The sequence below is a fragment of the Haemaphysalis longicornis genome, unplaced genomic scaffold (assembly GCF_048455015.1).
Source record: "Haemaphysalis longicornis isolate Haplotype H1 unplaced genomic scaffold, Haemaphysalis longicornis Haplotype H1 scaffold_13, whole genome shotgun sequence".
NCBI classification, from domain to species: domain Eukaryota; kingdom Metazoa; phylum Arthropoda; class Arachnida; order Ixodida; family Ixodidae; genus Haemaphysalis; species Haemaphysalis longicornis.
The window spans coordinates 95,013,355-95,085,443 of NW_027526233.1; the positions used below are offsets into that span (position 1 = coordinate 95,013,355).

At 47.6% G+C, this 72,089-nt stretch overlaps 1 protein-coding gene and 1 pseudogene across 1 annotated transcript; one reads left to right on the forward strand and one right to left on the reverse strand.

Annotated features, from left to right (window-relative positions):
* Positions 1 to 5,803: 5,803 nt before the first annotated feature.
* Positions 5,804 to 6,970, reverse strand: LOC144164414 (tribbles homolog 2 pseudogene; annotated as a pseudogene).
* Positions 6,971 to 18,557: 11,587 nt separating this feature from the next.
* LOC144164415 (acetylcholinesterase-like) lies at positions 18,558 to 52,861 on the forward strand. The gene is made up of 3 exons (XM_077694942.1): positions 18,558 to 18,713; positions 23,670 to 25,176; positions 52,137 to 52,861. The coding sequence occupies exons 2-3, from the start codon at positions 23,678 to 23,680 to the stop codon at positions 52,312 to 52,314; spliced, it is 1,677 nt and encodes a 558-aa protein (XP_077551068.1). The 5' UTR covers positions 18,558 to 18,713; positions 23,670 to 23,677; the 3' UTR covers positions 52,315 to 52,861.
* The last annotated feature ends 19,228 nt before the right edge of the window (positions 52,862 to 72,089 follow it).

Consider the following 72,089-nt stretch of genomic DNA (forward strand, 5'->3'; position numbering starts at 1 on the left):
ACACCTTTGGCAAGTCCTAGCTCCGGTGAAAACAAGTGTCCGAACTTGGCCCATAATGAAGTAGGCATACCAAACTTGCGTGGACCCAGTGGTGGCTTCGTGGTGGGCGGAGACAACTTGTTTGTGTTCTGCGAATGCATTTCGGGGCGTAGCATTTTGGGGCCTTTTGTGTCGACGTTCGGTTCAGCGGCCATATTAAGGCAGCGCAATTCTGTGCCTACAATCTGGAGACCAAGAGCTTTTACAGCATCAATACCCAGGAGTGATGTTCCACCTGGTGTAACGTGAAACGTTACCACAGCCGTTTCTGATTTGTACGTTACGAGGGCGGTGAACTGGCCATGCACAGGAATCTTCCGACGTGAAAAATCCAGCAACGTTATTTGCGACTTTTTCAGCTCAACTTGGTCTCTGAACCGGCTCCTAAAGTTATGTTCTCCCATTATCGACACAGCTGAGCCAGTGTCCACTAAGAATGTTATGATGCACGGGCGTGATGCCAGAGCAACAGGTTGAACCCCGACATCAACGTAGACGCCCGTACGCTTCTCAGCGTGAACAGTAAGAATGTTCACAACACTCTCAGCGTCTTCCTCTGAAACGATTTCGGCAACTTGAGCCGGGCGTCGTCCACGTCCGCGACGCGAATTTCGGCAGTACTGTTGAAAGTGGCCTCGGCGGCCGCACGCGAAGCAGGCTCGACCGCGGGCTGCACAGGCTGACGGCTGGCAGTTTTGTGCGCCGCAGTTGCCGCACACGTTTGTGTTTACGGAGTACGGGACGACGGCGCTAGCAATCTCCGGTGCAGGCGGACGAACGAAGCCGGAGCGCGAAGAGCTAGGCGTACTACGTAGGTCGGTACTGCTGGACTGGCGTACATGTCTGCGACGGCCTGCCGGGTTGCGTCCGCGGTTATGTTGTGGTACTACTCGATCCACAGGGGCTGTTCCGAGAGCTTCGGATTCGCGCTGCACTTGCTCGCAAAGAAGCGCTATCTCCACGGCGCGGTCAAACGTGAGCGCGTCACCCTCGAGCAATAGCCGGTCCCGTAGGCGCGGGCATGTGACCCCGGCGACGAACTGGTCGCACAGATTTGTATCCGCTTGCGCGGCGAAGTTGCATGACGAAGCCAGTTCGCGAAGCGCAAGAGCAAACTCCGATATCGGCTCACCGTGCAATTGACGACGGTCACGGAAGCGATGTCGCTCGACGCGTACGTTGCAAGTAGCGTAAAAGTGTCGAGCCAGGGCTTGAACAGCTGCGTCGTACTCGTCCGGTGGCTGTGCGAGCTCGGCATCGGCTTGTTTGATCTCTGTTGTTCCAACTGCAGCGGTGGTTGCAGAAGGCGTAACCGTCTGAAGGGGGGCGGTTCCCGCACTCGGATGCGCGGGCGGGTGGTCTGGGGCGTTCGAAAGGAGTTGACAGTGGTTGACGGCATACTCTTGCGTACTGAGCGCATCGTAGTCCCCGCCAAGCTCACAGCCACTTTTGTCCAGCTGGCTCACGAATCGCACCCTGGTATCGTGAAAACCAAACAACGCCTACGAGAGAAGTATTGGTGGCCAGGGTTAGACAAACACGTTGAAACAACTATCCGCAGTTGTGCCATTTGTCAGAGCGCGGACAAAAGTGCCAAGAACTCGCCCACACCACTGCAGCCAATCCCTCTTCCTGACAAATCTTGGGACAAGATAGCTATTGACATTGTTGGTCCTTTCGAGCGTGCACCTACAGACTGCAGGTTCGCCATTTCAGTAGTTGACTATTTTTCGAAATGGCCAGAAGTGGCTTTTTGCGCTGATGTTACCTCCCACACGGTGACGAAGTTTCTACTCTCACACTTCGCACGTGAGGGTTACCCGACAGAGATAGTGTCTGGTCACGGCAGACAGTTCACATCGAGGGAATTTGAATCCTTCCTTGAAGACCGTGGAATCAGGCACATCTTTTCTGCCGTATACCACCCACAGGCAAATGGTCTAGTGGAAAGATTTAATCGTGTACTGAAGTCGTACATTCAACTGGCCCTGCTGGAGCAGCGTCCAGTGAAGGCAACTGTGACTGAATACTTAGGAGTATACAGAGCCACCCCTCACAGCACCACCGGTCTCTCACCGGCCGTTCTTCTACATGGCCGACACATGAGAACATCGCTGGATGTAATTGGTCAGCCTGCGGCCAACTTCAGCACAAATCCATCGCGGGAGATGAGCGTGCTCAGGAAAAGAGTCGCAGAGCATCAACGGAAGAGCAAGGCCTACGCTGATCAACGGCGAGCTGCTAGGGTCCCCAAGTTCCAAGTGGGCACCTACGTACGAGTGAAAAAACCAATTCCCGGACCAAAGGGCACTCCAAGTTATGGACCACCATTGAAAATCCTCAAAAGAATCGGCCGCTGGTCTTTCTATCTGGAAGACGGTCGAACCTGGAACGCTTCGCAGCTGTCAGCGGTACCAAAAGAGCCATCGCCAGAGCAAGAAACTAACATAGACATCTCTGGCGCGCACGACATGCCCCCGTTGACAGACTGTCACAGGAGAGATGTACCATCGAAGACTTGGATCACTACGCCTGCTGGTCCGCATCAAACGCAGGAAGCGAGTTCCGCTGATCACCTTGCGTCTCCTTCACGCCCTGTACCACTACCCGTGCCGCCGAGCCCACCACAGCCGCAAGGTTCGCACCCGCATAGCCTGGCTTCAGGCTCTCGCACGGAGGAGTGCAGTGTACCGGTAGAGGGCAATGGACTCGATGCCGAGCCACCGCCTGACCGGCCAAGGAGAAATCGCAGACCTCCAGTGCGCTTCCAAGATTACGTGCAGTGATTTGACAGCAGTGAGTGTTCACACAGATAGTGACTGTTTTGTGATTTCTGTGTACAGATAGTGACTGTTTTGTGATTTCTGTGTACAGACAGTGACTGCAATTGTGATTTCTGTGTACAGACAGTGACTGCAATTGTGATTGCTTTGTGCGGACTGGACTTTCTAATGATTCATACGTTTCTTCCCAGGGAGGGAAAGATGTAGTGTTGTGCAATAGCACCAGGTGCCGCCACTCATCTGCGATTATCTGTAGACGCCAAGATGTGGCGCCACACTCGTTATAGTATGTATATATATAGGACAGACATCCTTCAATAAAGACTTCCGTTCGTCTGGGCTACGATGTGTGGTGTGGTGCATCCGTTCGGCCGCACCGTCCGGCCGACATAACCCTACCTGAAACGAAATTTGAGTGCAGCGCAAAGTGTGGAGTCTAAGTGGCGACGGCGCATAGCAGCGGCTTCTGTGGGGACACCTCTTGATTAGGGATTCGGCGGCCCTGAGCCTCTGCTAGGGCAGCACATACTCCGTCACAGGAAATGATTGCATCGTCAGCAAACGCACAATGGCTGAACGGCCCGCCCTAATATGACGTTACCCCGCAGAGCGTCACTGCCCCTGAGCATGTCTCACGCGGTATGCGCGGCACTTTCGTCCTGCCACGCTCCTCCTCAAACTTTTATCCTACTCTCATCCTCCGCTTTCTTCATCTCGGAATCTTCGTCTCGGAAACAACTAGCGCGACAGCCAGGGAAGACGGGAAATCAAAGCAGCCGGCGCTTAGAGCCGCACTGTAATACCTAGTAAGATTCGCAGGGGCAAGGCATGCCAATTTCCTATTTTGGGGCAATGCAACTTAACCAACGTCCTTTTGAAATCCCCACACACTGACAGAATGCAGTCATCGCACAACGTCGAGCACACAACGGATCTATAGAAATTCTCTCGTGACTAGCAATCTCTACAAAAAGCAGGTAACAGTTCCCAGTTTTTACAAAAGGTAGAAAGAAATTTTCGCCGCTCATTCTTACTTTTGTTCGTCGTCTTCGTCGTCACCTTAAAGAGAGAATGAAATATAGCGCAATGCATTGTGCAAATAGTTTCTTTTTATGAACAATATATCCGGCAGTTTTGAATCGAACCCTTCAGTTTAAACGTAAAGAGCTAGAAAAAAAAGCCAAATTATAAATCGCCGTGATCTTTGACCGCATTCTTTACTCAGGGGATATAAGTAAGTGGTGATGTGGCCTTAGACCAGACAGAATGTTTCTCCGTGTATTAAGTTCCCAACGAACCTGGAGTCCGCGCTTGTATCCTGAAAAATCGGGCGACACCACGAATTTTGATTAATTGTTTGCGGTAGGCATAATGTCCTAGGTCAACCCCCTAATGCACCCTCATGTTTTGATTTGCACAGGCAGTAGTGGTTTCCAATTTTTTTTGCTGTAGTTATTTTGAGTTGCTGCAAGAACTATCGTGTGTTTTTTTTTCTTAAAGGGTATGCGGTGTATTGCTTTTTTTAAAACGTAATTACAACGTGGTACGTCGGAAACTGGTTTGCGGTGCAGTGTGATGTGGCTCACTGGTGTATGGGTAAACACCCGGAGAGGCCAGCGGGACATAATTTTAATGCCTACGCTTTCCACCTGTCTCGGCAGACAGCGAGGCAACAGCGCGCTACTAGTTGGCTAGCAGCGCAGGAGTTCTGTTTTTGTGATTTGTTGCTTTCCAACCGCACATGTCCGGGAAACGCTTCGTAGCCAAGTTGATTTTTGAGGGGTTCGTGGCTTTATACTGACAAATAATCTGATTTGCTTGTTAGATTCATAAAACAGTTATTTTTCTTATATTTGATTTTATTTTCAGGCGGCTGGTTGGCCTTGACGTAATTTTTTTGCTTTATTTTGGTTGTGTTCGAGCTCTCGCTAGCAGCTAGGAAATACATTTCCTGTTATCAGAGTTTTTCTGTAACGGTTTTCTCATCTTTCCTTGACTTGGTTGTTCACACTAACAGCGAGTTCTTATTTTCGTGTTCTGTTTTTTCTGTTAACCGCATTCGGGGGTGGATTTCGTACCCATTTCGGCATTTATGGTTTCTGCTTCTGGAGTTTGTTTTTTCGCCCACAACTAGGTGCACGGCGCCACGAGTCGTGGGACCTCGCAGCCTTCTTCACCATTGCCTTCAGCCACATATGCAAAGGAGAATTCTGTCCGGAGGTAACCGAAGCTAACGACCTGGTGCATTATTTTGTAGTCTAATTTTTTTATAACGGTGCAGTTTTTCATGTCTGCTGTACGGAATGTTGATATCAATCAACCATGCCACAAGTAGGAACATTATAGACAGCTATAGCCCACACATTCATTTTGTTCACACGTGGTAATAAGAAAAGGGAGCATGTAGGTGGCGCAAGCGATTTTTTGAACGCTGAAAACACTCGTAAAATGTTTGCCCACGCCACCAAATCAGCCCGCAACAATCTAGACCGAATGATTTAATATACATCAGATGGTTTTCTACAGCGCACCTGCTGGCCCAGGTGTTGCTCAGAGCTTTGAAGTCATCTTTTTGAAAGTATTTGTCGAATATTTTCAAATACGCTGACCAACTACATTGCGTCTTTGGTTCATATCAATGAAGCCAAAACATTTTTATGCGATATATCTCTACAAAAGTAACGGTTCTGCTACGAAAAGTGTTGTACCTGTTTTCGTGAGCAGCCTGGGAAAGCTGCTGCCACCGGGCAGAAGCGGCAGCAGCGGGAGACCTGGCTGTGGTGAACCTCTGTCCTCAACGCAGCTTAGTTGGCTCTTTGGAAGCGCTGAGGATGAAGAGTCGACGTTCAAGCTGCCAGCCGCAGATCGAAGGGGGGCAGTTCCCGGAGGGGGGAGCACAGCGGCAAATGCGGCGCGCACACTGGTCGTGGCGGCGCTTGTGTGTAGGAATGGTTCACGGGGGTCGACGCCAGCGCGCAGCGGTTGCCGCCCCCGCTCGCCCCCTCCAGGAGAGCACGGCAGTGAGATCCCCAGCCATCGACTAGGTGGCGCCGGCATCAGTCGAGCAGCACACGCTCGGGCACAGTTTGGTCCGCATCCATTCTCATAAGGCACCCTTCGCGGTGCAGGCCGCTGCTGGGCAGTGTGAACCACGGATGGGAAAGCAGCTCCTGGGCGGAGAGGCGTTCCGAAGGGTCGCGCCTCAAGAGGGACCGCACGAGGCAGCGCGCTCGCGGACTCAGCGTCTCGGGCACGGAGAAGTGTCCCCGGCGGATCTTGGCAAACAGCACACTCGGGTCACTGTCGTGGAACGGGTAGCGCCCGACCAGCAGAGTGTAGAGCATCACGCCGAGGCTCCAGCAGTCGGCCGCCCGGCCACTGTAGCGGCCACTCGTCGAGCTGCTCAGAATCTCGGGGCCGACATAGGCCGGGCAGCCGTGCTTGTCGCTCAGCAGGTCGTCCTCGAAGTCCTCCAGCACTACGCCATCCTCCAAGGTCTCCAGCTTCAGCCGTGTTCGCTCTGGGTCCTCGAAGACAAACCTGCGGAGCTTGAGGTCGCGCAGCACCACGCCTGCGCTGTGGCAGGCGTGCACGGCCGCGGCCACCTGGCGGAAGAGGCTCAGGGCCTCGGACTCGCGCAGGCGCCGCTTCGAGCGCACGTACGAGTGCAGGTCGCCGTAGGAGCGCTTGAAGAAGACGTAGCTCTGGGACTCCCCCAGCAGCACCTCTTCCACCTGGTTTACGTGCTCCTGGCCATCCAGCCGCAAGTGCCCCGCCAGGGCCTGCTGCCACCGGTCAAGGGGGATCACCTTGCAGGAAAATTCCTCCCGCGTCTGCACGTTGATGCTTCTGTACATGGCACTGCCTTCGAGTTGGTCCAAAAGAATGTACCGGCCGCCAACGAGGCTGGCGGAAAACGGCTCCCGGTTGCAGGGGAACACGGGCGGCGTGGCAGGCTGAAGGTTCGGGCTGAGGCTGCCGGCGCTGCCCAAGCACGCACCATCGGGAGCCTTGTCGAAGCTCTGCGGCCTCTTCTCCTGCGCCACTTGGATATCCACGGAAAGGCGCGCCACACTCATGTCGACCACACTCCCGGATCGCCGCCGCTCACACAAAAACCTCGCACACGGCCTCAACAGGCTGCCGATGAGTTGCTGGGTGCCCATTTTAACCGCAGAGTATATCGGAGTCTGCTGCGATTACGTTGAGTGCTTCGGAGGTGCTGCATGAGTGCACCTCGTCGCGAATTGCTCATCTGCGGCACGTGATCTGCGTACGCTTTCTACACAGTGAGTGCACGCAGAAATCGGCCGTCCGCAAATGCCGCGTGGTATACTACAGTCTGTGTGGGCAAGTGCCGGGGTTAGTCTTGTCAAACTCAATCCGACGCAAGTAATCGTGATCTATGAGAGCGACCCCGTAGTTCAACGTTGTAATAGTACCGTGGAAGTTGTCTAGCCCTTGCACACTGAGACGCATGAGTGGGGGTAGAGGCTAGAAGGACTCCGGGGCGAACGACTTCAACCAACAATTTTCGGGGAAGAATGACCTCTAAAACGCTGTTTTAAATAGAGACACGGCATTGGTACTAGTCCTAATTCATGTGGATACACGCAAACAGGCTGGTATTGTGCACTATTTTGCGTAACCCGCGAATGGGTGCCACTAAATCTATGTAAATTAGAAGCTTCACCGCAGAAGTCAATTTCGCTCTCAGCGCATGTAGAATGTCATTAAATCGCAGTGTGTTGAGCTGAGAGGCATAGTCGACAGCGAGAGAACTCGCAAGCACGCCTGCGGAATGGGCTTACGTGAGAGGGACACGTGAGGGCCGCAGCTACGTAGCAGGGATAGTTGGGGCATCTCGAGAGCCCCTTCTACTCGCGCTTCGTTTCAGGTGCCCCGTAATGCACATGGAACTGGCATTTATCTGAATGCTGAACTACTTCAACGGTTAGGCCATGCCTTCCCAGTGGCTTGTGTGAGTTCATAGTTGAACTATGCCGATATGGCTGCAAAATAGGTTGGATGCGTATAAGGTGGCTGAGCGTATGCGACAACGTACCTGCTCCACATGTAGCAACTCAGCGTTTTAACAGGCACGCCGTACTGACCATGGAGTGATCTCACCCAAAAATTTAAAGAGGCGTCTGCTTATGGTTCCGGATTTGGAACAAAGCAATAGATAACCAGGATGATGCACATGGCGACCGAAATTTCCGTTTCTTCTAAACCCACAACGCTTGCCTCATTTTTTAACACTGAGGTTTCTACACAGACCATGTGGTATTATATATGATGTATTTTATACACAAGTCCTGGTAGCAGTGCGGAGATCATCAAGAGAAGCGCCATCGTCTAGCAGGCCCTATCACACTTCTGCGAGTAACAACAGAATAAAGTATTTCGACGGCGTGCGGTCAAGCAGAAATGAGTCACCAACCTGATGAACTTGATGGCGAGGGTTTACAAACGAGCGCCTAAGATTACCCGCAACTGAAAAAGCGTTTCCTTTCAACTGCACTGGATTGGCCAAAACGCAAACCAGTGGCAGCTCGTAGCATATTGAAGAAAAAGTACAGCAGTGTTTGTTATTAGACTGGGACCGAGCGGATATAAGGGAAAAAGATTATACGGAAACTTCAAAAAGAGCGTTACTGCTTTTAATCAATGAAGTCAGGTCTACAACCCATTCGTGGTCGGATGTTCTGAATACAGGGTAGACAGCAGTGCAAATAATTGATGTCTTCACACCAAGACACCTCTCCCATTGGAATTCAGGGCAACGTGCATATTTTACTACCAAAGTAAAAAGGGGCAAAAAATTAGTGTATCCATCTAAAAACGAAGGAAGGCCTATGTTGTTGAGAGAAACGAACTAAACTGTGCCTCAATAATGAATCAAACACGATATGTATGGTATAGAAAACGAACTTCTGAATTTTTTTTATTGTTCCGCGATGGCTTCACCGCTGGAACATCTTTCCATCACGTGAGGGACTGTCCCGTGAGTAAAAGTCAAAAAGTCACCCTGAAGGTAGAGTGGTATATATTAGCAGAAAATGGTCATGCAAAAGTTTTGGGCATGGCCTACAGAAAAGCGCTGGAGTTGGTCTCACAACAGCAAACTACAAAAACCCTGAACGATTTTTTCAACTATCTAAAATGCATGAAGGGGAAAAAAAGGAACCAGAGAAGTAATGATAGGAATCCGCGGGATCCCATATAAGCTGGATATCGTACATCTTCGCGTAATACAAAACACCTAAACCGCAAACCCCATCAACAGCGTCATCTGGACAGGATTCAAGGCAGCAATCAACCTACCATTGTTCACAACCAAGATAGGTGTTCTAACTTATCTTTTTTGCACGTTTAAAAATCCAGATGAACAACTGTTTTAGAAACATGAGGTCGACTGGGTAAAAGGAATTCAGGGAAGGGCCTTAGTACAGAAGAAACTCCTTGATATGATGTACATATCATCGATCCAGCGATTGCTAAAACATCTGCCCTTACCAATAACATGGCTCCAAACTGGCAGAAGGGCGCGCAATAAGGCCATATCAAAATTTGGGGGGAAAGTGTGAAAAGCATTTAAAACAGCGTGGTCCGACCTTGTGATGTACGAATGGGAGGAAAGAACCATTATATTAGATTACCGTGGCAATTTGTGTGACGGCAGCACACTACTACGCGACAGAATAGACGCCAAAATTGAGTCAAGCTCATGACACCCTTGGGGCAGAACAATCAAATAGAAGCTTCGAAATTGAGAGAATGTCTGGAATGGCGCTTTGATTTTTGGGTGCATTGAGAATACCTACACGTGTAAGGAAATTTCCCTTCACTTACAATGAAGAAAGTGAAAAAAATTATATGAAGACAAGGGCAATATGTAAGAAAAGGAATGAAACAGCCATCCTAGAAGCACGACAATTCATATACTTCATCACTTTGCGTTTTCCTGAACAGTATGGAGAACGTCGCCTCAGTCTAGTTTTTGAAACACGAGCCGTTCCCGTGCCACACACGGTTATCAATGCGGATGAATCGCAAAATCTGCGAAGGATACCAACCAACTATATATGCGGAAATGTGGAGTGGCCAATTCGTTAGATAGGAATTATCTTATATTAACTTAAATGGGGGAGCACATCCTGCCGCTTCCAAGCAACATCGATATTTTGAATCCTATCCTGGGGGCATGGACAAAAATAAAATATGACGTGTTCCTTGTCTGTTATGACACGGGAACCTTCCCTGAGCAGCCGGACACGTCAAGGTCATCTTCAGTCAATTGTTAGAAAAGAAACGAGCTGCTGCCTATTGCGACTGGGATTCCGACTCCACCCTTGAGCGGCCTACAATGTCTTTATGCCATGTCGTACTCAATAGAACTGCTCTCTCTATCTTAGCAACAGGCGAAATTGTTCAGGCCAGCCAGGATGATATATAATATAAACACTGCACTGACACTGTTGTCGTCTCGCTTAGAGCTGACCAACTTCACACTGCCACAACTTTGACGCCCACAAGTGCAGCCGTACCAGCGTGAATGGCCGCTTTTTTTTCTATGCTGCTTCGTATAAGATCGTTTTGGACAATATTGCTCTATTAGCAGAGATTTGTTGCTTAAGTCGGAAAAATTATAAGTTCCGTACCTCTGTCTGAAAGTGCTCCCTCGACGTTGAACTAATGAAATGGCGTGTTAAGTTTAGGAGCTTAATGATACCGCCCCGACTTTTTAGTGGTTTTATATGAACTTTGCAGCAAGCTGTTTCAAAATGTCTGCCTGCTGACTTTTTAATTGCTAAGAAATGACAAGTCTTTGTATTACTGTACTCGTCGTCGAACGCTTTGTTTGCATTCGTCTGAAGACGACCAGCCAATTCAGTTGGCACACCGCTCAGAAGGGAAGAGACGTAGTAGCGATGCAGTAAATACAGGTTGAACGAGATGACCACACGAATGAAACTTGCAAAAACTTTTAACTGATTTTATTATGTTTCTATTAGCAATGCAGTCGAGCTTCTGGCGGCTGCAGACTTTTATTTAAATATACAACAGTGGCGGGTTCCCAGCGTTGTGAGTTGTTTTAAGTGTCGAAACATATTCTTTGGCATCAGCTACATGTCTCTTTGTTGCTCTGTATCAGCGCCCTCTCGGGCCTTGCCGCAGTGGGTAGTAGAAGAGTACACCCCGCATACATTTGCATTGACTCCGAAACAGGTGGTCCAATTCTGTTAATACCGGAGTTTAGCGAGTTTTATTTGGATCACAACGGTAAATATATTGCGACATTTGGCCACACTAAACTTTCTTACACCCTTTTTGGCCGAAAAGGCTGTAAGAACCTTGTCACAAGGCGAACACCTCTAAAAGTGTTTTGGCGAAAAAAGGGTGTACGGATGAAAAAAGGGTGTTCGTGTGAACACCCTAAAAAAGGGTGTAAGGTAGCTTAACACCCTAAAATCAGGGTGTGGCCACGGCAGCAGCTACGAGTGGCAATGTGAATCGCGGAGCACGCAGCATTCAACACAAACAGTCAATACGCACAAGTTACACTTAGAAAAGAAGTGAAGTGAGCAAGAAAAACAAAAAAACAACGGGATGCAAGCGGTACAGGTAGTGCATACGTACTTAGTAATAGTTGTGTTCTTCTTGCTTTTATACCCAGTAGAGGAAAGCCCCCCGATGAAGGCGGTGGGCATGTCGCAAAAAAAAAGATATTTTAGCGCTAATATTGGAGCTATGGATTTTACTCTGCTATTACAAATCAACACGCGGGTTTGCAAAAACTTTTAATCACGAGGTAGTTTTTATGTTCTACAACTTATATAAATTTTATTAAATACCAAAAAATCTTTCCCGCTACCTCAACACCCTTCAAAAACGGTGTTCATTACTTCGACACCCTTTTTCCCACAATGGTGCAAAGCTGCAATTCAGGGTGTTGGAAACTAAGATAAGGGATATAAGAAAAAGGGTCTAAGAAAAGACCGCCAACTAAAAAAAACGTGAAGGCATTGTTATGGAACGGGACGCAGACGCGAGGCCATGGCTGAGCAGGACCGAGTTTATTCGCTCCCTTCTCCTCTAGCCGATAATAATGTTAGTAGGCGGATAGCCGCCTTTGTCCTCTTCCTCTTCCTTCCTAATTCCGCAACATACTCCCACCCCCGACGATGACGCTAGTGGTGGGAAAATGCAGAACAGGTTAGTCTAGGTTTCACCGCGGATGCATGGGTACTCCGATGTCAATTCCCTTGTAAACGAGAGGTGGCAGATACATCCTTCTTTATCCTCCATCTATGCTTCGCGATAAGATGCCTTCTTCTTGCTATCTTCTTGGCTACGACGGGGCACGCTGTTTTGCTCGAACCGGAGTGCCTAACGAACATGGATAAATCGTATTCTGGATGCAGCCTCAATCTTCTGGTCAGTGGTCCCTTTTCCCTTTTCTGTTCGCTTTCGATGTTCCTTTTGAGCACTGTCTGAGTATTTCCCACTTTTGTCTGCGTCATTGCCATTAACCTGGTTTTCCTTTCTTCTAGTGGTCGAACGGAGGCTTCAATTTGACGTGCTTGAATTCGCTTGTTCCGGAGTCTGCTAGTAAGCCACTCGTTCCGTGACGGCAGTGCATGAGTGAATCTCTTCCTGTCGTGACACGAAGACCCACTTCCATCCGTTGACTTAATCTTCCTGTTGTCTATGTGCGATGGCTCCCTGTACTTGGCCACGGGCGCATCCGAGTCCGAGATGGTATTTTCATCGCTTCGGCGGAATGCCACGGCCCCGGCTGCTCGGTCGAACTTGGTCTTGCTGGTACATCCCGTGGCCTGGTTTACCGACGATGTTGGAAATGTGGGGTGGCTGTGCTGGTCCAGCCTCTCTTCCACAGACGACGACGAAGCCATGGTTTCGAAGGCAGCCCTTGTTGCGAAGGGGAGGACTGCACTGGCCGCGTCTTTTTTCTGGGAGGCCCCTGCTTCTTTTGAGGTGGCGACAAAGTCTTCGTCACGGTTCCCGCCTTTCTCAAAGTTTGCTCAGAGATTCGCTCCTTTAGCGAAACCTTAGCGCGACTGACCGTGTATGAGTACTCGTCGGCCTCTTCTAAGTCCTTTACGAAGGTGTCAAAGTCGAGAAGGTTCTGAATGAGCCCGTCAAGCTTTCGAAGTTGATCCTGTTTTTGTTCTGCCTCCCGGCACAAATCCATAAGCATACTCATATTCGGTGTTGACGATTGCAAGGCACGCACAGTTGTACTGGCTAATTCAGTTATGTCCGCCCGGAGGATGACCCGCGAAATTCGAAGTCTTTCTACGACCTGCCAGTCATCAGAACCAGGGAGCGCAGCGAACCAAGGGTCGGGATGGTCCGATGGGTGGGGCTCATCTCCTGGTTCTAGGCGAGGGGTCTGCGTCCAGCACGCAGCCATGGCAGGCACCGTTCAAGGGTGAGGCCTCCGAAATGAGAATATCCGACGTACCTGAGGGCACGCACTACCTCGAAGGCGTTGCGCTGTGAAGTCCGCTAGTCCGTCGTTCCCGGGTTTCACGGCACCAGAAATGTTATGGAACGGGACGCAGACGCGAGGCCATGGCTGAGCCGGACCGAGTTTATTCGCTCCCTTCTCCTCTAGCCGATAGTAATGATAGTAAGCGGATAGCCGCCTTTGTCCTCTTCCTCTTCCTTCATAATTCCGCAACAGGCACCTCCAACTTTGGAGGCATTTTGTACCTGTTTACACGGGTGGACTGAACATTTTCTACAAGAGGGTGGTGTTTTGTATCTCACGATGTTTAAGGGAATATGAATTAGCATAATTAATTACCAGTGAAGCTGTTTAATCTTGAGCTACTTTCGGTGGCGTTAGCTAAAAAATAAAAATAAAAAGAACTGCGGCACCCGTAAAGGGTGCACCACCTAATATAGGATATTATAACAGTGAAGTAAGCTTTGTAGACGACTGACAGTAAGCTGATCGGCCTATAATTTTTCAAGTCCTTCATGTCGCCTTTCTTATTGATTAGGATGATGTTCGCGTTCTTCCAAGATTCCGGTACCATTGCAGTCATTAGGCATTGCGTATACAGGTTTGCCAGTTTTTCAAGTACAATTTCTTCGCCATCCTTCAAGAGGTCTGCTGTTATCTGATCCTCACCAGGTGCTTTGTCCCCTTTCATTTCTTTCAAAGCCTTCCTTACTTCTTCGGTCGTTACTGGTGGGATCTCTATCTCCTCTGAACTACTGTCTCGTTCGGCATTATCCTGTATGTCCCGGCTACTGTACAGATCCCTATAGAACTCCTCGGCCACTGTGACTGTTTTATCCCTATTTGTGATGACATTGCCTTGCTAATCCTTAAGTGCATACATCTGATTTTTCCCCACGCCAAGACGTCTCTTCACTGCTTTCAGGCTACCTCTGTTCTTTACAGCGTATTGGATCCTCTCCATATTATACTTCCGTATGTCAGCTGTCTTACGCTTATTGATTAACTTTGAGATTAACTGTCAGTCGTCTACAAGGTATTTACCAAGGTAATCGCTAACCGAATCTCTGCAACCTTACATTTCAGTCAACCTAAAGAACAAGCAGGGTTCCGTAAAGGTTATTCAACAATGGACCATATTCACACGATCAATCAGGTGATACAAAAGTGCGCTGAGTATAGTCAACCCCTATATATAGCCTTCATAGATTATGAGAAAGCATTTGACTCGGTCGAAACCCTAGCAGTCATTCAGGCATTACGGAACCAGGGGGTAGATGAGCATTATGTGAGAATACTAGAGGATATCTACAATGGGTCTACAGCTACCATCATCCTCCATAGGGAGAGACGCAAAATACCTATAAGGAAGGGTGTCAGACAAGGAGACACAATCTCTCCAATGTATTCACAGCATGCTTACAAGAAGTATTCAGAACGTTGGATTGGGAACAGGTGGGAGTAAGGGTTAATGGAGAATACCTCAGTAACCTCAGATTTGCTCATGACGTTGCATTGCTAAGTAACTCGGGGGACGAATTGCAAAGCATGCTTTCCGCACTGGGCGAACAGAGTAGAACCGTGGGCCTGAAAATTAATATGCAGAAAACTAAAGTAATGATCAATAACCTCGGGACAGCACAGCAGTTTGAGATAGGTGGCGAGGCAGTGGAAGTGGTAAGCGAATATATCTACTTAGGCCAAGTTGTGACCCCAGATCCCAACCATGAGGCAGAGATAATTAGAAGGATCAGAATGGGGTGGGGTGTATATGGCAGACATTCTCAGATAATGAATAGCAGCCTGCCATTGTCGCTGAAGAAGAAAGTGTATGACACCTGCATCTTACCGGTACTCACCTACTAGGCAGAAACTTGGAGGCTCACTAAGAGGGTTCAACTTAAATTGAGAACGACTCAGCGGGCAATCGAGCGGAAAATGATAGGTGTAACATTAAGGGACAAGAACCGAGCGGAGTGGGTCAGGGAGCAAACTGGTGTTAAAGACATATTAGTAGAAATTAAGAAGAAGAAATGGACGTGGGCAGGGCATGTAATGCGAAGGCAAGATAACCGCTGGTCATTAAGGGTAACAGAGTGGATCCCTAGAGAAGGCAAGCGTTGCAGGGGGCGGCAGAAAGTTAGATGGGCAGATGAGATCAAGAAGTTTGCGGGGATAAATTGGTCACAGTTGGCACAGGACCGAGATAATTGGAGAATAATGGGAGAGGCCTTTGCCCTGCAGTGGGCGTAGATAGGCTGGTGATGATGATGATGATGAACAGTGAAGTAGGCTTTCGAGCTTGTTAGAGAGTGAGCACAAGGGGCGTACGCGTATGCGCACCTTTTACTACACCATTTCAATGGTACTTGAATTTTTTGGATTCTACAAGGCAAAACAATTGGCGCAGCTTGCAATAGTGGTGCAAGGCTGAAGAAACAGCATAGTTTGGGGTTGACCTAGCTTGTTTCCCCCTTGGATATTATTGCAGTGAGGGGGGAGACCCTGGAACAGCCTTGTAAAATCCGGTTAAACGTGCGCTCACCCCTCCGCGGTCATGCTAGCTCTGCAAAAACATTGCAAAGCTTAGCAAAGATGACCAAACATACCAACACCGAAAGAAACTAGGTCGACCCCAGCTACGCTGTTCTTTTTTTTTTGTAACTGAACACTTATTTCACACCGTTTCAACACCCTACAGAAAGACAAGCGTGTTGCACTCAGTAAACACCCTTTTGGCCACACGACCATAGTCTTTTAAATTTTGAAGGTTCAAATTGGTGTTTCACGTGCCAAAGCTAAACTTGGGCCACGAGGTGCATCGCTTATAGAAGCGAGTGATCATTGCATACGAGCAACTATTTTTTTGGTGTTTGAAAATTTTTTGCAAGTAGAGAAGTATATGAGGGGATGTCTTGTTCTTTACAGTGCTATCATCCATCTAAGCATGGCCTTATTTAATGAACAGCTGTAGACCTTTTCCACACAATTTCAACACCCTAAGAAAAATCAAAGGTGTTGAAGATGATCAACACCCTTTTTTCAGACAAAAAGGGTGTATAGCTAGGAAAAGGGTGCTACGATTCAAGAAAACAGGTGTAAAGGACTCCCAACACCCTTTTTCCACTTATGCTACATCATGTTTGGCTAAAAGGGTGAAAAAAGTTTAGTGTGACCACTCACGCGGAGCCAAAAAGCTATGGATCGCGCGGGGTAATGGTGTATTCTACTTTCGTTCAATGCTCTCAAATGCTCCCCCATGGCCTGCGAAATAGGCGTGCTTTTCGCATCCATTTGGGTCGGGTGAGTCCCAGCCTGATTGAGGTTACACAAACGTCTGCCGCATTTCCGATGCTGCACTGGGTTTTTTTCTATTCCTGTAAGAGCTATACCCCTCGTGCACTGCCTATAGGGGCGCCACTGAAATCCCCCTAGTGGCCCGGTTTTAGAGCAACCGCGGTAGGCTTCCGCCCGTTCCATACTGACGCCGCCGCTTTTGGGGCACATTCACGACTGATAGTCATCGCTTGTATGCGTTAGAGATACGTATTTATGTGGAGCATTCACTCGCTTCGCTAATGTGGTGTATTTTCGAGAGTGTAAATGTTTCTGACGCACTCTTAGTGGGGTACATTCGGCCTTTCTAAATGCCAAGTGTATATTACAGGCCGTAGTCGAGAAACCGGCGTATGCATGAAGCTGATTGTAATTCCTCTGCCGTGACATTCACGAAGTGTCTTCGTAGGCAGCATTCCTCAGATGGCATTGCACGGTAACAAAACAGGATGTAAACCCGTTGTGCGTGCTTACATAAACCAGCAGAGCACTCATACGTCCCACAACACCAGTCCCACTTGCCAATATCATACCTCAAACATTGATCCCTCCCTGTACAAGTCAATGGCGCCTGAACTTCACGAACATTGTACGCACGAATTACGGTGGATAATGCAACATTATACTTGGCAATCAGCACACGACCACAAAATTATGTCGGCATCGTCTTGTCGTGAGGTGAGCACTGCATACATTCATCTGCTACACATATCCCCCGCGAGCAGCGTGAAACGAGCGTATAGAGTAATTCCTCCGAGGAATAAACGCTTCTTCGAAATATCGCCAAATGACACAGGGACCCGGCAGCCGGCAGTGTGTAGCACAAGCTGGAATCAGAGGTCCTTATTAGATACCACACTCTTCTATCGACACTGCTTATCGCTTGTGTACTCAATACCCTGTATACTTAAAAAAACTCCTCCCTTGGGTGATGAGCTGTGCGTTGAAGGATAAAAACGAAAAGAAAAGGGAATGCGCAATTTGTGTCCGGAATTACAAACCAGTTGATTACCTGATATCGCTTCGCATTTCTACGCAACAATTGTTATGCCCCCCCAACCTCCCCCCCCCCCTGCTGCCCCCGCCCCCTCCATGTCGAAATGCAATTCGCATCTAGTGGGTCCGGACAGTCATGCTTGACTTAAATTTAGTCGAATGGCTTTAGCAGTTCCAAACCTTCACTGGTTTTTTTTTTCATTCTGGTACAAACTATTCTGTTTCTTGTAGACGTGAAGACTATTTATTTTTTGAAGGTTTTATTACCTTTCGTTTGTTCTAGCTATAAGGCGTGGGTGGGGACATATTAAACGACGCGCAGCCTCGGAATATACTTAAAATTTGTGTGTGGCATATATTTTCATAAGAGGCGCAAGGTAATGCCAGGTATTGGGTAATGACATCCCCGAGACAAGTTTTTACGAAGTTTATATTCGAAACAACGCCTCATTGGTTGTGAGCGCTGCGAAGTGAAACAAACCCTTCACTGTGCCAGTATTTTGTCCAAACGAGGCGACAATAGGTATTACTTGGCGTTTAAGCGAGGTGTTTAAAGGGCTGAACGACGGAAAATAACAAGGTGCTTCCTGGAACGGCAAACTTAAGCGAAATAGAACCAAAATACTTCATGAGCCCTTATTAGTCATGCAGCGCTCAGCCCGCATGTGCCGCGGCGAAGCGGCGGTGGGCGGGGCAGCGATCGCGAAGCCCGAGGCGTATACAGCTGGCACTAGAGCTTGTTATGTAGTTAATCTGTCGAGTAGCCCTCCAAGTACATCACGTTGACATTGAGACCGCCGGAAACCGTTCTCAAAAACATTTCTCGCAAGGGTCCCCTTCCCGCCCGGGAGGAGGCTTGTGCTTTCTCCGGAGTGCCAAGACGTAAAACGATCCGAGGCCGCAGATAGCGCAACGTGATTCCGCACTCCACTCATTTTGTAAGACAGAGCGACCGTGGGAGACCAGATCAAGTGTTTTCACAGACGAACCACGCTTATCCGGCTGATGCCAGTCCATTTCACAAGGGATCCCCGTGAATTCGGCCTGGTTGTTCGTTTCAGGTACTGTTGGACTGGGCTTCTTATAGTGCGTATTGCTTTAGGGCGATAGCCTTAGATCTGTGTGTTTTATTGAACGCGTGAGACGCAAAAACATGTACGGTTCACCAGCTCGTGGGAAATATTGCCGAGCTTTATGCGAGCCGGGGATCACGCGCCAAGAGACAGCCAGCGTGCGGGAAGAAGTTTGAAGAGGGCCCTGAGAAGCGGCTTTCAAAATGAGCCGGCTTGAGATGTAGAGGCTCCGGGGAGGCGAACAGGTGGCTCCTGGCGATGGCGAGTAAGGGGACCGAGCTTCGCTGAGGGCTAGGTTCGTAATGCAAATAGCGCAAAGCCGATGCACTAAGTAATGACAGCAGACAGAGCGTGTCCTGTCTCCAACGTTATCTTGGTCCGTCACTTTTCCGGTGTTTGCATTATGAACCACTGCCAACTTGCCCACTTGAGAGTCCTGCTCCTTGTACAGTGCTGATGGGCACGGCCGCAAACTTCATTAAAAGATCAACAGGGGATAACACAACGTTCGACTGCGCTTTCGCCTTCCCATTTTTGAAAATTGTAAGCGTCCTCCGCATTTTACGGCCCTCTTTGCGAGTTTCTCTAAGCGTTATGAGCTCTTTCAAAGTGCTGTAGGTGTTGCGAACGGGTGTACAGAATACCGGACTAACCAGACGACGCTATCGATCGGTGCGGTGTGTGCCAATTACGCATGGTTTGGGAGGACAGGAACTGTTCCTGTAATTTTGTGTTTTTGTTATAAACAGGGGTCACAGACATACCCTCTGTGGCGTGTAGTCGGCTGTTGCGATTCAGGAATCGCTTGGCGCAGATTCGCGAATAGGCGATTCGACTTTAAGCGAATACTTGATTCTGCGCAAAGCGGCGTCAGGAACAGCTAAACTGGCGGAAGGGCGGACACTTTCTTTAATTTAAACGCACTGCACAGATTTTATATTTACTTGTTGTATGCCAACGTTACTACATGGGATAATTGGTGAACATAACTAGTTAACAATCCATCTAGTAACCTTGGTAAAGCAGTGCATTTGAAAGCCGATCAATTTCATCGCAAACTCAACAGTTATACAGGGGCGTTGCGATTCGATGTTTTAATGGGTTACTGTCTTTAATAGGGCCCCCCGAATACTACCGTATCTTTTTCTTTGATCCTATGATTGCTGAATATATAACTATAGGTTGACCTAACTATCCATATCTTAGTTGCAGGTGCTAACGAATTACTCAGCAAATGCTGCACACGCTTTGAGAGAAAAATGTTATGAAAGGGATTAACCCTGAAACATTGGCTATTCATCATCTACGAAGGCGACGTCGGTTTAATGTTCACTAAAATTACCTGTTGATTACATACATGTTCCGAAAAAGGCAACACCGCAAAGACTTTTTCACGAAAAATATACGTTTAAGCAACGCAACTTTCATGACGACTTTTCTAGCAAAGAGGTTCTACCAGGGAAGACGTTTATCGAGATTTCTGTTTGCTTGGGTTGAATTATGTTGTGCATTTCTGCCCCAAATAAGAAAAAGGGAGAAACTCAGCGTGATTGATGTTCCCAATGATTTTCCGGGGACACAATATTATTCACTAAAAGCAGCAATTGTTGTCCCGCTGCTGTAAGCTATGACAAGTAAACTGGCAGAAGTCTATAAGTCCAGTATGTGGCTCCGAGCTTCCAGTCATGCTGGCCACAAATATGAAACCGTACCCTGTTCGCAAGAAGGGCTCTTTATTTCTCCGCCATAATACGAAGCTGCTAGCGTTTTTTGCCCCATTCACAGTGAAAAACACTTCGCTTCGCAAACATCGAACGCGAGCGACGCGCTGAGCAAGTGTTTTGTGAAATGCTCATTCACGTTTTACTTCCGCCAGGCAACCCCATGGGCTTAACGCTGAAGTAGGAGACATTTGAGCTTGCATCTTTTAAGTGAACGATGCACACCACGGGTGCTCTCCATCCGGGCAGCAGCAATGTCTCGCAAAATACAGTTTTTCAACAGCTAAAACATCAAGCGCACGTGGGGTTTGGACGCATGATTAACAGATGCGCGCCTACTGATGAAGCAAGATCAGGCTTCTCCTCATTCACTGGTATTCTGGTGGTCAACTGCTCGCTCTTGTCAGCTACAGCACACCCCAGGATATCTTCCCTTGCTATCAGCAGTAAATACAAGTGTCGGAAAAGCAGCATCAATTTTAAGAGTGCCTGCAGCAAAAGCTTTGAAAACGTCCAACTTCAAGCCCAAATTACAACGCAGTTTATTTGCAGTAAACCTTTCCTTTTGTGTTTTATGGGGCTTATTTGCTTTCGTCGTTGACAGAGGAGCCTAAAAGTGCTTTCGCACGCGTTTCTGTCTCCCAAAAAAACTTTACAGCTACATGTAACATTACCATAAATATGAGTAGTTGAATTAGTACATAGAATCTTATATAAAAGCTGCGTCGTAAACGGTGCGCTAAAACCAGGCACGTGAACCTGACACCCCGAAAAAATGAAGGCCGCAAGATTCCTTTGGGTACGCTGTGAGGGTGTGGCATTTAGCGCCACTCGATACATTAGGATAAAAATAGTGCCTTTCATCCCACCTATAACTGAATTGATCCAACAGAGTTTATACCGAAGTGTTCTGCTACCTATCTGGTGGCACGGTTCCCCAAATATTATCGCGTGGCTTCTCCAGCGTGTTTGGACGCAAAAAATTCTTTATTCGCAATTATTATTAGAAATGTGTACAAACTTACATGAGTGGATAAGTTTCGGTGCACTTGTAAAAATCTTACTTAAGGCGGGGTTAAAATGCAGATTACGCCAGGTAATATGATCTATATGTTCCACATTGTTAAAAAGGTATCTGAAAAATAAACCGTGCGTACTGAAAACCACGTGTTTGGAATTATCCGTTTTGTCTATTTCATGTCGGTCTCCGTTTGAGTGAGCCCTGAATAGCTGGGATAGGACTATCATGAGCGACGCAGCGGGAGCAGGCTGAGGCGTCTGTGACGGCTCACGTCATTGGTCGGAAGCCGCGCCCGTGCATCTACGTCTTGACTGAAATCGAGGCAACGTGGGCATATTTGAAACGGGCAAACTCAGAATGTCGCCCCTGAGAAATCTACAGTCGTTCGGCGTCTCTAAGCAACGTACCGCTATTTTCTGTTTCAATGCACTGTAGCTGCGGTAATTAAATACTGTTTGAACTGGCGAAAAGCCCCCGAAATGGCGGCAGAAAAATACCGTGAAATGTGACACCGACGAAGCACCATGCTCTGAAAGCGTAATAAGCCTGTTCACCTTTATCCACGATCGAGGTGAGAGGGAAGTTACAGTGAGGACGGTGCTTGAGTATGCCGAATCTAGTAATTTCAGGTTTGCAGAACTTGATATAATCAGTATTTGGTGTGAAATCTCGCAGAGAACGCAAGCGACATAAAGATGGCGATGTATCTGCTTACTTGGCTGCAAATTTCAAAACGATTGTCGTCTGCCGCCTATGCTATGTAACTCCCGCTCCTTTTTCTTCCGTCTGCCGCTCCCTATCGCTCCTTCTAAGCTTACTATAATGGAGCTTTCTTGATTTTGCCTAAATCATACCGTGTTCATACTTCCGGCGCACCATCAAGAAATTCTCACCATTAGAAAACGGTGGAATTCGACTTTTCCAAGCACGAGATGGCATTCAAAGACTTGGCTAAACTCCAGATGAGTGAATTCTGGCGTCGGCGGGATAAGCCGCAATTAGGGGTTGGCATTGCCCCCTCCTAAAGAAAGTTCTTTAATTCCAGACCATCTGGAAATAATAGATTGAATGAGTTCCACTGCAACACTCATACGGTGATGAGACTTTGAAGTGCTTGAAAGACTTTTAAAGACTAAAGTTGCCTTGAGGACCCCGCTTTTGGGCTAGACTGTTGGGTTATTGAAGCAAACATGCGATATTTTAGACAGGAAGCACCATTTGCAGCCGCATCATTCCATCCTACCGAGGAATGGTTTAGGCGAATCAACAAACCTTGAATTGTAGTGTACAACTCTGTGGAGACTGCAAACCAGATGGTTTTGTGTTTAGTGCTCGTGCTTTGTCCAGACACAGGTCACTGTGTTTAAAAAACCGTATTTCAGTCCACAGCGAAAACCCTTCTTTAAAATACCCCTTAGCCGACAATAACGCTTCGCTACGCGGTTAATGAAGGAAGGTTTATTGATTGTAGAGTTTAACGCGCCGACGCAACGCAGGCGATGAGGCGCGCCGTAGTGGAGAGCTCCGGATTAATTTTGACCACCTGGGGATCTTTACTGGCGCCGAAATCTCGTACACACGGGCGTTTTTGCTTTTCGCCTCCTTCAGAAAAGCGGCCGCCGCAGCCGGGAATCGAACCCGCGACCTCGTGCTCAGGAGTGCAACGCGTTAGCCACTGAGCCACCGCGGCAGGGTATTAATGAATGAAGGCCTTCCTACCAACAGTATTTGTTGTAATGCAATATCATTATGATACATTATGTTCGTTATGCATTGTATTTGTCGTAGTATATTATAACTCGTTGCATACCAATCGGCGGTTATTTTTGTAGTCCCAGTTTGGGCTACCGAAATTCGGTATTCTTACAATATTTTTGTTTTATATCTCGGCAGCCGGGTGTTATGCAATGCTCTTGAACGCGTCATTGCATTTTACATTATTGATTTATGGTTTGCATAGGTCGATTTACTGTTTAACGGTACGCACTTTTTCAAATGGAAATATAATTTCATAACTTCCGAAAGAACGCTGTTTTAGAATATCGACTGCAGTCTTACTGTTCAAATAACAGCGGGTGTTCATTCCGTGTATTGTTCGTTAAAAGGAAACGGTCATGAAGGTAACTAGGGAATATAATGAACTTGTCGTTATACTTTCCTGGTATTCCCTAGTTCTAATAGTTCTTTTTTATTTCATTTCAGGGTCAACAATGAGTCCTACAAAAATAGGCCCAATCCTCATCATTGTTATGTCTTGTACCGGGACATACTGTAACGAAGTGGAAAGGCAGACTGCTCTAGGAGCTGTATCAGGAAGGAAGCTGAATCTACTGAACACTATCGTGGAAGAATATATCGGAATACCTTACGCCAAGCCACCTGTGGGAGACCTCCGCTTCATGCCTCCCGTCCCAATGGAACCATGGGAAGGCACGTACAATGCAACGCAAACGCGGACGGGATGCCCCCAAATCCCCATCCCGGGTATCTGGGCGGGTGAAGTGACGTACACCGAAGACTGCCTACACCTCAACGTCTGGACATCGCGCCCTCCAATGAATGACTCAGAAGCAAGTGCACAGTTATCTCCTGTACTGGCGTGGATTCACGGAGGCGGGTTTTGTCTCGGAAGCGCGGCATACGACAACTACACCGGATCCATTCTGGCTGCAAAGACGGGCTTTGTCGTGGTCTCCATGAACTATCGCCTCGGGGTGCTCGGATTCATGGACGCTAGGTTTCCTGGTGCTCCCGGTAACATGGGGCTAATGGACCAAAACTTAGCCCTTCGTTGGATACAGAAGAATGCCCGCTTTTTCGGCGGCGATCCAGCCAAAGTCACCCTGTTTGGAGAGAGCGCGGGAGCCATGAGCATTAATTGTCACCTGCTCTCCCCAATGAGTGAAGGACTTTTCGCTCGGGCAGTTCTACTTAGCGGTACTATGTACACTATCGATTTCTACGACACACCGGAAGAAAATTTTGAAAAGGCCGAGCGGCTTGCGGAGCGAGTAGGTTGCAAAGAAAGGGAAATGAATCTCACTACGCACCCGGAGCAGATCATCAGCTGTCTCCGAAGAATACCAGGGGACGAGATAACCAGAGCGGCAATTGCTATGACGGAACCCAAAGCATTTCCTTTCTTGCCCACCTACCGGAATGAATATCTTCCTCAAGAACCAAGACTAGCCCTGGACAACGGGGTTTTTCTTCCGGTTGACGTAATAGTCGGAGTTGTTTCGGATGAGATGTCCGCTGTGTTTCTATATCCTCCAGCCTACGATTTCTTGCAGGAAAACCTTGAAGGACTAGAACGGGATAATGTGACAAGTTTTCTCGAGAAGGTCATCGGTTCGTTGGAAAAAACTGCGTTACCAGAAGCCTTAGATCACTATTTAGCCCGTGCAAAGGATGCGAGCCAAAGAGCTTTGGTGAGGCAGTACCTCGACTACTTCTCAGACAGAGTCTTCAACTGCCCCACACGTTATTTTGAGAGAAAGCACGCTTCAGGTGGGGGTAAGGTGTTCTCGTATGTTTTCAACCACAAGTACCACACGCCGGCTCTACCGTCTTGGATGGGTACGCCGCATTCTCTAGAACTGCCGTTCCTGTTCGGGTTCCCACTGGTTGCTGACACCAACATCGGGGACGAGCACCATGCGATGAGTGATGCCTTCATCAAGATTTTATCGTCCTTTGCTGAGCAAGGGTGAGTGTGAAACGGCTGAAAATGTTTGGTGGATGAATGCGTTGTTCCAAAGTATGGCCAGGGGTAGAAGGTGCATTTACCAGCTGTGCCGTTTGCACATAACATAGCGGGAGTGTTGCGTCTGTTTGTTGCTGAGTAAACAGAAAGATGGTTGTCCGATATAACTTTTATTATAAAAAGAAATTAAAAATGAATACCAATTTTGTACCGTGATGCCGTCAGGACTGGTATGCAAAACATGCTTTTTGAAGTCTCCCTGGAATCAAGCTTTGTTATTGGAGTTGCCTGACCATGGTGTTATATTTCTCAGGCTGCACACACGTGAGAACTCTAATGCAACACAGCTATAAATGTCAATACCCCGCAACGGCTTATTTTGAACAGATTAATTTTTCCGTGGGAGTGATTTGCGCTCCTGAATTTGGCCAGGGCGAGTTAGGACTCAACAGATGCTACATCCATGGCACGTATTGGGTACTGGTACTTGTAACATGCTAGTGAATGATGATAGAAAAATAGATAGGTAGAAGAATAGATAGATAGAAGAACAGATAGATAGAAAAGTGATAGTGAATTCCCGGCTCAAATGAATTCAGTTGTTGTGATGGGAAAGTTTAGAATCAGGTGCAACTGAGCAGGCTAGTTACGTTTGAAGTACGATATTAGAAGATGCAAAGATATTTCAGCACAGCATATTGAGCTATGGGCTATTCATTAACACTGCTTCAGGTGAATATTCACGACATTTGTTGCCGAACAGGCACAGGATACCAAACATGGGAAACAATAAAACTCAGTTTTTCCTTACTGATCATGCTGCCATCTTGTGGGATGTGCAGTAGCTAGGCAGCTTACATGCAGTTACGGGAGTTTTCTAAAGAGCAACCTAGTGCTAGAGGGTATAAAGAGATGGATCAAACCAGCTAAGCCATAAGAACAAAATATTGAAATATTAGGAGAAGAAGCGAACGTGTTTAGCATAAAAGTAAGATTTACTCGCGTCATTAACCTTTGTCTGACCATCACCAGGGGAAACTACTTACAGTAAAAACTCAAATTACGATGTCCTACTAGTAACTAACTGGGTAGTTGAAGATGCTCTCAATAGCATGGAAATGAGAAAAGCTGCAGGAGGCGATGGGATAACCGTACATTTTTTGATGGAGGAAGGATACATTGTACTGGAAAAACTTGTACTCGTTTAGGAATGCATTAAGACTCAACAAGTGCCTATAGCCTGTAAAAACGCCGAGAGTTTTCTGATTAAGAAGAAGTGAGATCTCAAGGACCTGAAGAACCTAACGCTAGCAATAACGTAATCCGCACTTTGGCTTGCGAAGCTTTGATCGACCGTGCGCTTCGGCGACTTCGCTTAATCTGTGCGGCAAGCTGAATATGCGTGCGCGACGGGCACGCTTGTGGAAAATATAAGATTAGTTAAGTGCACAGGAAGAGTTACGGAAGGCACTCAGGCAATGAAGGATCAATATCGGTCAAATGTGTTAGAACAAAAGCACGGCAAGCACTATTCCCGCAGTGCGAAATCGCAGTCGCAGCCGTGCACACATTTACGAAGCAGTGAAGCTGCGGAGAGCAACTATGAAAAGGCTTGAGAGAACCTTAGTTGAGAGAACATTACTTCAGAGAGTCATTGTTTTGGGTCGTCTGTTTCTCAAAAACTCAAAACGTGCGCAAAATGGGGTTAGCAACTCAGTTCAATCATTATTGCTACATTGTGAGCGGCTGAAACATGCCTAGATCCCTGCGGTTAACACAGCGTGAGGAGTAGTGACGATGAAAGTGGAGAGATTGAAGGGCGCGCGCGCACGGCATATTCGCTTTGGTAATGAAACCACCCTACGTTTTTGAGGGAGAAAAGAGGAAATGCTAAAGTAGCGGTAAGCGCTGAAACACGGAGGGAGCGCGTATGAATTACCGGTCAATTAGCAGGGTCTCAGCCCGGGGGGGGGTGGAGGAGAAGGGGGGGCAGGGGGTATTTTTGTGTCAGAACGTTGCCTGAAATTTTCTGAGTGCTGTATTTGCCCCTGTCCTCTCCACATTTACCCATGTCTTTTCGTCCACGTTCTACACACTCCACCTTGGTATATTTCTATGGAAATACAAAATCAGAAAATCAGATGAGAAAATGAAAATGGAGTGACGTTTATGTGCGCGCGATCTTTCTTTTTAGGTTTCTTCCAACAGAGTGTAACACCTCTAAAAATATTTCGCTCTACGCAACTGTTAGTTAGCGTATGTTATAAAAGTTGAAACAAAATTTGCTATCATTATTTGTCTTTACACGCCCACTCTTCTTCCTGCTAGGACATCAGTTGCGCCAAATCCAAATTTAAGTTACCTTTCTCCTTGTATCTTTTTTCTTACCGGTGAGCGAGCTGTTGACAACAGCGGGTAGGTTTTTTTTTTTTTTTAAAGTCGTTCGAACCGAATTAATTCCTTGCAGTGCACCGGGAAGCTGCCGTATTTGCTCGCGCCTCGACAACCCGCGAAAACAGCGCATCGTCTCGCGTCGGCTGTACTCGCGTATAGCGTACTCAGAGAGACAAGCGGCCGCTAGCGTCGAGTGCGCCTCGTAGCTGGCGTAATCGTTCGAGCACCGGCCGTCTGCGCCAACCGCGTATCGTCTTCGGATCTTGGATCGGATGGGATCGTTTCTCGCCTACTCATAGTCGAGCAGCCGGGCGAATAGCGTATCTCTTCGCGTCGGCCATACTCGCGGAGCGCGTACTTGTGGAGCCGACTGAGAGCCTGCCGCTGGCGTCGTGACCATGAAATCAGATGTGCGACAGCCCTACACGCTCGCCGACCGTCCCCAGCTATCTTATAATTAGCTCTGTTTGTCTCCGCAACTCTGAGCGTCTTCAGCTTCTCGCATTGCGGCAAGGCGTGATAGGAATTACGCCAGCAAGAGGAGAGCGTTACACTTCTCCCTCGCGTGAGGCCGCATTGAAAAGGGCTTTGGGGACAGACGACGGCACCAGCTCGATTCGTGATTCTAACGCCACATCACGCGTCTGACTCAGAGATTAAGTAGAGAAGTTCGCAGCAGTGGGGACCAGTTGTGGTGACACTCCGCAAGGTGTGACGTCGTCCGGGGTGGCGTGTTTCCGAACGTATTTAATAAAAACTTCTGTGCACGTGTTCAGTTTAAAATTACGTCACAATATACTTTAGGGGTGTATACCAAACGCTGAAGTATAAATTGGGGCAGGTAAATTTTCATTGCACTGGGCCTTAAATAATTGACACGAATAGTCCAATGTTTAAAAAACTCGGGCTTTGTATATAGAATAAGTCTGAAATTGTAATACTGTAATACTAATACTGTAATGCTGCATACTTACAGTGTAATAGAATAATAGTGTAAGAGGGAGAAATTCTGATGGGTGTATTTTTCAAAATTGGAATGCCTTTCTACGGAGTAAACATGCGAAGTAACATTTGACATCTGCCTGAATGCAGCCGTACGGTTACAAAGGAAATCTCCGCAGCTTTGTCAGAAACTCCGCAGTTGAAGAAAAATTCGTCCTGGTCCAGGAGTCGAAAACGAGACCATCGCCTATCTAGTGCAGTCACCCTACCAACTGAGCTAACCCTGAGGCTAGTCGTTTCTAGCACGAGAGCGAATTCATTCACAACTCGGAGTGAAGGGCAGGTGCTAATCAAACAGATTTAGGGGAAATCCCCGAGGTGGTATGAGTTTCGGCGAAGGAAAACTTGACATTCACCTTAATGATGCCGTACGGTTACACAGGAAAGCTTTGCAGCTTTCTCAGAAACTTCGCAATTGAAGCAAATATTTGTTCTGATCCAGAATACAAAACCGGTACCATCGCCTGTCTAGGGCATTTGCTGAACGAACTGAGCCAATTTTCGATAAATGTTTGCTTAGAAGAAACTTAATCCATATTGGGGATTTGTGCTAATTCTCCACCGAGAGCAAACATAGTTTCGTTCCATCCACTTAAGCAAAACACAAAGTAGTAATGGGGAGAGGGACTCTAGGGCCGCAGCGGCCAACCAAACCCACACATTTCGCGATTGGCAGAACTGAGCCAGTAAAAAGGCAAGCCGTTGGCCTTTACAGAACGAAAAAGGCCTCTAGGCATCAGGGGAAAAAAGGTGGTAGATTAGATGTTTTTTGCAATCATATACAGGGTCGAACAAAGGGGAAGGCGCGTCCCCCATGCTCACATGACTTTTCTGAGACCGCTCGTAATATCGTTTACGACGTTGTTGTGTAATTGATAAACGCAGGGTCGCCTAGAAGTTTCGGATAAAAAGCATGACGCACGCTAAAAAAGGTTATGCGGCTCGTCATGCAACCCTTCGGCTACTTTTTGTTAGGGCGGTAAATGTTCGGAACTAACCCTTACAGCTGAACGAAATACCCCTACTGTCTGGGTGTGGGCGTGCATGACGTCATCAGAACACGACCAGGCTCGACATTAACACTAACGAGCGGCCAATCAAGAAAAATATAAACGGTCGCCGGTATGGAATGCATGTAACATATTTGGAGGAGGTTCCTTTGGGATTCGTACAAATATTTTAGGGTCTTATATATACCAACACATGTCGTCGCCGCGTCCACACGGGGACTCTGAGAAGGTCGTTTTCTTTTCCCGGGATCTTCGGCATGTTGCCGATGCTCAAGATTCCCCCATTGCTTCCGTTACCTTTTCCAGCCATACCCGCCGCGGTGGCTCAGTGGCTAAGGCGTTGCGCTGCTGAGCACAAGGTCGCGGGTTCGATTCCCGGCCGCGGCGGCCGCTTTTCTGATGGAGGCGAAAAGCAAAAACGCCCGTGTGTACGAGATTTCGGCGCACGTTAAAGATCCCCAGGTGGTCAAAATTAATCCGGAGCCCTCCACTACGGCGCGCCTCATCGCCTGCGTTGCGTCGGCGCGTTAAACCCTACAATCAATCAAATCAATTTTCCAGCCGTGTGCGGTGTGTGGGACTCATAAGCAAATTGATAAATAAAAAGCAGCGCTAAGGGAACGCACAAGTTCAGACGGCCCCATCCCAAATTGATGCTTCGACACAGTAGTATCGTGATAGCAAATGCGGGTAAACGGATGTTGTTTGAGACGTAACCGAGAAGCGAGGCTTCGTGGGCAATAACCAAGCGGAACGCTCAGCTGGTGGGAACACAAAGGTTAGGAGAAACGCCCTTTAAATCTAACCTATTTCTTTTAAGGTTGTAGCAATTTTTTTATAACACACCATTTTGTTATGCAATAACGGTGTTACACCCAGCGTTGAAAAAAGGAAGATGGTTTCTGGTCGACCACATGCAGCTATATGCAGTATACGTCGGAAGATAAAAGGCCAGTAAAAGGCACCTTGATATTGGAGTATAGACACTGTGTGCATTTCAGTTGACCTGCATATCATTACTCTCAATATGAATGAGAGTATGAAAGTAGCGCAAATATTTTCAATCGCGAGTATCTAAACGTGCACGCCGCGACAAAACTCATCCGCTGTTCTGTAATTCTAGACGCGTCCTAATTTCGCCGCAGGACGTATAGGCTGCAAGAAAAAGAAGCTGAATATATGTACAAAGATAAATTGATTGATTTATTGACGGATTGATTGATTGATTGATTGATTGATTGATTGATTGATTGATTGATTGATTGATTGATTGATTGATTGATTGATTGATTGATTGATTGATTGATTGATTGGCTGATTGAGTGATTGATTGATTGATTGATTGATTGATTGGCTCATTGATTGATTGATTGGCTGATTGATTGATTGATTGATTGATTGATTGATTGATTGATTGATTGATTGGCTGATTGATTGATTGATTGATTGATTGATTGATTGATTGATTGATTGATTGATTGATTGATTGATTGATTGATTGATTGATTGATTGATTGATTGATTGATTGATTGATTGATTGATTGATTGTGAGGTTTCTCCCGCCGACGCTACACAGGCGACGAGGAGCGTCGTAGAGCGCTCCGGATTAATTTTTACTCCCTGGGCATCTTTAACGTGCGTCAAAAATAAAAACACACCGGCCTTTTCGCTTTTCGTCTCCATCAGAAAATCGGCCCAAGCGGCCTCGAAATCAAACCCGCGGGGACAAAAATTAATTCACCACGAGTGAAGTTTTCGTGTAGAGATTCCACGTGTCTGTAGACATTCTCCCATTAAGCGAACGGCTCGTTTCGGTAATCAGAGCAACCAATAGACGTGCCTGTCGCATTTTGCAACCAGTGCACTTAGATAGCGCAGCCGGACAATTCCCCAAATATACTGCTGGCTTCAAAACACTGCGGGAACCAGTGTTTGCAGCATAAGTGACAGAGCGTCACAGGAAGCATGATTTCGCTGACGGGACAGAAGGAATCCAGTTCTTTCGCCACAGAGGAGCGCATGCGCTCAAATCATCAGTACACCGTCTGCAGCCACCACCAATAGATCGCGCCGCTGTGACTGATTACGTGACAGGCACGGGTGCGGCCGCTGGCTGCGCACATTGTGTGTCGCTCACACGGTCGCTGCTTCAAGAACGCCGAGACGATTGCAAGGACTGAATCCCGGCGACAATTTGTATTGTAAATTAGACAAAAATGAAAAACACGTGAAACCAGATTTCATTAGAACACGCATCAGGCAGCTGAGACTAGAGATAAGAGCACGCACGTAAAAGCAGGAAACATACCGTATCATTTCCTAACCCACAAGTAAAAAACTAACAAAGATAATTTCTGTTGGTTTCTTCAAAAGATAAATTTATTATCAAACAATATTGGTATCAATAACACAATGTAACAACCAGAAACAAGTAAATAATCGCAGCGCCCATCTTTATCATCATCATCAGCAGCAGCCTACTGGGGTCCACTGCAGGACGAAGGCCTCCCGCACTGACTTCCAACAGCTGTGGTCCTGCGCTGCCCGATTTCACCGTTCACTCCCGAATTTCTTTATATTTCTTCCCTTCGATTAATTAACGACCTTCCTCTTCTTCTAGGTCCATCTCTTCGTATCCACTCTGTTACACTAATTGTCCACCGGTGGTCGGTTGTCAGTCCGACTCAAGACATGGCCAGCCCAACTAAATTTATTTTTCTGTGTTTGAACTGTTATATCTTCTACTGTAAATCTCTGATCCAGGTAGCGGGTTGAGGGTCCCTGAGTGTTACTCCTAACATTATTCATTCCATGACTCATCGAACCGAGCTAAGTTTGCTTTCTTGTTGTTTAGTAAGGCGCCACGTTTTAGCTCCTTGTGTCATAACCAGCAATATGCACTGGTTGTAGATTTTTCTTTTCCGTGACAGGGGTAGCTTACTTTTCATTATATGGGATTGCATGCCGTGTGCTCCCCAACCCATACCTATTCCGCACCGGATTTCTCTCAGCTGGTAGGGGTCAGCACTAACCATCTGTCCGAGGCAGTTATCTCCATTTCCTTCGCCGGGCGTTTCCTTCCTGAATAGCAGAAGGCTTTTTTGGCGTGCTCATACCTCATTAACTTGGATTTATTCATATCTATTTTTAGCCCCATGGCCTTGCTTTTTTATGGTAGTTCCTGAAACATTGCTTTCATTGTTTGCAGTTGTTCTGCAGTCTTGCTCAGCAATATTATGCCGTCCGTCAATCTAAAATATCTCAAGTATTCCCTGCTTATCCTTAATACCATGTTTTCCAAGTCAGGCTTTCTAAACACCCACGCGCGACATGTTGTGGATGGCTTTGGTGAGATGGTATCTCCCTGTCTGACTCCCTTTTGGATCGGGTATTTATTGCTTTGCTTGTGGAGGGTTATTCTGCCCGTGAATTCGTAATGCTTGTGTTCGAGAAGTCTTATGTTGTTCGCTTCTGTTCTCTGGTGTTTTAGTGCTTCTAAAACGGTTGCGGTGAGAGCGGAATCGACTGCTTTCTCGTAATTTATAAATGCTATGTGAAGGAATTTATTGTACTCTGCGGATTTTTCTATCCCTTGTCGGACGACATAGGTTTATTCCATGGTTGAGTACCCTTTCCTGAACCAAGCGTGCTCCCTGGGTTGTTGGGAATCTAGGCTGTCACCAATGCGGCTAACTATAACTGCGGTAAAAAGCATGTACCCAACCGTGAGCAGGCTGATGGGTCTGTAATTCTTGAGATCCTAGCGATCTCTCGCCTTATGAATCAGGATAATGTTTTTTCAGGCTATGGGCATTTCTTGAGCCTTCAAACATTCCGGAAATATAACAATTTTAAATGCAGGAAGACGTCCGTGAACCAGGCTTCGTCGCCTCTGTCATGCGTGTGGTAGCGATGGCGGTGAGCGGCCAGCAAAGGTTGCGGCCTTGGTAAGAACGATAAGAAGCTGAGGGCAAACGTATCTGGTTTACTGTATGCCGAAAGATCGGCCGAAGAAATACAGGAGCACTACCCTGCTAGGACAAGTTACAGTACAGGACTCTAGCTGAGCGACAGCATGTATTCGCTGCTGCAAAACGAATGCGAACTAATCACAGACGGACCGCTTTTATACACAATTGCCGTAACGGCTCCACGGCTTCCAAAATGCAGCTGTGTACATGGCCCGCAAATTGTTCAGACACACAGAACACCCTTTCTGAGTTCGTGAGGGCAGGCTGTAGTGGGGCTACACAGAAACGTTAAAGGCCGCGCAACTTTCGCAGTTCTTTTGTGCACACGGCCCGCAAATAGTACAAGCACACACATCACTATTTCCAGAGTTCGTGAGGGGCGGGCAGCAGCCGCTGTCGCTGAGTCTGAACAAGGGGGAGAGGAAGTCCCTGCCACGTCGGCCACTTGCCTTGGGAAGTTTCAAATTTAGGATCTCTTGGCTTTCGCTGGAACGGGTTGAGTCACCGCCAGATAGATGCCCAGGTGGAAGGCGCACCTAGTGGTAGGCTTTGCAACAATGCACAGCTGCACTGTGCTAAGCTTGCAGTACGCGCAAACAGAATAGTGGCGCGCTCAGTCGTAACAACAGCAAGCTTTTCCTGTACAATTTCTCCTCGCTTCTTCAAAAGATCCATGGCTATGCCTCATCAACTGCAGCTTTTATTATTTTAATGCGTTCGAGAGTCTTTTCTGGCTCCTCTTTAGTTACAAGTGGGACATTACAATGCAATTTGAATTTGTACGCATAGGGGTTTCCTCGGGTCTAACGTCGCTGGCATACAACCTAGTGTAGAATCGTTCTGCTACCTTTATTATCTATTCCAATTTGTGCGTTATATTACCCTGTTGGTGTTTGTGTGGGTACATCCAGTCCCAGCCGATGGCTAGCTTTCTCTTATCTGTTTTCAAGCTTCCCTGTATTTGCAGCGTTTCCTCGATCAGTGCCATGTTAGATGCCCAACTGTCGTTTGTGTTAGCGTATTTTGTTACAAAAGCGACAGAGGCTGAATACTAGCATGTACCGACACTTACAGAAAGACAGAATATTTCAAGTTGAATAAAAACAAAAAATAAAAATACAAATACATAAAGTTATTGTAATCAATTGATTAACATGCCAGGGAAACAATGGTACGAAAGCATTCCTTTCAAGAATGCAGCAATATACGGCGCAAGGGTGGTGTTAGTGGCACAACAAATACTGTGGCGCTATACCTACCAGTGCTAACTACTAAATAACCAGTTGAAAAACCAACATCCCCAAAGACACCGGTCTGGAAAACTGGCATGAATAATTACCCTTTATTTCGACACCTTCATAAAGCGGGTACACCAATGTCGCAGTAGCCCTTCCTAACTTAGCAGGGCCAACTAACCTTCCAGAAAGGTCCGAGGTGTTTCCTGAAATAGAAAAGCAAAAGCCACTGCATGCGTAGCATGCGATTCTGCGCAGTGGCCGTGCAGCGATCACGCCACAGTACATCGCCAGTTACCGCGTATAGTCGGCCTAGGGGAGCGCCAAAGCAGTTGTCTCTGAGTTGATACCATGCGCGCCCTAAACGTGGAACGGAATGGTGTATAACGCACCAAGAGCAACGCCAGAGTCCTTCAATGTAATCAGGGACTTTGGGAACTCTCTACAGTGTAGCGTGGGAAAGAATGGGCTTTGGATTCCGGTTGATCACAGTTGGCAGGAATGCCCCTCTGTTATTACTCAACGAAATAATTTCCTACAGTAGTGTCGTCAAGACTGACATCTTCCAGGGTTGAGAGGGCGGTTTTGCAATCTTTATTGATCCTTTATACATGTTCAGCTAATCAAACGTTTATAAAAACCTGTCAAAGAAATACGTCAAAGGCATAGCCTTTGTACGTAACACAAATAAAGCAGTCAGTTGCGTATAAGTGACTACAATTTACTGTATTTTTGTAACGCTTCCGTTATTTCTATAAAGAGTTACCGATCGCTGTAATATAACATTTTTAACGACATAAAACGCTTTTAGTTATCACACTACAACGCGTCTTCTCTTTTCGCAAGATGGGCTAGATGGGCTGGAGACGCTCAGTTCCGGCCACAGAAGGCCAGTGGCTTTCGTTTTTCTTTTTCTTTTTAGAAGCTGCTAATTCCCGAAAGGGTGTTGGTACAGAACAAAAATAAGATACTAAAGCTTGATGCACGTAGCTGCGGGTACCAATTTGGCCGACTCATTTTACAGGCATTGTGGATATATATGCCAGGTTCTTTGTGCATATACATAAATCAGAAATTGTAGATAAAGGGACACTGAAGAAAAACAGCAAGTCGGGTTCAGACGAAAGTTGAACTACCCCGAAGACCTCTCAGCCCTTATTCAGCGGCGAAATATGATTTAATTGTCGAGAACTTAGCAAATTAAAACACGCTTCATTCCTCGCGCCGATTCATGGCGTTTAGCGTCACATCACCGGAGTCCACAAGCGAGTGAGACAGTGGTGAGGTCAAGCAGGAAAACTGAAACCGACCAAGCGAACAATTGCCGCCGCTGGAGCCAGTGATCGCGCACTTATTGCATACGACAAAATAACTTGTCCCTCTCACACTCTCGTTGCGTATTACTCTCTGTGCGTCCTGGGTGGTGCACAGGACGTTACATGATGGTCAAACAATGTGAATGTGCTGCACCGCTTTTTACTTTAACCACAAAACATCTAAAGACAGGACAATTCCAGAGAGAACAAGAGCAGGAACGCCCGTTTTGTTTGCATCCTCCTGATGGATAGTCATGTTTAAGTCGCTGCGATGCACCCGGCTTAACTAAGTGGTGCCACGTGCTACTTTTGCTTGCAACACCGTGAAACGTTAAGTTTTTCTCGTCGCGATATGTTAATGCCTATTGCGCCATCTGCTGAATGTTTTGCGAAGCGAGTTGCCTATTAGCCGATCTATCCAAAGTGTACCTAGAGCTTTCACGAACGGCCAAGCCGACACTAACAAACGCCTTGGCGTCAGGGTGGGAGGAAACACGTTCGTAATATGATACAAATATCGTTTTACCTAAGTACGCACACATTTTATTACACTTCAAGACAATCAAGAAATGGTTTCGTACAAACACATGGTCACTGCATGCGCGTTGAGGCCGAAACGTGAAATTAACATAAGATCAAATGCCTCCTGTTCGTCGGAAGGGTGGTACTCGCTTCGCTGCGGCGCAAGCCGAGAATGTTCTTAAAAAAAAACCGCGAAAACTTTACATACCCGGTGCGGGGCTGAATAATCACTAGGGATAATTACAACATAGTAAGCACAGCTCCACACGCAGGAGCACGCCGTCGAATTTCATCGCGAAGCGAACTCGACTACAACACACACACACACACACACACACACACACACACACGCACGCACACACACACGCACACACAAGCACACACACACACACACACACACACGCACGCACATGCACGAGTGCACACACGCCCGCACACGCGCGCACGCGTACGCGCTCGCACTACCGCGTACGCGCTCGCACTACCGCGCACGCACACACACACGCACGCATGCACGCACACGCGCATACACACGCGCACACACACACGTGCGCACACACAAACGCGCGCACACACACACGGACGGGCACGCACACGCACACGCGCACGCACACGCACGCGCGCACGCGCGTTGCAAACGCGCGTGTCGCATACGCGCACACGTACGCCCGCACGCACACGCACGTACGCCCACACACACACGCGCGCGTGCGCGCACGCATGCACGCATATGCACGCCCGCACAGACGCCCGCCCAATCGCGCAAGCGCACGCACACACACGCACTATTTCGGCAACACACGCACGCCCGCGCGCACACACGCACGCACACACGCGCACGCGCACGAACGCCCGCGCACGCACGCAAACACACGCACACACAAGCGTGCGCGCACACACACACGCACCCACGCACGCGCACGCACGCACGCACGTGCGCACATGAACGGGTGCACACACGCCCGCACAAACGTGTACGCGCACGCACGCACGCAAGCGCAGCTTCGAGTGCGGGTCTGGATGCAAAACTTCGTTCTCGCAGGTAGCGGTACTCGTGAGTGCAAGAAACGTGTTCGATCACACCCAAATTTACTGCACACAGAAGAGCGGAACAGAGGAAAACCAATGTGCTTTTTGCCACAAGGATGTAAGCAAGGCCAAAACAGACATGTGACTACGCCTAATTAGCAAGACTCATCACAACCGCTACCGGCGCCACGGCTTGGCAGCTTGCGAATGTCGGCATGCCTTGAATCGTACGTGTACATTATCATTATTCATAACTTATGAAACTTAGTTTGAAAATAGAGATTTTATGGTTTATCTGAGACATCGTGCGCGTGTTTTCAGATGTTCGTCACGTGACTCTTGGCACATCTGCTGAGTCGCCATTAACGTCACATCTGCTTGGCGACTTACAGCTTCTTTTCTCGATTATTTACGCCACGATTTTCGGGCTACTGCCCGCTAATATACGGTGTCGGCGGAGTTCAATATATCTATGTAGACCAACATCGGTTTTCTTTTTAGTGTCCCTTTTAAGGGTGCATTAGAAGTTACACGGGAAGTATCTGATTGCTCACTGGTAAGTCTATGACTGTACTTGTAATTGGAGTGGGCTGCATATAAAGTAATCTGTACCAATTTCAATGGGCGTGGATCTAATAAAATCATTTGTTCAGCAATATGGCCGTTTTTCTTTTGGTCGAAATATATTGGACGGAATAAACTGTATGAAGAAAACCGACATGCTACAGGAGCTTAAATGCGTGAACACCTGCGTGGCGGGTTGTTGTACCTTTTATTTGCTGCTAGTGCTTTCATAAAATATGAATGAATGAACGAATAAATTTATTATAGAAGGGATGGCACTCTGGCCTGTTGGGGGAAATAGGGGTTCATAAAATATAAAAACACGCCTAAACACAAACTACAGTTATATTGGAGGTGTGCTGTCCCAGTGCGAGCAGTGCCAAGCAATGAAAGTTCCCAGTATCGCCAAGGACCATGGTCCCGCCGTCATTTGGCGTGGGCCTCAGCACCAGAATGGGGTAAAGCTGGCTTCAACATTCAGACGCCTAAAGAGGCTAAATACTCTTTTTCAGAGGTTAAATAGTCTCGTATTTAGCCTCTCATGATTAGGTAGGAAGAGTGGCTCAGATATGCAAAAATATCATCAGCCAGATGTGTGGGTCATATATAGTTCCCTTGTGCAGCCCATGAACGATTATCTTGGGTGTATTGCATCCAGCAGCGTACGCTTACGCTAGGATTAAAAAAAAGAAAGTCAGAACCGAGGTGAAAAGTGTAGATTTAGGTTAATAATCCAAATCTCTTGGTTGGAAGAGAGCGTTCATTGATCTTTCCATTGGTAGTAGGTTTAAAATATTTTTTTTTCAGTCATGCCAAACCAGGAAAAAAAAATTCGAATAAAATAATTTTGAAGAAACTAATACTTGAAGGTTTGAACGGGGACCTTTAGGTGTGCGTCAGAATTTTGTGAGTCTGCCCTTTGAACACGAAGTTCCGGCCGACGCGCAAGCGTTCCTCAGGCTTCAGCAATCATCAGCGCTGAATCTCCAGCGCGTCCGTCGTACACCCTGCCCATGTGGCTTAGCGTTGTGGTGTCAGTTGGCACGTGGGCTGGCTCAAGTGGCTGCATTTGCAGCAAGTAGTTCTACTGTTGCCCACCAGTGCGATGCGAAAAAGTTGCTGCTGCCATGTCCATTTCTTCCTCTTTTACCAGACGCACTCGTTGCGCAGTTCACCCTACAGGACGTATACGTGCTTTCCGCAGTAACAAGCGTTGTTGAGGCCGAAGCAGTGTAAAGCCGTGTTTCGACCGGGTTTCTTTGTAACATCATTATCGGCCATATTCAAAATTTAACTGGGCGAAAGACGAATAAAAGAAACGACACGGACGAGCGCAGCAATCCAGCCGGATTGCTGCGCTCGTCCGTGTCCTTTCTTGTATTCATCTTTCCCGCAGTTAAATTTTGAATATGAACCCCTTCCAACTCGCCCAGCTGTCTCTCATCATTATCGTCGTTGCGAAGAAGGAGCTCGCACCAGCTCTTGTCGGGGAAGATCATGCCGAGCGACAGCTCCCCACAGGCGACCAGCGCAGCCGCGTCGGACCGGTTTTCCTGCAACCCGCCAGCAACATCGGGCCTGTCCGGCTCGTCGGCGTACCGAACCCTTCTGAACACGCTCTCCACCGGCAAGCTCAGCGAGAACGCGTTGTTCCTGCACGGAGATCGTTCGGTGCGGCCTTACGGGGTCGATGACTTCACATCGGCCCTTCAGAGCTTCACGGACTTAAGGGCACTCGATTGTCTCGGTCTCTTTCAGTACAATGAAGTCTGGACGATCACCTTCAACTCCGAAAACGAGATGCAATCCTTGGCAACACAGACCGAGATATTTGTAAAGGGGAAACGGTGCCTGGTCATCAACCCGAGCCGACGTGAAGTTGCGGTAAAAGTGCATTGGCTTCCGCCGAGGGTTCCCGGTGGACTGATTGTGCGGCAGTTGGAATGTTTCGACCATGTTCAACGCGTGGTGCGTGACGGCTGGAGAAAATCTGCCCTGCCGCACATGACCGGAACAAGCAGGGTATACCACATCATCCCGTCCGCCCCACGTCACTGGAGAACATCCCACACCAGGCCACTGTGCAGGGATGCCCGATACTAATAGAGCTAGCGGGTAGGCCGGCATTGTGCCTCGGATGCTATCACACGGGGAACTACCGCCGGCGCTGCCAGACACCCTGGTGCTTTCGTGTCACTCCTTCAGCAACGATCATGCGAACTGCACACTCTCCTACGCTGCCAGAACAAAGCAGTGAGCGTCCGTGCGGCTCAAGCTGGAGGAATATATGGACGCAAACGACATGGCGGCCATGCTGGGCACTACAAGTCAAGACGCCGGAGAGGCCTTGCCATTCTATCATCACTACCCTTTAACGAGTCTAACAAAGAGGAGCCAGTGCCCACCCCCCTCACGACACATCCCGCAGTTGAGTTGAGCCGGACAACAAAATTCCTCTCGCCTATGACCACCGATGCCACATCGGAAATCTACTGGGTCCCGCAGACACAAAGCACCGTTCCTCCTCCACCACTGAGCATCGGCGGGGCTCACGGGACAGCTTCGGGAGGCGCCGACGAAGCACGAAGAGGAGCAACAATTCGTCGGTCACGAGAGACGCGAAGAAAACGGGGTCCCCCTCTCTGCGGCTGCGAAGACGGCGGAGACGAAGAATGAGGAGGAGGGAAGCAACGGGGACGAAAATGTCACCGGGAAAGAAGGCCCCGCCAGCCAGCAGGAAAGCGACCATTGCCACGCCGAACCAGCGGGACCACAATGAGGGCGGCGCAACCTTCGGAGGCAGGAAGGACAAAAAGACGGCGCCATCCCAAGCATCAATAGCGGCGGCGGCGGCCGCACCTAACCCGAAACAGGTGAGCCCTCTCCCCCCAGTGATGCAGCTGGAAGCCATACTAACATCCATACAGAAACAAGAAGAAATCAATGAACATTTCAGACAAAGAATGGGAAACCTGGAAAAAAACATACAAAACATCCAACAACATGGCGCGACCGCCTAAATATAGCATTGGAACTGCCGTGGCCTACCAAAAAAGAAAGGCGAGCTCCAAGTTTGGATGGCCAAACCAAACCCCAAAGCCACCATACTAGCATTGCAAGAGCCAGGAAAAACACCCAACATTACGGGATACACGACGCACCAAGACCATCCCAACATTGCTATCCTTACGAGCAAGAAACTCCTAGTGCACAAGTCGGGCTCAGATGAATACGCAATATCAATACAGCTAGGACCGCAAAAGAAGCCTTGGTAATAACAAATGTATACAGCCCACCCCAGCACCAACTCCAAGATATCATACGATACCTAAAACCACAAAATAGCAAGCAAGCCCACCTTCTTCTAGGGAACTTCAATATGCTCCACACAGCAAGGGGCTACCACAAAGACAGCTAAAAGGAAGCCACCCTAGCGATCACACCACCGCCCGCCATTAGGTACTACAAAACGACCTGCAGGAACCGACGCGACACGAGAATTCAGTGGAAAGAGACACCTCCCCAGTCCTCACATTCGCAACAGCAGGAATTCAAATTAGATGAAACAACACGGGAGAACACCTTGAGAGCTATTACAACATCATACTGCTAGAGGTGGACTTCACGCCACCGGTATCAAGTGGAGGCAGCAGTACATAACACACTGGGACGAAATGAGAAAGTCCGCACTGAATTCAAGGCAGCCGACATAGCAGAGTGGACAGAAGAAATACGACAGTGCAAGAAAAAACACACCAAAAGCCCTACACAGCACGAAGGACAAACGGTGACGGGTAAACACATACTTCACTGCTGGGAAGCTCGGGAAACCCTCCTCAAAAAATGGAAACGCAACAAGACAAACCGTTCCTTAAGGAAAAGGATCAAGGAACGGAACGCCCACATACAAGACTACACCAACCAGTTCCTAAAAAACAGTTTACAGACCTATGAAATAGCCTGCAGGGACAGCTCAGCGTTAAGAAAATATGGCAACTCATTAAACACCTTCTCAATCCGACCACATCGAAGAACAGCAACCCGAAAAAATAGCACAACTAACCAACGAACACGACGACCCTCAAAAACCCCTGGAAGAACTAAAAACGAAGTACATTCCTCAACATGACAACCCGAAATACGAGAACTACCACGGCAGTGAAAATGAAGCTCTTGACGTGACATTTACCCGCAGTGTACTCAAAGCCGCTCTGCAAGACTGTGAACAAGCCAAAACACCGGGACCAGACCAAATCACGAACCCATGCCTCCGGGACCTCAGCGATGAAGATCAAGAATGGCTGCTTCAACTGATTAACAACATATGGAACAGCAAAACCTCCCTTCCTACCGAATGGAAAACAGAGAAGAAGATTTTTATCCCAAAACCAATAACAACAATCAACCCATCAAACCTCAGAACCATCACACTCCCATGCAATGCTGGTAAGCTCCTCTAGCGAATGGTATTGCGACGTCTGCGAAAGCATCTTGAAGAACACCACCGCACCCCTTTCAATCTTCTAGGCTTCCGACCCAAACTATCTACACAATATATCCTCCTCGTACTCTAAGGAGAAGTGATAAAGGAGCCCAGCGCGCCACAAATGAGAGCAATAGTAGCTGCGGACTTGCAAAAAGCGTTTGATAATGTAACTCATGACGCTATATTGCCGGAACTGGCGAAACCGAACAGTGGAACGGCAGTAAATAACAACGTCCTTCAATTCTTGCAAAACAGAACACTTTCCATCGAGATCTGCGACTATCATTCCCAAGAAAATCGACACCCCCAGAAAGGCATCCCTCAGGAAGCCGTGATTTTGCCGACGCTATTCACCCTACCTACGCTGAAAATACATCGAGCTCTGAAAGACATCAAAAGACTTCGATACGTCCTGTATGCAGACGACAATAATTTATGGATCACGCAGGGGTCGCCCGGACAGATTCAGGGAACGCTGCAAGAGGCACTGGATGCACTTCAAACGGTAGCTTCAGGAATCTGACTGTTGCGCAGCACTGAAAAGTATAGCCTCTTGCCCTTATATCACCCAAGATGGAATCCACCTCCGATATATCTAACGCAGTGTCTAGAGTTACGTCCGACGGAAGCCAAAATCGAAAACTAGAGTTACGTCCGACGGAACTTTAAGCCAGTTTCTATAGTTACGTCCGACGCAACCCAGTAATGAAAACTAGTGTTACGTCCGACGGAACTTTAAGCCAGTTTCTAGGGTTACGTCCGACGGAACCCAAGATTAAAAACTAGAGTTACGTCCGACGGAACTTTAGGCCAATGTTTTGAGTTACGTCCGGCGTAACGTAAAGCACAAAAAAAAATTTACAGCTAACGGCACCAGCTACCGTGACGCTCTATATGTGTAATCTAGACGCAATGTTATTGAAATGGTCGCTTGTACGATAAATTACGTGAAATTCGGAAACACGAATGCTGCAGCTTTACGGCCAAACCGGGTGAGAAGGAGTAAATCATAGGTAACATGTTCGACAGTGCCGGCTCCCCGTCGGTCAACAGGAACGTGATATAAGCGCCCACAATATATACGGCTGTGATGTGGGCTCGAATCCCAGCTGGGTTGATGGTGTTTTTTCTTAACTAGAGGATTCAAATTTTTCTGCACTAGTCCACGTACACTTCTTTCCATATCCAACACGTGTAAAGCCCGTTCTACATTTGGCGAATTTCGCCTGCGAATTCGCAGTTGCGGCGCCGCCCGTGCGGCAAAATGATTTATTTTCTTATTTTCCCTGCTGCGACATATTGCCAAATGCTAAGCCGCGTTGACAAGAGAAGTTCGACTCTTCAAAACATTTGGAAATTCGCCACAGCAACGAGAATAGATCGTTTTGGTGGACGAGCGGCGCTGCAGTTGCGAATTCGCAAGCGAAATTCGCCCCATGTAGAACGGGCTTTTTCAAAAGAGAAGACACAAATTAACAAAATTGAACCTCGTGCAGTGGGCGCAGTGCCAGTTTGTAGCGCCTGCAGTTTGCCGAGAACAAATTTACATGGGCCAAGAGTCTTTTAATAAATGTAATTATTAGGGCTAGGCGTCGGTTAATATTTTAACTCGATTAATCGGCTGGCTTTTCGCATCGATTATTCGGTTGCGTTGGTTTGGAAGAACAAATGAACAAAAAACATTATGTAGTAGCAGAAATAAGATCAATATGCTCATACACTTGTTCACACACATTCCAGATGAGGTAAGTAGGTCATCGTCAGGGTGCATGATGCGGGCGAGACGCTTATCAGCTCGTTCGTCACACACACGTTTCTAGAATCGGGAGCATCAGCACCCGCCGTGAGTGCAGATGGCGCCGAATAATCGCGCCTTCCTTGCCGCAGAAATAGTTTTCAGAACGGAAAAACGGCATATATAATTGTCTACTCGTTTTTTGTGCGTGTATATTTGTAGGTTTTATTAAAAAGTTTGCCCTGTGGAATGAAGATACATGAGCTCAGAGGTACACGAACAAGTCGACTTTATGTATAAAGTCTAAGAGTTGTCGATGAAATATTATCGAGTTATCGCATGAGCGTAACCGGTTAAAACAATTATTCGCGGCTAAAGCATTAATCGATTAATCGCAAGGTTAATCGATCAATAACCTACCCCTAATAATAAATAATTGATTAGCGGTAATAAAGCGAACGTCCTGGTGGTCCTTTTTATCTTCGCAGAAAAAAATAAATGTCGATAAGTTTTAGTTAATTGATCTGTCTCACTAATAAAAAACGTAAGGAAGTTCTATTTTGTTATTCCCGCCTTGTCCTTTGCTTGCATGTGTTAGATGTGGAAAGAAGTGCACAAGGACTAGTACAGAAAAATTTGAATTTTTAATTAAAACAAACTCCATCAACCCAGCTGGGATTGGGACCCAGATCGCTGCAGTAGTGCGGGCGCTTATATCCCGCTTCTGACCACTCGACCGACGGGGAAACAGCGCTGTCGAACATGTTCCCTATGATTTACTGCTTCCGAACCGGTTTGGCCGTAAAGCAGCAACATTTGTGTTTTCGAATTTGACGTCATGTATCGTACAAGCAACCATTTCAATAATTGGCCCGCTCGATTTACCAGTCCCGGGAAGTCCGAGGACTGCTTTCGGACCGGAAGTCTTATAGGAATACTTAGTAAAATCGAGCATCGGATCGCGTCTCGGGCAGTCCTCGGATGATCCTGGACTGATAATCGAGGAACCACAATGTTGCGATGGATTGCGCGTATAGAGCGTCCAGGCATTTGGTGCCGCCAGCCGTAAATTTTTTTACATGCGAATGCATTTCTTAGTCGGGGGCTGTCGTGCCCCGTTGGCCGGCGTGCGCCCCGCAGGTGTTATCTCTCCGCGCCCTAGCAACAGGTGTGGCTCGCCTAGCAACCGGAGCACGTGATAGCTCGGGCGAGGGAGCAGCGGAGGGCAAGGGGAGAGGAGGAGCGCGCGCAGGCGTGTGAGGGCGCTCGCATCGCGGAGCTCGGGCGGAGAGAGAGAGCTCGCGCGCGGGCTGGCGTGTTTGCGCGGGGCTCTCTCTCCTCTCCGCGTACCCTCTCCGCTCGCTGCGCTCGGAATCTATATAATGCAGTTGAGTGCGCGCTCGCACCGCACTCATCGGTGCACCCAATGCATTCGCATTTCCGCACGATCCCCTTCGGGGAGGTGGGGGGATTTTTTTTTTTTGTGCTGTACGTTACGCCGGACGTAACTTAAAACAGTGGCCTAAGTTCTTTCGGACCAGGTCTCTTGTCGGACGTAACTTTAGTTTTCAATTTTTGGTTACGTCGGACGTAACCCTAGAAACTGGCTTAAAGTTCCGTTGGACGTAACTTTAGTTTTCAATTCCGAGTTCCGTCGGACGTAACTCTAGAAACTGGCTTAAAGTTCCGTCGGACGTAACTCTAGTTTTCAATTTTGGGTTCCGTCGGACGTAACTCTAGACACTGCGTATATGTAAACATCGGCCAACAAACCCTACCCACAGTGAAGGAGACAAAAATTCTAGGTTTACACGTACACACCAATGGGAAAGGAGACGCTCCGGTAGTTAACGTAATAAGACAAGGGAACCAGCTCCTATAAGTCAGCAGAAGAATGGCCAACAGACATAGTGGCCTCAAAGAAGCCGATGTACTACTACAACTTTATTACGCACTCATAAAGTGCGTCATATGACGCACTTTATGACGTATGACGTTGACTTATGACGTATCAGATACGCCATACGTATTGTACGTATACAAAGAAACACCACGAGAAGCTTAATGCGCTCCTGAAAAAATCCACCAAGCTTGCCATGGAAGTCCCAATGAACACCTCCAACACACAAATCGAGAACACCGGACTCTAAGTAACCTGCGAAAGTATCGTAGCAGCACACAAACACAACCATCCAGTTAGACTAAGAAGCACCATCCCTGGACAAGTGCTTTTGCGACTACTCAAATTCTACACCAACCTTCCTCAAGAAGAAGAGAAACCAATCAGCCCGGAAGACCACAACCGAATTACCGTAGCATTTGTCCCAAGACAAATAAACAGCGAAAAAGACGACACAATACGAAAAATTACAGCAGCATACTTTAGCATGAAAATACGGCGCACACGAAATGAACGACACATCTTCACAGACGCTAGCAACCATAAGAACCAATGGGCATGGGCCACCGTCGATTTCGAAGGAAATGAAGCCACGGGCACCTGTCCCTGCACGCACAGCACTGAAGCAGAAATGTACGCCATTGGCCAAGCCATTCAAAAATACGCACACCCCACCGATCCTCTAAATATCTACACTGATTTCCAACAAGCATGTGCACGCATCCTATACAATCGAATACCCCCACAGCATGCACGCTTTATTAAAAGATAAAAGGAACGATTAGACTCTACTGGGTGCCTGGTCATGTCGGGATGCAGGGTAAGAAAAGAGCAAACCGACTCGTCTGCGAAACCGCACTCCGGGCTCCCTGCAACCGCATCCAGCCCAGAGAGAGCGCAGCCCACCAAAAACCATCACACTGAAAGATCTACGACACAACCCGGAAACTCACCCTAAACAACACAAACACCTGACCAAAAAAGAATATGTCTTAGTGAGGCAGGCGGAAACGGGTAACCTCCTAACCCCAGCACGAATGGCCCTTTACCAAGAAAGACCACCCCCACAGTGCTGGAAATGCCTGGGAGTGCTGGCCCAGCGTCAACTATTCGGCAACTGCAACAAGGAACCAGGCGAAGAGACCATTGTGGGACTCTCCTCACTTGAAGACCAAAACGCCCTCACCGCTTTCATCAAGCAAAACCTGGAACGCCACTGAAAGAGACATTAACAAACCCCCCACAAGGACACAACCTAGTACACCTGAAACCGCCTAGGAAGTCACGACAGGCAACCTAGAGGTTCTCTGAAGAGAGGGGACCTATACCGGTAAAGGATAGATAGTAATAAAGCTTTGATTCATTCATTCATTCTACAGTACCCGCGGTGTCTCGCCGTCTTCGAGCCCTTTTTCCACTCCAAGTGTTGACAGATCGACATAACGATATCGGCAAATGTGACCGCCATGGTTATTTGTTGCTCGCGCAACAATACAAATACATACCGAGACACCTAGAGCTTTGGCAATGCTCTCGGCAGTCCAGATGGGCATATAAGTTCTTACCAGTGCGGCGAAATGGGCAAATTGGTGAGTGTTCATCTTGGATGCGCTGTTTTTCACAATGATATAAGTTCTTGCAAGCTATTGTTAGCACAAGAATGGCACCTTTTTTCGATCTCTAGTGAACGCGTCTGCCAGCATAACCCAAACGGCTAGAATGGGGTCCCGGCTATGTATATTGATTGTAGGGTTTAACGCGCCGACGCAACTCAGGCGATGAGGCGCGCCATAGTGGAGGGCTCCGGATTAATTTTGACCACCTGAGGATCTTTAACGTGCGCCGAAATCTCGTACACACGGGCATTTTTGCTTTTCGCCTCCATCAGAAAAGCGGCCGCCGCGGCCGGGAATCGAACCCGCGACTTCGTGCTCAGCAGCGCAACGCCTTAGCCACTGAGCCACCGCGACGGGTCCCGCTATGTATATATGTATATAGTTTACAATAATTCGGTATAAGAGGATCTCTGATAACACAGCAAATAGCAATGTTGCACGAATGCCAAGACATGCGTAGTTAGAGCTGTTTGTATGAATCTTGGGAAACAATAGGGATTTTGAAATGCTGGAAAAATAGAAGCGGTCAGAATGTGTACCACAGAATGGACCCGAGCCCACAACGATGGGACAGGTGTGATTCCGTTCAAGGTGTATCAGAGCAAATTAACTCCCCACTTTCTTTCCCTCTCTTATTGACCCATGGCTGCCGTTTCCAGGTTTTCTGAGGGAGTCCCCCATTTTTAATATCACAGGACTGCTTCGAGAACACGCCGACATTTCAAATGCGTTCGAGGGCAACGATGTTACATCGAGTTACCCACGTTGCCCTCGATGTTACCCATCGAGGGCAACGATGTTACAACGATGGTCTAATTTCGCGCGAGAAGTCGGAAGTTCGAGGCTCTCGGAACAGTCCTCTAAGTGGGAGATGCACTTGCCCACTCACCATCCGAGCCCAAATGGAAATCATTAGAGACGCTTAGGCATCTATAATATCAACCCGTCAGACGTGTTATCCAACCGTTACTGGTTTATGTTCGCGTCAGAGTTCATTGTTCTTCAGCCGCTTCTCTTACTGTAGTAAAAGAAGCTTCTTACAAAAGTAAGGGGCATACGAATGCCTTCAGTAAATGTTACTACTGGTAGTTTTGACATCTGCAAGAATTTATCATCTCAATGGCACCATTACTGGTCAACCGCTTGCAGAGCGACGAGCAATGTAGGGCGCAAAGGTAACGCAATGGAATTTCCGGGAACTCAAACGCTCTTGATAGGTCGTAGAAACTGCTGCCTCGGCCACGGCCTAAAAGAAAGTCTTCTCCACCTCACAGAGTTAAGCAGCGTTGCCGCCATGCACAGGACCTTATGGACCAAAATAATATTAACTACAGCCACTCACGTGACTGAACTATGAAATCCTCATACGCGGTATTGTAAGTTATGGGCATGAATTCTTGCCAGTACACTTGCTTTTCTGCCATATCGAGTTCTCGTAACAATTACAAATTTCACTTTCCTATTAAAAGGCAGCTTTTCACATATACACCGTTTGGCACCGGAGCCGTGGTAAACTCAAGGACGATCGAGCTTTTTTTTGCGCGACCTGAACCAACCCGGGCGCACCTCTCACTAAAAAAATCAGGATCATCGGGCTGTAACGACTACTGCTGCATTCAGCCGCTTACGGCTGATTCACCAATATCAATACTACCCATTGCAACGATGTGTTCCTATAGAGAACACGTAAAACGTTTATAGCGTCTCCACAGCATCCCTAAAAAATCTGAATTTTACCTTTTTTCGGTAATGACAGCAACAAGGAGACAACAAGGAGACGACACAAGTTTTTTTTTCAATTTTTTAAGAATATATTTGAGAACGTCGTTGCAAAATGTCCGCCGTTATGCCTCGCTAAAGTGGATGTCCAGTTCAGCGGTTGTAAACCCCTACACATGCTGATAGGGAGGGTATAACATGTTTGTTCCTGTCTCGGCTGGCTTGTCCCTAGCACTGGGCTCATCTGGCTGCAAATGCTGGGTCCTGCCTAGCCTGATGCCTGCACCCGGTGTCTTAGGGGAGAACTGCTGTGTCTTACCTAGCTCGAACCATGGGCTCAGAATCGAATAATCCTTAATTTCTTAAGGAACTACTTACATGTGCGGGCAAGCCTAGGCGAGAAAGGATGTGGGGCTGTGCCCTACAGTTCAGATGTCAACCATCCTTTCCGAGAGCAGCTGCAAACCTAATATTTACCAGGCACGTAAGAAGTGTGCGGGGCCCCATTGTTCTGAGGCGCTTTATCATCCATCATGCCGTTTTGTTGCTTGTTTTGTGTTTTTGTAGCCCACGCTGCACTATGCTATCTTGGGCAGTCTTCGCCGGGTAACCAGTTTTGACTTTGAGCGCTAGAGCTCAAACCACACCCCTTTCGGCAAGCGCAAGGCACGGAGCAGCGGCCCGATGGCGGGGAGATATAGGCGTTAGAGTAGAGATAGGCGGGGAGGCAAAGGAGACTTGCGCGGGGCCCGCGGGCGGCACGTGGCGGTGGAAGGCGAGGAGGCTGCCGCCGCAGCGATAAGGGCGCGCTACGAAGGAAAGCCACGAGGCCACGTAAGGCGCAGAACTGTGTGTGATAACAGAACGCGAGCATCCTGCTGCTCCCTCGTACAGCACCAGAGACCATTCGACAATGGTATTATCCACAGCACGCCCCCGCTGTCCCTAGCAGCCGATCTCCACCACCTCATCTGGCACTGCCCCAAGTTTTCTCGCTTTCGTACATTCACTCCCCCTGACCACGGCACCTCAACTTGCATCGACCCAATGTCCCTCTCACACGACACACTCTTCCAAATAATTATTTATGCCACAAAAAGCAGCCTAGTACGAGAAATATGGCAGTGCTCTGCGTGACTTCTGAAGAGATCCCTTGAAGACGACGTCATAAGGACTATGCTCCTCCCTCCCCGTTTCCTTCCTCTCCCCCCCCCCTGGTGTATGTCCTTCCTTTCTAATAAACGTTCACAACAACAACAACTCCCTCGTACAGCGGCGAGGCTTAAACAACGCCGTGAAGCGAAAAAGAAGGAAAACGCTACTGTTGCGTACAGCTTCGCTACCTTCATGTCTCGCGCATTTGTGCGAGCTTCCTTCATTTTTTACACGGATACTGAGCTCTATGATTCATGATTTACAAGCCTGCCGCGTGCACCCCCCCGCGTCTTGGTTGAGAGCTGCTGGGTCCAGCCTGGGTATGTTGTTTACGAGACAAAATTTTCCGACCAACAAGACTAAACGGTTCGCTGTAAAAGCAGATTTTAAACGTGGTTTCGGTTGGTGTGGAATGACAATAGGGCTTGCAAGGTGGGTGGCATTTGTCAGCTAAAGTACTGTGTGGAAACGTATGCGTAATGGTTCTATAGAGGTTGAGTTTCATTCCTGGAAAACGGTACAAATCGATGCTTTCAAGCCGCTCAAAAGAAAGGTTGAAAAGAAATTCCTGGTCGGGAGTAGACCTGACTTTGTAAAGATGTGTTGGCAGGCATAGTGGTGACCTTGCTAGCGCCTGAACCACGCATGGTTTCTATACTCTGTTTGTATCCGACAAATTAACATCCTGTGTTTACAGTCATCCCCAGTAAAACCGTGTGTTTTGGGGACTTGGAAACAGCCACCCTCCATGACATGAAATTCGCTGTTAAAGGGCAAGATATTGGAATAAATATAGGCGTTCTGTGCCTAAAATCAATGGCCGCCTAGTCCCGCAGTTTAGTGAAGGGATACGCAGTAATGCACTGCACCTAGAAGGCATTTATTTCAGCTTACTCTGGAAGAATTGTTTTTGTTGCCACAATAGAGGAACCACGGAGACAGGTTATTTAATTGTTGACAACGCCTACTAAGCAAGAAAAATAAATTGTGGTAGCTACAGAGGCCTGCAGCCTTGACCAACGCCTTGATGTTTTTGTGTTCATTGGATACGAAATTTATGTTTTGTTATACTTGCCCGCTTCTCGTGTATACTAGAACAGGAAAGTTTCACGAACTATGCATTGTTACAATTTGCCTAAAAAATTTATTCCTGGTTTTTATGGCCAAAGCAGAGTTTTCTTTGTGCAACTTTGATGCACAAGTGGTTTATTAAGCGGAAATTCGGAATACATACCATTAAAAATGAAGATCGTAGTTGACTTTGCTTGACCCATGTGAGAAGAGTTCGCAAAATTTCCTGTTTTGCAGGTACCCTGAGCTACCAGGAAACAAGACGTGGCCCGAGTACAGCGAACGGAATCCAGTATCAGTAGTGCTGGCTCCAGGAAACTACACAGATATCCACGATTATCGTGGCGCTGAGTGTGATCAACACTGGAGGCAGCACTTCGAGCTTGGTGCCTACAGAAACCGGTCGAAGTTTTGACGCACGCCCTTCGGCTGGCCCCACTGAATTCGCGATGATTGCAACCGAGAATTTCGCTTCTTACAACACGCAATGAATTATAAAAAACGGGCGCTAGTGCGTCCGCGATAAAAGCTACATACAAATGTAAGCGAGAAGGCGAGTTATGCAGTGTTAACACTGCAAATTCACCCGAACTGTTAACCAGGCTGCCAGTCATCCTTGCCTGTATTGCACTAGGCGTTAAAGTGGGACGACAAAAACCTTTTTCTCTCAGGCAAAGCAGTAGATAGATATTTACTGTGGCATTTCTGCTGAAATATGTATGTCTGAGTTTCGTTGATGAGGAGTCCACCGGACATATCCTCGAAAAGAAGAAAACTGGGCAGATTTTTATTAGAAATTCCCAGACCGGCATGTTGCATGCATAGCAATATTGAAAGCCTCCCCCACGCACAGGGGATGTGCGAAATATCTGAAAGCAATGAACATTTTTGACTAGAAAAAAATACCTCTTGTGTACTGCCGCAAGGTTACAGTATTAAAGCTGCCAAATGACAACTGATATTTATTTTTGTACTCTTCTGTGAACAGTTTTCTTTGAATCCAGCCGTTTTGGACAGATGAATGGTAATCCTTTTATAAGACTTAGCTTGTTGGTGCATTCAATCAGCTAAACTATTAGTTCACATGCTGAAACTCTTCACCATAAATTGTTGTACCTCATTGTTAGTCACATTGTGAAACTAGCAACACGTTTACACGGAACGATATAAATATCGTTGATATGATTTCCATTTAGCTGTATTTTACAGTGCTAAACCTAGAACTCAAATGATTTAGCACCACGACTGTACGCCTAGGCTTTGGGGCCCACCCAATGCAATTTAAAGCACGTGGGGTTATTAACACGTGCAGACAATTCGATGCAGGGACGTTTGGTTCCTTTTTTCCCTCCACTAAAATAATGAACGCCGAGGCCGGGGTCGAACCCATGTCTTCGGGTTGAGCATCCCAATGCCTTAGCAACTAATTCAACGAGACGGGTGCGACCTCCCAAAGGGCTCAAAAATAATAAATTATATCCGACCCCTGAATCCACGTACGCCTGCCCCCCATATGTAAAGCCCCAAAATTCGACCTCCTTTCGCGATACAGATGCAAAGACTGAGGATACAGAGCATCTGGTTATCTTAGCTAGGTCTACCTCAACTTTTAGATTCGTCAGACCTCGCCCGGAATTCCACATCTTCTTAACGGCGCTTGGGACGCTTACTCACCGGCTTCCCGCTTCCTTCGCCGGGGATGCACTTCTTTCTCAGGAGAGAGCATTTTTCTCGATCTGCCCACCTTATCGGTACATCGAACTCTTAATCCACTTAGCACATGCCGCCTCTGTCAACTAGGAGAAAACTTGTGCATCCGAGGTTACGTCTTCACGCACCCAGGCGCAGCGAATCCCCGACGCACGCCTCCCCACAAGAACATCCGTGCCGTGACGCGCACCCTCAACCCAATCTATTCGTAGGCTGCGTGCCTCCTCGACACTTCCACTCACATTTGCTGTCTTGGCATTTGTGTACTCATCGCTCTGCTGGGCCGAGGTTTGATCAACGTCCAACACAGCTTGAATTCAAGCCTAAACAGCTCCAATGTTATATTCCAGTTGGGTTTCAAATGGTACAATCAGAAATTTCGTTAACGCGTAGAAAAGTACTGCAATATTTTTTTCGTACAGATTTGAGTTGTTTTCTGCAGCGACATGAAACCACAGAGAAAATATGACGTAATGCTAAACCGCATTATAAACTGCAAAGAAGAAAGAAGAAATGAAGTCAACCAAACTATAGGACGTGATATTAGAGATGCTACCAAGAGGTCTGAACAAGAAACGACCCGTGAATAATTACGACCATTTAGAAAAACGCGTTTTGATGTCAGCGCTCATCCCTAGTGTATAATACAGGTTGCCAAATGCGACTATTGAAACCTGGGAGCAAGAATCTATAACATCTTCTATTACAAGCATGGAAATACGTATTCACTAGCATGAAATGCTTCCTTCGCTGTCAATGTCGTCGGACGACATTGTTCTGCTGCCCCCCCCCCCACATAGCACCCCTTCTTACTCCTCCTCCAAGGACTCACCTCTGCCCTGCCTCGTGTTCTATGACGAATGGAAATACGATTGCTTTTAATTACATGCAATTTTTTAAATGCGAATGCATTTATTAGCCGGGGATTGTCTTGCTCCGTTGGCCAGCGTGCGCCAGCATTCCTCCAGCGCGAGCGCACGTGAGCGCGCGCCTCGTAGTTCTGCCTTCGTCGTCGTCGTCGTCGTCGTAAATGCGAATTGATTTCTTAGCCGGGGGCTCGAGACGCCGTTGCCGCGCAGCTGGACGCGGCTATAGAAAGTGTGCGCGTGCGCTCCAAACCCTCTGACCCCATAGTCTTCGTTGGCGACTTCAACGTTGACGTGCGCAAGAAGAGTGGCGAGTGGCTGGTCGAGTACATGCAGACCAGGCACTCTATGCATTGTCTCTCTGCCGGCGTCGACACGGGCCCCACTACCATTCACGGGAGTTGCATTGATCTGGTCTTTACGCGAAACTGTGACGCGCGTATGCTTCTCAAAGACCCTTTGACCGTGCACTTTTGCGATCACAAGGCAGTGATTGTGGCCGTCAGGTACAACGATAACACAAACAGGTGCTGATGAATAAATCATTACGTTCACACTCTCGTCATTAATTACGCCCTTACTCGCAACACACTCATCGGTGCACCCAATGCATTCGCATTTCTGCACGATTCCCTTCGGGGAGGTGCGGGGGAATTTTTTTGCGTTCGCACTGCTCACGCGCAATTTGTTGGGACTTTCTGTTTCCATCGTTCCTCAAAAACCTTGAGGAGATCGCGCCTCGTAAATCGTTTTATATTTGCAAGACTAGAAATCAGTCCACGTGTGTCTGTTTAAAAAAAGGCCGCGACTGCTGGTTGTCTACTCACGTTTTGCTTCAAAAATGCCCAATATCCTCATTTTTTCGGAACAATGTTGACATGTTGACCATACCGCCAGTTTTTGCAGTGTGCCAAAGGTTTAGCGCGGTATAATACTTTACCAAGCAGTCTTTGAGTTGCTGGATGAAGTGACACATGGCATTCCCCGCAATGCACAAAGGGTGATTGTGCTTGCCATTGTCAGTGTCTGTATTTACGTGTAGGCTTTGCGTGCGAATAAGCGGTGTCCTTTGTTGTGCAAAGTTTTGGAAATATTGTTAAATAGTGTTTCTTATAAATACACACACCAAGCTCTCATCGTTTAGGTAGCCTCAAAAAGACTCGCCCTTTCAAAAATGAGTGGGGATAGCTTTGACCTTCTCGAGAACATGAAGATAAAAACCTAGTCAGACCTTCTGCGCCGTACTCATAGCGATTTGAGGAAAGATTTCTGCCCCGCGGCGACCTATGCTCAAGGCACCGGGGCCCTCTGTATGCGTGCTGGACGCTGACACATAGCTCCATGGGATCCACGCCGACGACAACGAAGAAGTGTGGCACGGACTCATGGCTTGAGCGATCATGGCCGCTTGCAAATAGATCGCATCGCTCTGCGGCACCATCATGTAAATGTACTGCCACATCTTCCATGCTTTGTCTCATTTGTCTTCCTGCCACGTAACACTAGAATGTTCTACCTGCGGGCCACTTATATTTCTCTTCCCCTCCGCAGCATCGCAACCGCTCTTGTCTTCAATTCCCCACTGTGCTACTTCTGACGTTTCCTTATTCCTCCACAGCACCTGTTTCCCTTTACTTCAAACCCCTACGGCAGCGGCGCTCAAATGGCCTTCGGTGTTCCCCACGACTGCTGTGGGCCTTTTCTGAAACTCCCCGGCTGCGCTCCGTCACTACTGTTTAGAACTCTCATTCGGCCGGTGTCTGCGTTTCACAGCGCCCTCCCTTGTCTGTACCTCACAACGCATCCTTGAAACATTTGTGCTTCCTACAGCCTGACAAGAAAAATGGCATCGAAGGCGTTCCACTTGAGACAACCATCTACGTGGGGAAAGTAACGCTACTGATTTTTAAATATGTCGTTTGTAGCGACGTTTTTCTTTAAAGGTACAAAGCCACTACACGATCGGTGCGCCCGGAGGTCATACCGCGGTTTAGAAGTATTCTGTTCAAGTGAAGCATGGGAAACATACTGTCCGCCAAGTCTTGACATAAGAAATGCCTGGGCACTAGTAATATACGACCAGTTACTGTGGAGGTATATCGATGCGAAACAACAATGTTACATTCTCAAAACTCCATCATCTAGTCTACCTTCAAAAACATTAAAGAAAGGGTAAATATTCTTGATTGATAATTCCGAAAACGAAATTGAAAGATCAAATTTCATGTCCTTTTGCTTAGCATGTTTGTAATGCAATTCTTTAGCGCACATAATTCTAAAACATTTCACTATATGTATTAGCCGATAAGCGCAACATGTGCTTAGCAGTAACGGACGAACCAAATCAATGGCTGTCTTTGAACATTTATAAGATAAAATGAGCTAGCCCTATTTTACTAGACTCCTAGAAACCGCTGTCTTGTTTCACTGAAAAATATCACATAAATGTCTTTTGGTATTAGTGAGCACAATGTCACGGGAAAGGACTCCCTTCATAACGCAGTGCAGTAGGCGGAAGTGAATGTTAATAGTGGCAGCTTCAGGATTACTTTAATGGAGCTTCCTGACATAGTTCTTCCTATTCATACCTTTATATGATGCCGCACTCGACATTTCAATTGCAAAGTTCATTGCTCTAACTCTTTCGATTGAGACCAGTGTATGGGATCTTTCACATAAGCTATTCGGTATTAGACGGGATGTAATATGGCTGTGCAAGGTTAGAAGGGCTGGTGAGGGATTTATAATTATTCTCACCGGGGATATTTTCTGTCAACGTGGGCACTCTTAAAGACGCCCATTGGGTGAGGCTCCTGGTTCATAGGGCTATAGCAGGGAATGTGGTAGAATCTTGCAGCTTTATTCAGCGTGTAGCATCTCTTGCCAGAAATCTCAATAAAAACACAAGGTGCATGCGCTACAGCTAGCTCTATGCGCGATTGGATTGGATTGGAAAAACTTTTATTGATCCCGCAGTAAAGTCTGCTTGCAGACTTCAGACGTGAACATCCACTCGCGATGATGGGGTTGTGGACGGTTTTTACGATGACTTTCAACTGACAGTGAATTGGAAAGTAAAAACTCCGTACTCCATCATTGTGGGCGCCTTTATTGCAAAAATTGGGACACAACAAGTGAAGCAGCATTGGATAAGAAAATTTTGTCGATGCTTTAGAAACAGCCGCAAGGAAATGCTGGTTAACAATGTGGTTAAAATTAACCTTCGAATTATGGATATGTTCTTACGCAAAAACAAGAAGAGGAGATAAACTTGCAGGCCCCAAATGGCGCAACGAAAAATGACATTTACTTCATTGGAACTGGCATTCTACGAAGGGTACGTCATGTACAGATAATTGGAAAATCAAAAACAAGTGACCAAATGATTGTCAGAAACCGCGTCCACATGAAATTTAGGAGAGAAATAATAAGGATGCTATTGCAGAAGTCGCCTAACCCGCGCTTAGTGGAAGAAAAGTGGAATATCTCTGATTTTTCCATGAAAGAAATTATCCCAGTTGTCTAATCAAGAAACCGATGTGGACACTGCCAAAAATCATTTCACAAATGAGGTCGTTCAGTCAGCACCAGCCATGCGAGAGAAACAGCCCGAATGGGAACAGAATAGGATTTGTGGAGTTCTCCAAATTGATCAACAAAAGAAGTAAGACTGCCGACACGCGTGTATTCAACATTGCAAAACTTGAAGCATGGTTTTAAGAAAGAGGACGTTTGAAATCTACTCGAAATATTCTAACTTTTCAAAATATAGAATTAGGCAGGCTGTTCGGGATGAGAATGGCAAAATAACAAATAATACCGGTGATATACTGAAAACAGCATTGTCTTTGTACGAAATACTCAACGCTTATGACCCTGACTCATACCCAGGTTGCGCTATAACTGCCGTTAATAAAGGTTATATATAGCACCTGCCCTCAAAGCAATGAAGAACGACAAAGCTGCACGAGATGGTGGCATTACGGCCGATATATTATGCCTTGGTGAAAAAAGTGGAGCAAACGAAGCTTAAAGAACTACTCTCGCCGTGCCTGAGGACTGCAATTGTGCCAAAGGCGTTGAGAACGGCGAATTTAGTTTCTTGTTCTAAAAAATGTGATGCCGGAAAGCTAAAAATTACAAACCCATTAGACTGCTCTCAGTTACCAACATCTTATTCACAAAGGTTTTCTCAATCGCATATGTGCGACTTTAGATGTGGAACCGCAACAACGACAGGCCGGTTTTACGACACGTTTGTCAAATTTAGACCATACTCAAGCTATCAACCAGTAATCGAAAACTGTTTACAGAATAATGTATCATTGCAGATGGTATTTATAGATTACTAAGAAGCATTGTTTCGTAATTGCATAGACGAGAGGCCATACATCGTGCTCTTCAAGGACATATATACGATGGGTGCGGCTCCATCAACGGTTTCGCAACATTGCATACCAAAGGGTGTCAGGCAAGACAAAAGCTCCCCAATTATTTACGGCCTATATACACTGTGTATTAAGAAAGCTCAAGTGGAGGAAGAGTTGGGTGCGAACAAACGTGGAATATCTGAACCACTTACGGCTTTCAGACGACATTGCCTTGTTTAGTCAAATCAGTGGGAAATGCCGAGGATGGCCCGCAAATTGTTCACGGAAACTTTGGTCGCACAAATATTGGAAATAAACACAAAAATTGGTCATGTTCTAGAAGCATGCCAATAGATGTGACTTAGATGTAGGTAAGGAAATCTTGGAAACAGTAAGCAATTAAAATAAACTTGGGCAAGTCATAAGTGCTGATCCCGATCATGAAAAGCAGACTTCCCGCAGAATGAGCATGGGGTGGCCGGCTTTTGGTTGGAATTTTTATATCCCCAAGAGAAAGTTTCCGTGTTACTCAAAAAGCTGGTACCTAACCAATGCCTTCTTGCAGTGATGGCGCAAGGGGCAGAAACCTGGTTTCTTACTAAGCGACTTGAAAGAGAACTTATGTCGGCCTGACTGGCTATGAAATGGAGAATGCTAGGTGCAATGCATAGAGATTAGAAAACAGCTGCGTTGAACAAAACCACTGGTGTAGAAGACATTCTAGGTCAAATTACGCCAGCAAAGTGGGCATGGGTGGGTCACGTCATGCACGTAAGGTACAACCAGTGGACCATCTGTTGAAGGAAATGGCTGACAATAGAACGCAATCGCTATATAAAGTGCGGAGGTAAATGCCTCTCATAACGTAGTTGTGGGGGATAAATATTTTATCCCCCACTTCCAAAATATTTTCTTTACGTTACGAAGGAGGGATGAAGCACCATTATAAATATCAAAGTTAATGTCATAAGCATCATACTCTTTGTTTTGGTCAACGTTGAATTAATCTAAGGGGAATGTGAACGCTCCTAAAAATGCCACACAAACTTTTTTGAATAATACATTGCCATCGATGTTAACCAATAACGCTAAAATGCTTTGGTGCGTTATGTACCCCTTAAAAGTGAAAATTCTTTAAAGATTTCTGATAGTAGTAATAGCTTTATTCCATCTAACTGGTGTGCTGAAGTTCTGGACATTGTCTTTATGCCCTACTACCCTTACCTTGCAATTAAAATGCCAGCGAGACGCCTTTTACCATCGATTTGAGTGGTGTAACTAACGTAGTCGGTAACTAAAATCACCAACTGCACCTGGTCGTGAGCTGACCCGCTTAAAATGTTAGTTCAATTCTAGTCTCTATTCTTCCACAATGCTAAAACAGATTTGGACCAGTCGCTTGATCATGGGGTTGTACCAGCTCAATTTAAAATCGGCAAAGTGTTTCCACTTTGCCGGTAAGAGTCCGGTAAGAGTCACTAACCCCCCCGTTGCCGTCGCATTTATTTAACTAGTAATTAACACATATTATTCTATATTCCCGGCAAATATATGTAATCTACCTCCAAGTTTTCCTAATTACAACACGGGTTTCAATAAACACACTCATTTTAAAAGCAGCTTGCATTGTTAACTCATATGCTGCATACGTTTCTTGACGAGTCCTCCACTGTCGATTGCATTTTCCTTGAATTTCCGAGAGCATTTAATAAGGTTTGTCACAAATGATGGTTGTTTAAATTGCGTTATCTTAAACCACCGCGATGGGTTTCTAATACCGTATTTGTACCAGTTTGTGGGGAGGGAAAGAAAACCCCCTCTGCAGGTTCTTGAGTAGGGTGTGTTCGGTGGCGAGTGGGGCTAGCCACAGTCGCCAGTTAATCCGACGAGGGCGCTTTTTGAGGTTACGAAGACAACATGTATTTTAGAACAAAGCACGATGCAGAGAGACTACCAGAGAGCTAACAAAAACCCAAAAGGAATAACTAGTCTACAAATGCGACATCAAGAAATCCAAAACACTAACTAATGTACAGAAAAGCCTATAAATCTAAACACCAGAAATGAGCAACAGAAAAGTTCATAAACAGTTCACCGTGACGTGGCGTAGTACTCGGGCGTCGGGGCGTCGCGTTGCGTTGCGCTGAGGGTCGCGTCGGAAGTATCGCGTGCTGGCCCGTTGCCGATGCAACTCCGTCGCAGCTCTTCCACGAACGGCACTTGCAGGAGCGTTCGTGGCCGGAACCTGGTCACCACCAGGCGCCACGTCAGGGAAGGCCGCGGGCAGCCGGCACCTGGTAGCCTCCGGTAGATGATCTCCAGGCCGTGGTCGTTCAGGACCGGGGCACGACGCAGCGCGTGTGCCTGCCACGGGCCAGGACACTGGGGAATAGGACGCTGGTCAGGGGAGGCCTTGGCGTCAGGTAGATCCCTTTGAGCTTGGGTCCCCGAGACCCGATGAGCTCTCGATCTGCGCCTGGACGTCGCTCTCCTCGAACCGTCCTCTCGGAACCCTCCACTGGAATGGCCGTCCTTCCTTGTTCCCGTCTGGCCTCGTCACCCGTCACCACTCCGTTGTGGCCGGCTCTCATAGGCCACTCGCGTTCACCGTCATCGGCTCGTGTAGCCTGCCACTTCTTCTTTGTCGGCCCTGCCAAAACGAGGACAATCCCTTTACGGGCATGTGTCCGCGACGTCGTCGTCGTCGTCATCCCCGCCGACTGAGCGCTTCACCTCACATGTGTTCCCCCTTTAGAAAGTTTTTTCTTCCGTGAAAAAAAGCTGCACAAGGAGGTGAAGAATCACTGCTGGGTGGTCGGATGGGGTAGACGTAGTTGGCATCACGGTGAACACCATCCCGCACACGGTGAACACAATCACTCACATTCACTGACTGTCACGCACACTCGCGCACTACAAGTTCCACGTCAGTCACCACAACACTTCACGATTCGCAGTGTCATGCCACCATGCAATACTATTTGGCTATAGTACAACAACCACTCCTAAACTTTACACATCAGTGCAATAGAGACACATTTTCTACAAATATCTGGTCGGACCACTCTAATTCTATTCCCTTACAAGCAATGCATTAATAACACAATCTATATGTCTGAAGCAACCCTTTTCAAGCCAAGTCGATTCCGTGTTTTCAACCCGCTTCATTGACCTGAGGCTTCATCTTTACTTTTTTGCGCCTCTTCCACTCCGCACCCTTGGCGAGGCCATCAGTTTGGTTCTTAGAGCCAGCTGTGCTCACATCGGCAACGCGCTCAGGGCGAGAATCGCGGCTCAACGGTTCCGCCACAAACCATCGGCTTCCAGGTATATCCGCTTCTTTTCCCTTGCGGGCGATCTTTCGGGCCCGTTTGTGAGCTCGCCCCCAGAAGGACGCACCGGGTACTTTGCGACTTGCGCTATCTGGCTTGCGGCGCTTACCCTGGACCTTGATTTTTACTGCTCGCCCTCTGACTTTCTTCCGATCCAGTTTCACCATTCTCTTTTTTGCCTTATGCATGCCCGTTACTCTACGTTTCACTTTAGGCCTATCCTCATCAACAGGAACGCTCTTCGATCTTTTTGCTTTGCTGAGTTTTGCGTGCAAAGGACCGGTTGAAACCGTTTTCCCGGGGCATTGCTTTCGGCCTTTCAGGCGTTTTCGCATGTTTTTGCCGTAGCCTACTAGCCCCTGCGCGAACACCCTGTCCTTTTTTTGAGTGTCTGGGCCGCCGTCGAATACCTCATTGTGGGATTGCGTTTCCAGCTGGTTATCCAGCTCGGTGCACGGCTGCGCATGGTTGCTCTCACATGGCGCATTCCACTCATCTGCAGGCAGTGCATCTGCAACCGTGCCATGTTTGAGTAAGGGATCAGCTCGCGCTTCGCACGCGCCTTTCACTTCAGCGTTCAGCGCCTGACAATCTTTGTCTTCTTTATTTCTGGTGCACGCGGGCTCATTGCAGTTTGCGACCCTCGTGACGTCTCCGCCACGTGCCTCGGGTTCGTTGCTCTCTTTTTTCCATGTTTTCTCGAGGCTACATTCTGTCGGTAACATACAGCAAGATATCGCCTCCTTGCTGTTAGCTCGTTTAGGGCAAGACTTGACGTTATGACCTATTTGACAGCAATCCGAACAGTACGGTTGCTTTGGCCTCGACCGACAATCTGAGGCTTGGTGACCCAGCTTGTCACACAGAAAGCACCCAGGGGTTCTGGCTGGGTTCGTCATATTCCTCGCCTCCTTTGACAACCCAGCGTCCTGCGCTCCCTTAAAGCGCAGCAGGTTGATTTGATGCTGGGCCTCGAGGAAGTGATCGGCGGCCTGCGTCATTTCCGAGAGTTTCGTGCAGTCCCTTTCCCGTAGGAATACTGCTAACGCGCTGTGGCAGTTGGTCAGGAATCGCTCCGAGACAATTAACTCTCGTACTCCGTCATAGGTTTTAGGAGTACCTCCCATCTCCACCCAGCGGTCGAAGAAACTCTCTAGTCTCGTCGCATATTGCTTCGCCGTCTCACTGTCTTGTGGCTTGCTCTACCGGAACCTTTCCCTGTAGCCTTCAGCCGTGAAACGGAAACGTTGCAGTAGCGCCAGTTTAGTCTTGTCATAATCGACGGACTCGTCAGGAGACAGCCGTCCGAAGACCTTCAAAGCTTCTCCAGCTAGACACAGACTGAGCGCTGTGGCCCATTTCTCTTTCGGCCAACGCTGTCCGATCGCCACTTGTTCAAAACGCTTCAGATAAGCGTCCAAATCATCACGAGCTTCATTGAAGACGGGAATGAAGTTGTGCGGATTGACATTAAAGACAGGGCTGTCCGCAGAATGCGCGTCACCAGCAGTCTCCCCCGAGCCTCTACTCTCTCCAATTTCTGCCAACCTGAGTCTTAGCTGGAGGTTCTTTTCTTCCTGCTCGAGTCGCACTCGTGCAGCTTCGCGCTCCTGACGGCTAGCCTCTCGCTCTGCCGCCCTCTCATCTCGCGCCTTCGCTAGAGCATCGTCAACCCACGCACGCAAATCCGCCTCACGCAACCCAAGACGCTCCCCGGTGGCAACTAACTCCTGCACGTTCATCGTACGCTGATGCAGGGATAACTGTCGCACCGTAACCTCTCAATGCGCAAACGCCCTCGTCCTGCCGTGGACGCCAATTTTGTGGGGAGGGAAAGAAAACCCCCTCTGCAGGTTCTTGAGTAGGGTGTGTTCGGTGGCGAGTGGGGCTAGCCACAGTCGCCAGTTAATCAGACGAGGGCGCTTTTTGAGGTTACGAAGACAACATGTATTTTAGAACAAAGCACGATGCAGAGAGACGACCAGAGAGCTAACAAAAACCCAAAAAGAATAACTAGTCTACAAATGCGACATCAAGAAATCCAAAACACTAACTAATGTACAGAAAAGCCTATAAATCTGAACACCAGAAATGAGCAACAGAAAAGTTCATAAACAGTTCACCGTGACGTGGCGTAGTACTCGGGCGTCGGGGCGTCGCGTTGCGTTGCGCTGAGGGTCGTGTCGGAAGTATCGCGTGCTGGCCCGTTGCCGATGCAACTCCGTCGCAGCTCTTCCACGAACGGCACTTGCAGGAGCGGTCGTGGCCGGAACCTGGTCACCACCAGGCGCCACGTCAGGGAAGGCCGCGGGCAGCCGGCACCTGGTAGCCTCCGGTAGACGATCTCCAGGCCGTGGTCGTTCAGGACCGGGGCACGACGCAGCGCGTGTGCCTGCCACGGGCCAGGACACTGGGGAATAGGACGCTGGTCAGGGGAGGCCTTGGCGTCAGGTAGATCCCTTTGAGCTTGGGTCCCCGAGACCCGATGAGCTCTCGATCTGCGCCTGGACGTCGCTCTCCTGGAACCGTTCTCTCGGAACCCTCCACTGGAATGGCCGTCCTTCCTTGTTCCCGTCTGGCCTCGTCACCGCTCCGTTGTGGCCGGCTCTCATAGGCCACTCGCGTTCACCGTCATCGGCTCGTGTAGCCTGCCACTTCTTCTTTGTCGGCCCTGCCAAAACGAGGACAATCCCTTTACGGGCATGTGTCCGCGACGTCGTCGTCGTCGTCATCCCCGCCGACTGAGCGCTTCACCTCACACAGTTATAGACGCCTCCGACAGGTGGCGTCAAGAGCCCCGCCCGAGCACGGCGAGGTAAAGCTGCGGTGAAGCGGGGCCGGCGTTCGCGATTTTAGAGAGTTTTAGCTGACCGTTTTCGACGGTACGCTCCGGTATCGGCGGCCCGCTCAGCGTAACCGGAACCAATGCCGTTCGTGGCTTTGCGCGCCACGCATGCGCATTGGCGCTCCCGCTTGCTATCGGCGCGGAGCGGAGCGTGAAAAACGGTCAGCTAAAACTCCCTTATATCATCGCTTGGCGAGCGTTTACTGCGTACGTTCGCCTGCCCAGCCACCACATTTAACCAGACAATGGCAGCAGCTCCACTCCGCTCATGATGGAGAGGGTGCGGAGTACGGGGACTTGAAATGATACCCAAGTTGCGACCCGAGTGACATCCCATCTGCGCCCCGACCGTCATTCAATTTGAGCCGTGAGTTGCACCTTGATTATTCCCTAAATGAAACTGCAACTCACTGCTCAAATCAAAATTCGCTTGATTTTCGCTTGATGGTGGTGTGCGCACGGATGGACGCGGACCGACGCTGGGTGATCCTAAGATATTCCGTGCCATTACAGGCGAGGGAGTGAGCTGTTTGATTCTACGGTACTAACTCACTGTCGTAGCCCAACGAGTAAGACGACTGACACTAACTCTGTCTAGTCTACCAGACACAGGCTCAAATCCCGTCGGTGCCGGTGCCTGTGTGATTTTTTGCGATGGTAAATGCTATGCGCACGAACGCGGACGGACATTGTGCGGTCCTAAGGTACTACGCAACGAAACTTTCATCGCCATAGCAGTGTTCAACATACAACACTGAAGCGTTTCTTCGAGTGAGAGGATATGTTTCGTTCGATTTTCTCCTTCTTACAAGTCCAGTGAGCTTCCGAGACTGTGGAAAATAGTACGGGTGCCGATAATTATTTTAAAGGTGACCGCCCGTGCTTTTGCACGTACCACCCAATATTCAAGTGGACAGCTAAGGACACAAATATTTGCTTCTGCAATGATAAATTTTAGTGCGAAGGTGTTTGAAATGTTATTGTTGAATCTCATGCATACGTACCGGAACCCCCTTAAGTCAAAGCTGTACAAAGGGTAGAAACAGCTATTTCAATATTAATTAGAGTTCCAATGACCAAAAGTAAGCGTCTCCGCGGGATTCTGTTTTCGTGGGAAGCACGGCCAGCAGATGTGATTTGTTAAGCGAGAACCTTGACGCCAACAGCAGTTTCTTGACGCCCGAAGGTGTGTGAAGACTATGTTATAGTCCCAGGAAAGTTTCAGCGGGACACTGCCTACGAAAAGGGTGCTGCATAGTGGGCATTCTTGCTTTCGCCATTGGAAAGCTAGCCGCAGTACCAGCACATTGCAGAACTCAAAAGCTGCTTCGATGCTGGGACAGGTAACGCTTCTTTTACAGCGACGCTTCTACCTTTACCCCCAAGGGTTCGGTCGCGGCCGTTGGTGCCAACGGAAAACTTCCCGAACAAATAAACTACGTTATTAGCACTTCCAGGAATTGAACCTAGAACGAATAAAGAATCGAAGCGAGAGCTTATTATCTTACTGATGGAGCTTCGAGCCCACGCTGATACGAGACACAGATTGTGCAGTCAGCGAGCACGTCTGCGGGTTTACAACCTGAGTTTTCGCTCATGCCACGTGATAGCCTCACGCGACCTCACACGCCGCTGTGCGCTCCATCTACGGCACGTGTAGCGGTCGTACGCGTGCCTTGCGCATGCGCTATGAGTTATAAAAATTGTAAGAAGCTCACGCGAATGCATGACATCTCACTTCTCCATCTCTGCCGCCGATCTCGTCGCCTCTGTCGCGGTGGCAGAAACGAAGGAGAAGTGACATCTTCTAAAACCTGGTTTGAGCTTCTTGTTTTATAAAAAACGTGTTTTCCACTCCTGCACTTCACCAATGCGACTCAACCAAGCACCGTTCATGAATCATGCATTGGTTTCGTTGCCTCCCTCGCGGCGGCACAGAGGGAGGAGAAGTGAGATGTAGAGCCACGTGTGAAAATTGATGTCTCACGGGTAATCATTGGGTGATGTGGCATGGGTAATCGTTGGGGGTGTCGAGTACGGCTTCGCTATCCAACCACCTTCACAGGGTGGACTGGCGCTCATATTTTTACAATGTATTTTTAGGACACAGAACTCGCGGACTCAAGGCTAAGAACGCCTTTCGGGTCAAGAGGTGATGCTGTGGAGAGAAAATTGCCCTCATGTCTTGCCAGACGGCACTGTGTGATCCAACAACATTAACGGATCCACCAACCAGGGTTACTATGTGTTACGACTTCAGGATTTTTACACTTAATGACTGGCGTGCGAAAACCTTGCTGTGAAATAAATGGCCATACATTAGTTTTAACGTCATAATTTCAGACTCAGCGGCGTCAGCCAGTATCCGCATGTCTCTGAAGATCACACTCACTTAAACCGTAATTTTAGAATTATACGTAGGGCGTTCTGCCTAATGACATGCGTAGTTGTATAACTTAGTCAAATGCGCTTTATTGCAAATGAACTGAAATACTGAATGGTCCTCACGCTGCACGTAATGGTTCGGAGGGTAATAATTGAAAACTGGACGGGGAAGTAATGTGCAACGCTCCGGCAGATGCCCGACACTTCCTCCTGGCATCCAAGTAAAGTGATCATAGCTCGGAATGGCACATACTAACAGTGGGGTACGAGAAACGCTTTACAAACAGGAAGCTATGGCTTGGCAATGCGCGTTCGTAGAGGCACTGCTTTGGCAGGCACCGAGCAATCAATCAATGCATATTAAGATTTCCTGAAACTCAAGCCGTATAAACGTGGCGAGAAGAAATATTTGCCGGAATTTCGTATACATAGTGTCGATTCTTGCAAAGTCCTACACTCTGCGTACCACTTCACAAACGGGGTGAAGGGAAACGAATAAAAACACCGATATATGCATGTTGAGCACGATGTTCTGCATTGGGCGCAGTCGAACTGATCAATAAAAGTATTTTTACAACAATCGATCCAGTGTCAGTCAGATGAGTTTCCGAAATGTCTAGATACCATTCTCTTTGTCATTTTTGGCTCTTCGCGTGCTTCTTCGCGTGCATCTTAGGAGAAAAGTTCAACTAAGTCATTTTTAAATGCGAATGCATTTATTAGTCGGGGGTTGTCTTGCGTCCATCGAGCGGCGTGCGCCTGCATTCCTCCAGCGCGAGCGCACGTGAGCGCGCGCCTCGTAGTTCTGCCTTCGGCGTCGTCGTCGTCGTAAATGCGAATGCGTTTCTTAGTCGGGGGTTGTCGTGCTCCATCGGCGTGCGCCCGCAGGTGTTATCTCTCCGCGCTCAATGCCGAACGCATGCGCTTGAAGCGAGCTGTACTAGTTTGCTCGAAGCGGCAAGGACGGCGAGTACTGCGGTGTTAGTCTCATGTCTAACGTGTACGGGAACTTGATATCGCACGCCGTTGCCACGTCTCCCGTTCGAGACACGTCTCCGTACAAGGACTTGTACACCCTTGCCTACACCGGAGACGGAGTGTTTGTGGTGACCGTGTACCTCGCGCCCAACCTCGCTCGAGACGCCGTTGCCGCGCAGCTGGACGCGGCTATGGAAAGTGTGCGCGTGCACTCCAAATCCTCTGACCCCATAGTCTTGGTTGGCGACTTCAACGTTGACGTGCGCAAGAAGAGTGGCCAGTGGCTGGTCGAGTACATGCAGACCAGGCACTCTATGCATTGTCTCTCTGCCGGCTTCGACACGTGCCCTCTACCATTGACGGGAGTTGCATTGATCTGGTCTTTACGCGAAACTGTGGCGAGCGTATGCTTCTCAAAGACCCTTTGACCGTGCACTTTAGCGATCACAAGGCAGTGATTGTGGCCGTCAGGTACAACGATAACACAAACAGGTGCTGATGAATAAATGATTACGTTCACACTCTCGTCATTAATTACGCCATTACTCGCCACACACTCATCGGTGCACCCAATGCGTTCGCATTTCTGCACGATTCCCTTCGGGGAGGTGCGGGGGAATTTTTTTATGGACGTTACCAGGACATACTAAAGGAGATATACACACTTTCCTTAGCCCGATTGGATCCGTAAGAAAAAACCGCAACAGACTGATGAATAATTCCCTCGGAGAGAATAAACTATTTAAGTAAACCCAGGCAGCTAAAAGTAAAAAAAATGTGTAAAAACATTCAATGTCCTTGCAAAAAAAGAATGTAATTTTCCAAGCTCATCAAACGTTTTCAAGAAAATTGTGTTGTCGCGTTGATCTGTTTTTATTACTTACTAAAAATAAATACTGTAACATACAACTTGCAAAATAACATCCATTTTCGTAATGCAAAAATTGAACAAGATTTATTTTTGAGAGAAAGCATTTTAGTACCGCAAAGTTTTGTTCCCAAACTGTATAATCAGCCAGCGCTGCCTAGCCATAGATTGAATAGGAGTTTTCTTGTTCCGTCTGGTTATGTATTAAACTTACTTCAGGGATTTCCGGAATACGTATTGGAGGGAGATCCACAGATACTAATAACCTCGAATATGAGTGGAAATAATAAAAAAAATTGCGTGTAAGCACACTCCATGTTCCTTGTCAAGTTGTTTACACTACGTTTAGCCCAGGAGTCATCTAGATACCTTTTGGTGAATAAACTGAACTGAACTGAACTTAAAGCTAGTTTTGTATAGGTAATTGTTGAAATTGTTTTTTTTTTTCTGAAGGCTGCGACCGATAACTGCGCATCTGTCGGGCAACTGCGGTCCTTTTCAGGCAGATTAAACAAATGACAAGACTTTTACGATGCTGCTGATTTCGTACAAATCCACCAGTCGCTTAACGTATCCTCGGATGAGCTGTGATGTATGTCGGTAATTTAAAACATTTGGGCGTGACGTGACTAGTAGCACAATTTGTACTAGTTCTAAACGTCAAAAGTGCAAACAAAGCTTTATTCGCACTCTAAATATGTATGAAAGACTTTCACCAGAGTCCTTCAATGCTGAGAGCTAATACGGACAAATAGGCAAATACGATACAGTCAGCGGGGCAGCGACGACACTGCGTATGGTGTGCATACTAGTTGTGAACGCGCAGAAGAACACACATCTGAAGGCACTGGATAATGGTTTTGTCATTGCGCAAAGCAGTTTTTCCTGAAGGCTAAGGAATGATGTACGCACAGTGAACGTGCGGCGAGTCATTTACAGTCGCAGTTGGCTTACATGTTTTAAAGACAAATGTTAGCCCATACACCGTGACTTATAGTATAAAGACAGCAGTTAGAGATAAAAGAACGATCTCCCGACACACGTTGAAATACAATTTCTTTTATATAAGCTATGTATATCGGTGGGTAACTTCATGCAGAAAGCAAGAAAGATTTAGTACAGATAGTTGTGATAATTCGTAGTGCAATGAAGGCGCTGCTGACTAAACCTCCTCGCTAAAGAAAGCGCGCGAACAAAAATTTCAACATGGTATACATTTCAGTCTGGATAGATTGAAGTTTAAAATTGGCCGGTTTTTATTACATGCAGGTTTCCAGTTACCGCTCGCGTAATTGCAGTAAAAATGAAACAAAAATGATACGCATCTGTTACGGCGAACTCACCCTTCGTGGATTTCTTTCCCGATACAAAAATGCGTGATTTCCGCCTGCTGCTTTCCCACAAGCTTGGCCATTCAACGGCACTCCTAAGAAACAAGGTCGCTCACTCACGTACTCACCAACGCCACTTAGGTATCCCTTTTGCTTTTGACACTTCTGGGTGCCCTCACTCGTTTTAAGAACCAAGCGTATGCTGAAAGGACGCCGTTTTCCGAAGTTGGTGCTCTTCTCCGCACTAAAAATTGGGGCGGGGGTGCTAGCTAGGATCCGCTAGCGGGTGGCGATGCCCTCCTTTCTCGCCGGTGGAGACTGCATTTAAAATTGCAAGCTTGTCTTCGAAGGAGACAACTTTCAGTTTTGTGGGGCAGAGATCAATCACCGACGAACCGACATCACACAGAGCAATGAAGACGCGCGGCTATACACCGACAGGCAGCCTCACTACCTAACCGACACTGCAATCACACTTGAACACGCACGGTAGTTTCCGGTGGTGCCAATATTCCTTAAATCGCTGCGTTTATGCAGTCAATATTTCAGAAAAAAGTGGGAAAAACAGTGGCTGATCAGCCAGCGTAGAATGCCTGCGCATGGAAAACAAATTCGCCATCCCTTATTATAGGTTCCATCAGCGTAGCGAATTCGTTACACCAAGGTTAACCGTTGCAACTCCTTCGTTACACTGAGGTCGCTAAATATGGCTTTCAATGGGGTTGGCAATGGAAAAAAAAACGTGCTTACGGTGAGGTTTGTTACATCCACGTTTAACTGTACGGTATACGACACGATTTTGGCCAAACAATAAATCGCTAAAAAACTCTATGAAGGACACTTAGAGTCGAGTTGCAAATGACCGCTTATGATACAATAAGATGAATAGTGTGTTGAGGATAAACAAATATCTCAATGAATTCCTTAGCTTCTGACAATACAATATCGATGTAAATTCCGAATACTCTGCATCAAAAGACGCACCGGTGAAAGGAAAATAGGTTGAGAGCCGTTTGTTTTCCTCCAGTAGCGAGATAACAAAGATAAGAGCAGTATGCGGTTCCAACCATGAGCCAATTGTTCAATTACATTGTTTACGTCGACTAAAATATGGCGGTGCGTACAGAGTAACGCAAATCATAAAAAACCCTATCTTCAATATCTTGTGTGCGAAGAGTTAAAAAGCCTGCTCCTGCTGGGGCAACACTGCTCGCCAGAGTGACCAAACCGTGTAGGAGGATGTGAATTTTGGGAGGAGTGTCAGTGCGCAAGTGCCAAACGCCTCCATGGCTGTAGCCGGAATACGCGCACGACAATTCGTTTCTGGGCGCCTCTTCCGGAACTATAATTCGAACCCGACACAGAGCGCCTTTTCAGGCTTAGTCGGTGGGAGGAAAGCAGTTCAGTTATATGTTATAGCACGCATGCCGCAAGGGAGATTAGCTTCGGAAGGGGAATTACAAGGTACTAAATTAACAGGCCAGACAGAGAGGACCTGGAATGTA

Bases quoted from the DNA above. Each gene is read 5' to 3' on its own strand.
- LOC144164415 (XM_077694942.1), top strand. From the start codon at position 23,678: ATGAGTCCTACAAAAATAGGCCCAATCCTCATCATTGTTATGTCTTGT. The intron at 25,177-52,136 runs GTGAGTGTGAAA...CCTGTTTTGCAG, and splicing joins TCGTCCTTTGCTGAGCAAGG to GTACCCTGAGCTACCAGGAA.